This window comes from Cryptomeria japonica, chromosome 9 (genome assembly GCF_030272615.1).
Source record: "Cryptomeria japonica chromosome 9, Sugi_1.0, whole genome shotgun sequence".
Taxonomy (NCBI): domain Eukaryota; kingdom Viridiplantae; phylum Streptophyta; class Pinopsida; order Cupressales; family Cupressaceae; genus Cryptomeria; species Cryptomeria japonica.
The window spans coordinates 10880169-10952257 of NC_081413.1; the positions used below are offsets into that span (position 1 = coordinate 10880169).

General features: G+C 36.7%; 1 protein-coding gene across 1 annotated transcript; it reads left to right on the forward strand.

Moving 5' to 3' along the window:
- Positions 1-12349: 12349 nt before the first annotated feature.
- LOC131027901 (protein CHAPERONE-LIKE PROTEIN OF POR1, chloroplastic) lies at positions 12350-58815 on the forward strand. Its single transcript, XM_057958002.2, has 6 exons — positions 12350-12504; positions 12747-12984; positions 13725-13813; positions 33014-33396; positions 57949-58025; positions 58303-58815. Exons 2-6 carry the CDS (start codon positions 12848-12850, stop codon positions 58451-58453), a joined length of 837 nt encoding a protein of 278 aa, XP_057813985.1. The 5' UTR covers positions 12350-12504; positions 12747-12847; the 3' UTR covers positions 58454-58815.
- The last annotated feature ends 13274 nt before the right edge of the window (positions 58816-72089 follow it).

Below are 72089 nucleotides of genomic sequence, written 5' to 3' on the forward strand. Positions count from 1 at the left end.
TGCAATTGGCAATCCATATATTAATTTTTTTAAATAAATAATAATTCTTTATGTATTACAATTCATAGCCCAGTTATGGTAGTTTACATAATATCATCGTTTCAATGTACAAAACATTTTGAACATATCAAACACCTTCCCAATATCTTTTGCACATGAATTATTTCTCTTAGCTTGTGTGGCCATTTAAATAATGTGATACTATTATTAAAATGATTGTATAGTATGTTGGCAATTATTGTCATTGATGTCAACCCTCAACATTGTGGAGATTGTTGGAGAGATAGGTATTGTCATTGATGTCACATGTGCAATTATGTAAAGCTACGGTGAAGACTGTGGGATGTGTTGTCATGATTTTATTTCCACCCTCAATTGGTGTTGGTTTATACACTATGTTGTGGTATGATTTGTGTTTATGATGATGGTATTAAGGTCATGCTGTGTTGAAGAACAATGATGTTGTTGATGCTCGTTTTTGGATGGCATAGATGTTATCATATTGAGATGAGGATTACTAATATTAAAATGAGGATTAGAAGCATGATGATTAAGTAGATATGGTGCTAATTTCTTGTGCATGTCACAAGATGTTGTTATATCTCTCTTGTTTCTCTTGAGTGAGAAAATGGTGTTACAAGGATGCTTTATTATTTGGAGATTGGATAAGTTTGAAGATGTAGAAATGTAGGTTGAAGTCTATTTGGGACAATGCTTCACATTCCTTCGTGTTTGGAGATGTGTACTTGCGGTTTGAGATTTAATGTGTATACTTTGTGGACATTGCACTCCTATCTTTTCAAGTCCCTAGTATTGTCGTTGTTGGTTTCTAGTGAATGCATTATTTTGGCAAATTTGTTGTTGTCGGGACTAGGCTTCTACAACTTTGAGGAAGTTCTTATAATGTTTGTGCAATGTCTCAAGTTGGATTTTAGGTGAAGATGTGCACTGCAAGTATGTGTGGCATTGTCTTGTCTCGTGACTGTGTTGTCTTGGCATCAGGTTATGGATAATTCTATATCAATGTGGTTGCACTAGCTTGTTTTGGCATGCCAATGTGAAATAAGTATTTGGGAACATTGATGGATGTTCGAGGAATGTCCAGCTATGGCTTGAATGACATTTGTTTATCTTTTGGCGCCGCATGTTGTCTGTTGTTGGTTTTTAGGGCGATTTGTGGTTGTTTGGCTGATAAGGCTTATTCTCTTGCTTGCACTATGCATTTGGGGATTTGTGCTAACATTGGAGGTTATGATAAGTTATTTTTGGGCTTGCAATGTCTCAGGGCGATCCACATTGAGTAAATTAATTGGGAAGTTGTGTTTTTGGTTTGACTAGTTATGTGCTACATGTTATCTTGATGTTGACTTGGGAGAACATGCAACACAAAAGTAATAAGTTGTTTTAGGTCCTCTCTGTTAGGGTTTAAAGCAGATCCGAAGCAAATATGAACCAAAAATTATATGCAGATTTAAATACAAAAGATAAAGAAATAAAACAGGACATAGATAACACAGAGATTTAACGTGGTTCACCCAGAATGGGTTACGTCCACCATACACAGTTGTCCAATCTTTGTTATTATCCAGCAAAAATAGTACATCAACCTTACAATGCCTTAAGCATCCCAGCCACTTATAACATGCATTTTTAGGGCAAAAACAAATTTGACCTTTTTAGGGTTTTATTACAATGTCGGTTTTCATCAACAAAAAAAAAAAACCCAAATTTTTTTTTCTTGGGGGCTCCCGCCCCCGAACCCCTGCCCAGCCCCAAACCCTGGCGAAGATACGTGCTGAGTGTACAATACTTTGCTGATCAATCACCACATTTCAACAATCTCCCACTTGGAGACTGATCAGGCTCCACACCGAACAATCTCCCACTTGGAGACTGATCAGACTCCACACTGAACAATCTCCCACTTGGAGACTGATCAGGCTCCACACCGAACAATCTCCCACTTGGAGACTGATACTACACGACACCATTGTACATGCAGCATCTACTGGATAAAACACTAGGACTCGACTGGTATAAATTCCACAATTATCAATCAAGAAGACCGACAGAAACTGATGAAGAAATCAACTTCTCCTGTGGAACTGCCTTCGTGAACATATCGACAGTATTCTCACTTGTGTGAATCTTCTCAAGCCATAACTGACCCTCCTCCAAAACAGTCCGGATGAAGTGGTACCTGAGTTGAATGTGCTTTGTCCTTGAATGAAAAGCAGAGTTCTTCGCAAGATGAATGACACTCTGGCTATCAGTATACAATAGGCTATCCTCCTGTGTCTGACCCAATTCCTCTAGAAAATATTGTAACCAAATCATCTCCTTGTTGGCTTCTGTAGCAGCAACATACTCAGCTTCAGTGGTTGAAAGTGCAACAACCTTTTGCAACCTAGAAATCCAACTGACTGTAGTTCCCCCTATAGTAAAAACATACCCTGTAGTACTCCTCCGTGAATCAATATCACCTGCCAGATCAGAGTCAACAAATCCACTTAGAGCAGCATTAGATCCTTTGAAACATAATGCCTTCGTAGTAGTTCCTTTCAAATACCGAAGAATCCATTTCACAGCATTCCAATGTTCCATACCCGAATTACTCATAAACCTGCTCACAACTCCCACTGCATGTGCAATATCTGGCCTTGTGCATACCATTGCATACATCAGACTGCCAACAGCTGATGAATACGGGATGTTAGACATTTTATTAACCTCTTCCTGTGCCTTTGGGCACATCTCCTTAGTCAATTTGAAATGACTAGCCAAAGGTGTACTAACTGCTTTTGCATCCTGCATGTTAAATCTTTTCAACACCTTCTTTATATACTCACTTTGGGACAAATTCAAGGTTCTATTTTTCCTGTCCCGTGTAATCCTCATACCGAGAATTTGCTTAGCTGCACCCAAATCCTTCATAGCAAATGACCTGGCTAATTTCTGTTTAAGATCATTTATATGTTGCATGTTAGACCCAGCAATAAGCATGTCATCAACATAAAGCAACAGGATAATATAACTGTCATTATCCAATCTCTTAAAATATACACAATGATCAGAATGACATCTATGATAACCGTGTTCAGCCATGAAACTATCAAATTTTAAATACCATTGTCAGGGTGCTTGCTTTAGGCCATACAGACTTTTCTTCAATTTGCACACCAAGTTCTCCTTACCTTTGACCTTATATCCCTGTGGTTGCAACATGTAAATTTCCTCCTCCAAATCTCCATGGAGAAAAGTTGTTTTGACATCTAATTGTTCAAGATGTAAATCATCTGCAGCTACAAGACTAAGTACAGTTCTAATTGAAGTCATTTTTATAACTGGAGAAAATATTTCATCATAATCTATACCCTTTTTCTGTGCAAAACCTTTTACCACAAGTCTAGCCTTATATCTTTTTTGACCTCCTTCCTCCTCCTTCAGCCTATAAACCCATTTGTTAGGCAAAGCTCTTTTTTCTGCAGGTAAAGGGACTAAGTCCCAAGTCTTATTTTTCATCAAGGAGTCCATCTCCTCTTTCATGCCTAGCTCCCACTGTTGTTTGGCATCGACCTGCATTGCTTCTTCATATTCTTCTGGTTCACCAAAATCCGTTAATAAAATAGAATACAAAGAAGGAGAAAATCTTTTAGGGGGTCTATTTGACCTCGTAGAACATCTAACACTTACAGGAGTTTGTGGGACAATCCGTTGTTGCTGAGCATCAGGTACTTGTGGCATTTCATTTTCAGGAATCTCATCCAACACCACATATTCTCGTTTGTCATGTTCATGCTTCTTTTCCTGCGTCTGTTCTTTATACATGGTCTTCTCATTGAATACAATATCTTTACTTCTAATTATTTTCTTATTTTCAAAATCCCATAACTGATAGCCATATTCATCTATCCCATATCCAATGAAGGTACATTTCTGAGATTTAGCATCAAGCTTGGTTCTGTTTTCTTTATCAACATGGACAAAAGCTTCACAGCCAAAGGTTTTCATAAAAGAATAATTTACCTTTTTACTAGTCCATGCCTCCTCTGGAATACCACCATCTAAAGGGGTTGAAGGTCCTCTATTTATCAAATAGACAACAGTATGTACAACATCTGCCAAAAATGTAAGGGCAATCCAGCATGCAATCTCATGCTCCTTGCATGCTCCATGATAGTCCTATTCATTCTCTCTAACATACCATTTTCCTGTGGAGTTCCTGGAACTGTCTTCTGCTTTCAAATCCCATTTAAGGAGCAGTAATCTTCAAATTCTTTGCTGCAATACTCACCTCCATTATCCGATCTGAGACACTTCAACTTTTTCCTTGTCTCATTCTCAACCAAAGCTTTCCATTTCTTAAAAGTTTCAAAAACATCTGATTTTTGTTTTAGGAAATATACCCATGTTTTTTTGGTTGAGTCATCAATAAAAATAACACAATAACAAGAGCCACCAAGAGATGATACTTGAGTCAGTCCCCATACATCTGAATGTACAAGCTTTAACTTCTCACTCTTCTTCTCTTTCCCAACCTTGAGAAATCTGACTCTTTTCTGTTTACCATAAACACAGTTTGCATAGAACTCTAAATCAATCTTCTTTAGTCCTGGCAATAGATTTTTGGAGTGAAGGGTTTTCATCCCTTTCTCACTCATGTGCCCAAGCCTATGGTGCCACATTATCGAATCTGTTCTTGCAACATCTATTGTTTTTGTCCCTGCAGTAACTTTATCTGTAGTAGCTAGGATAGAGTAAGTGTTACCTGTACACAGATATAATGTGCCTACCTTCGCACCTTTAGCTATTACTAATGATCCTTTACTGACCTTCCACATACTGTCTGGGTAACTATGCAACCTTCACTACCTAGTTGCCCAACAGAAATTAAATTTCTTCTTAAATTAGGAATATGTCTTACCTCCTACAGAAACCAGTCATTTCCATTCCGCAACTTGATCTTTATCTTTCCTTTTTCAATAATTTGACAGGGCTCATCATCACCCAAATATACCTGTCCAAAATCACCTTGAACATAATCTAGAAAATATTTTCTATGGGGTGTAGCATGAAATGAAGCCCCAAAATCTATTACCCAGGAATCATTAACATTATCCAAACATAAGATTAAAGCATTTTGTAAAGTATTACTTGCAATATTAGCTTCCTTACTATCATTTTCATTTTTGTCTCCTTCTTTGTTTTTCCGAGACCAATAATCTTTCTTTAGATGACCAGGCTTTCCGCAGTACCAGCAATCTTTCTTTCCTCTAGATTGAGAGCATCCTTTCTTTGACTTCCCTCATGACTTCTCATTCCCAGGGCCTTTTCCTCTTTCCTTTGATCTTCCTCTGTTCTCCACATTCAAAACACTACTCAATGATGTTGGAGTCTCACCTGTGCTTTTCCTTCGCATTTCCTCGCTTAGGATAACACCAACAATATCATCAAATACCAAAGTATTTTTACTAGAGACAAAGTTACTTACAGCCATAACCAAGCTATTCCAGCTTTCTAGCAAAGAACATAAAATCAAGAGAGCCCTAACCTCTTCTGCAAAGGTAACTTTTACCAAAGACAGTTGACTGGTAATTGTATTAAATTCATTTAAGTGCTCTGCTACAGATCCTCCCTCACTCATTTTCAAATTAAACAAACACTTCATAAGAAATACCTTATTTGAAGCTGAGGGTTTCTCATACAACTTTGCCAATGTTGCCATCAAATCTACAGTCGTTTTTGCTTCTGTTATATTGAATGCTACAGACGGTGCAAGGCACAATCGAATGGATCCCAGTGCCTTTCTATCTAAAATGTCCCACTCTTCATCTGACATTGTGGTCGCTTTCTTTACCTTTCCTTCCAATGGCCGCCACAAATCCTTTTGATATAGGTAATCCTCCATCTGCATTTTCCATAACTGATAGTTCTAACCATTAAACTTTTCGACCTTGAATTTGGAATCCTCCATTGCTCCCACTCAAATTTGAGAGTCCTGCCAATTTATAGAAAACCTCGCTCTGATACCAATTGTTAGGGTTTCAAGCAGATCCGAAGCAAATATGAACTAACAATTATATGCAGATTTAAATACAAAAGATAAAGAAATAAAATAGGACACGGATAACACAAAGATTTAACGTGGTTCACCCAAAATGGGTTACGTCCACCATACACAGTTGTCCAATCTTTCTTATTATCCAGCAAAAACAATACATCAACCTTACAATGCCTTAAGCATCCCAGCCGCTTATAACATGCGTTTTTAGGGCAAAAACAAAGTCGACCTTTTTAGGGTTTTATTACAATGTCGGTTTTCATCAACAAAAAAAAATACCCAAAATTGTTTTTCTCGGGGGCTCCCGCCCTCGAACCCTCGCTTTTCTCAGGGGTTGCCACCCCTGAACCCTTGCCTGGGGCCCGGCCCGGCCTCGAACCCTGGTGAGGACGTGCTGAGTGTACAGTACTTTGCTGATCAATCGCCACATTTCAACACTCTCTATCTCCTAGATTGAACTCCTTTCATCGTAATTTGTGTTTGGAGATGACTTAGTTGGATTATTCCTTGTCCCCTATTCTAGCATACCTAATTGGAGTTTTGGGATGTTTTGGATGATAAATGTTGAAGATCAAATCAATTACTATAGAATATCCCAAATTTGGACAAAGTCTTGGTTTAGTTTTATCACACGCTTTGGCCACATATAAGGGACGATTTCTATAATGTCTATTTGGAAGGAATTCACATTGTGTCTCTAGGACATATTATTAATGGGGGTCTTTTTAAACTTATCCCCAATGGGAAACACGAAGATTAAGTGAATTATCGATTCCCCATCACTTTGCTCAATACCTCATATAATATCATAACTAAAGTTTTGGCCAAAAGAATCAAACCCATCACACATGAATTTATTAGACCTAAGAAAAAGAGTTCCCTAGGGGGTAAATTTATTTTATAAAATTTGATTCTAGCTTGGAAAACTATCAAATGGGCTCAACATATGACTCAAGATGTCTTGATTCTCAAACTAGATTTTGATAAGGCCTATGACTATATTAGGTGATAATTCATCCTCAAGATGCTTCAATGGTTGTGATTTGGAACCAACTTTTGAGCACATGTTCAAATATTGTTCATGGATGCTAATGCAAGGTTGGCTATTAATGGATTACCATCCTTTAATGAAATAAGATTTTCATAATCCATAGTAATCTTGGTAAGTAAGTTTCTGGAATCAAATTGTTTGCGAGTTTTTATCAACATTTCGAATCACACTCTGTGATCCATCATCAGAATGATTGAAAGCACAAGAAACAAAAAATGATGAGAGATTGCAAACTAGGAGGAAGCTTAAAAATCTAGAAGAGGAAAGAGAAAGATAAAAATTACAAGAAGATAGAAGAGGGTCCCAGACAAAAAATAAGCAAAAGACAACATAAACTAGAAAACTACAACCAAAAAACTAAAAAAGAACAAATAGCTATAAACAAAGAAATAACAAAGGTGGACCAAAAAAAGAACATGATAATAATAAGTTACCAAGGAAACCATCGAAGTAAACAAAAAGTAAAAAGGAAGTCACAAAACCAACTTAAAATACAAAAATAAACAAAGAAAATAAAAATAAAAGAAAATCAATAAAATTAACAAAAAAAAAAGGAAAATAAATAAATAAAAATAAGATGAAACTTAATAAAAACAAAAGAAACAAAAATTGAATTTATAAACCTACATCCTAACAACCAAACATACATATCAAATATATAAACAAAAAAGCAAGGAGATAAAAACAAAAAGGAGCCAACAAAAAAAACATTGAAAAAAGATTTAAAAAAAGCTACCAAAAGCTTCAATGACAAACATAAAAAGAAACAAAAAAAATGTATGTACATATACATATACATATACATATACATATACATATACATATACACATACACATATACATATACATATACACATACACATACACATACACATACATGTGTAAATGTATATTATATTAGATATATCAATATTAAAAAAAAAAAATAGTGATCATTATTTTGTGCTTCTTGTGTTCTCAATCATCTTGATGATGGATCATAGAGTGTGATCCGAAATGTTGATAAAAAACTCACACACAATTTGATTCTAGAAACTTGCTTACTGGGATCTCTATCCTCGCAATTCCCCTCCAAAAATCCATTTGTCACGGTTGCCCTCTTGCTCCTTTTTCTCTATGTGCTCACATTTGATACTCTTAGTTATCTCATTCAACATGCCCAATCTAATTGTCTTATCCATGGCATCTTTATATCTAGTAATACTATGGTGCTCGACTCCCACTTGGTTGGTGACAATATGATATTCATGTCCAAAATTCTATTGAAGGCATTATGAACTTGCTCGATATCCTTGATTTTTATTGTACCATCTCAGGCTCCAAATTATCCATGCAAGTATTGAATTTTGGATGATGAATCCCAACCCTCACTAATGATGGATTTTAAAAGAATGGAAAGAAATCAAACATGGTACCATTTCTAGGCATTTTGGCATACCCTTCAAAATAGGAGTCTCCTTGAAAGATATGTGGAGGTGATTTTTTAACAAATTCCGATCCAAATTGTTGGCTTGGTCAAATCATTTTCTCTTTATGGTTAGGCATATACAAGTGGCCAATAAAATTCTCTTAGCTAGTCATGTCTACACCTCCTCTTGCCAGCTACCCTCTAAAGCTTGCTATAACTAGATTACACAACCCATTTGTAACTTTATTTGGTCCAAATGGGGAAAAAAAATAAAAATGCTTGCCACTTCATTGTCACATTGTATCCTTCTTAAGGAGAAGGGTGGTTAAGGTATCATTGATCTTTCATGCAAGGAATTTGTCTTTCAACTAAATGGATTAACAAAACCTTAGAAGACAATGCTCCTTTGAAACTCTTGATAAGGTGTATCGTATAGAAACAACTACTATTGGTAAATCATGGTGTTCGATGAACATTGGAATGATAATATTCTTCCAGCCTAATACTTTAAGTCCATGGATTAGGCTCTCTTACTTGCATATGGAAATATTGGTAATTAATTTCACAAAAAGTAGTCTTGGTTTGACCAATCATTCAACAATTGTCTTAGTTTTGCAACCTCCTCTATATGGTAGGATCACTTGATTAAAGTTAATAACATGTCATTAGCGATGAATCCTATGTTCAAAGCGAAATGTCTATTCAAAAAAGGCATCCAAGTGTTCATTGACATGAGTTTCATTTAGCTTCACATGGAAATCATGGAATTAGTTTAAGTCATGCTTCAAACTTAATTATAAAGATAATGTCATTATATTGGAACTTCAAACACTTGTGCCCTTGAATCTCACTATCCTCACATCTTCTACCTATCACTCGAGCTTTCATAAGGACTAGAGTTGGCCTAATGGAAGTAGTATTAGAGCTCTTCCTCTTAAAATCCTCTATAAGTAGCTTGTGCCTTGCTTGCCCTTTTCATGCCAACTTAACTGTATCTAGAAAGGTCATTTCAAGAGATCCAATTTTATATAAACTTAGCTTGCGGACTTGGAAGATAAAAAATGATTCACAATCTTAACTCACTACTTGGAAACTTCTGCATGCATAAATCCTAGTTGGAAATCATCTTAAATTCCTCCTTTTCATCCTTTTTGTGGTAAGATTAAAATATTCAAACATTGTTTTTGGTTTTTCCCTCATGTTAAAATATTACGGAAGGCCCTTATAATACCCATATACCTGCCCCATTTCATTTCTCTTGGACATGAAAATCCGCTATTCTAGGGTACTCTAAAACTCACAACATGTTATCTAGCTCTTGTCGGCTTATCATAATAAAAAACACCTAGAAGATCCATTGCTAGATTGCTTTGTCTCACTCTTTCTCTCCACTACCATTTGTTCTAACTTACATATCCAACTATCGAGCATAACATCTTATATGAAAGAGAACTATGATACCAATGATAATCTTTACCAACAAGTGAAAAGATTGATGTCATAGCTTCAAGCTAAGATCTTGCCCTTTGCTAAACACAACAACCTGATGACAACTTTGTATGCCTCTATAGTTAAAACAATTCATTTGCCTTACTCTTTGTCGGGGATCTTCATTACTATGTTGACTATACAACTAATATGGACTATGAAGGCTACATAAAAAAAAGGTAGGAACTTTGTTTCCTCCATGGAATAGGTTAACTAATGGCAGCCAAAAGGAGCATGCAAAGATAATGACAAAGTTAAAGAGCCCATTTAGATCTTGTGTTTTAGACTTTGAAATTCTATAAATTTGCTATTTTACGAGTTGTGTGCCTTTTATATACTACTTGATCTTCTTTATTGCTCGCTATATATGTTTCTTGATTTATTCTAGACTGGTTTTTATTAATTTTAGTTCAATGTCTAAATAAAAACACCTCATTAGATAGTCGTAATCTATCTATACAATATCATTCAACAGGGCTTACCCACATATTGGAATACTAGCTTAGCAATACCTCTTTTCAAGAATGGTGATATCAACAATCCCTCCAATTATAGAACCATTATGGTCAATCCTTTATTTGCAAAATTGTTTGGGAGTATGATAGAAAGCAGGATCAACAATTGGGCGGAACAAGGCAATAAACGTGCTAAAGGTCAAGCTAGTTTTAGAGCTAAACATTCCACAGTTGATCATGGTGTCACTCTAAGGCACATCATTGAAAAAGTTTGGGATCAAAAGGATGAAGTCTTTTGCTGCTTTGTAGATTTCAAAAAAGCATTTGACGTGATCCCTAGGGACAAACTTTGGCACATAATGGAGGAACTTGGAGTTCCTAGTCATCTCAGGGCAGTTGTTCATAGGTTGTATGAAGAGGTCAAAGTTAAAATCATAACTTCGGTTGGCATCTCAGAAAGTTTTAGGAGTGACATTGGGGTCAAGCAGGGCTGCCCTCTATCCCCTACACTTTTTGGTTTATACATCGACAAACTAGAAGATTGGTTAAACTTACAAAATGGGGATGGGGTTCACTTGGGCAAGTTTGTCATAAAGACTCCTTTTATATGAATATGACCATATCATTATTGGTAAGTCTGCTATTGGTTTACAAGAACACCTACTCCCCCTTGAGAAATTTTGTAGAACTGTGGGGATGCAAGTTAACATCAACAAAACAAAAGTGATGATTTTATCCACCAAAAGAAAACATGACCAACATGTGTTCCATTTTGAAGGTAATACTCTTGAAGAAGTAACGGATTACAAGTAACTTGGTATTGACTTCAACAAAAACTTAAGTTGGGAAGGGTGCATAAACAAGAGAGCTTTGGGAGGGTGGAAAGTGTTTTATGCCTTTCAGAATAGGCGTAGAGAGGCTGAGTTATGGGATTGGAAGACCTTTCAAATTATTTTTGGTCTTTTAGTGCTTCTGGTTGTCCTTTATGGCTGTGAAGTGTGGGGTAGTACTCCTATCTTGCAATGAAAATGAATTGAGAAAATTAAAAAACGTTTGATTACAAACAAGGTCAAGCTTAAAAATTCAGTATCTTATGACATTATGTCGAGTGAAGTAGGGGCAACACCCATTGAGGCTATTGCTATGACGAGACTCATAAGTTATTTAAAAAGAATCGAGAGAATGGATGAGGACTGATGGCCAGGGATTGTCTTTAATGATACTCTATGCAAAGAAAGAAGTCTAGATGCAACAAAATAACAAATGGCCAAGTAAATGGAATATCTACTTAATGCATGCCCCACCAATAGCAAGGAGATAAAAGCATTTGTTATAGACAAGTTTCACAAGTGTACTTGGGATAAAAACCTTGGGAGAGAAAAAATACTATATTGAAGAGTTTAACCCCACTTGTAATTATGAGCAAAAGATGTACATAGGGGCAAATATTCCTTGGAGAGCCAAAATCCTCATTGCTCAATTAAGAACTAATTCTAACCAGCGTCGTAGTGAAACCGGTCGTTGGAAAAGACCTAAAGAAGATTGAAAGGAGAGAGTGTGCATTCTCTGCTCAACGGGTAAAGTGGAAACGGAAAAACACTTCATTTTAGAATGTGAAGCTTTCAAGGACAACAAGGACAACTATATTAACATCTCGACAGCTAACACTTGGGACAATCTTTTCAATGAGGGAATTGTTGAGAAGCTGGGAGCAACACTTATCATCACGCTGCATAAGAAGAGAGCTGAAATGCAGAAGACAATTAGTGTTTAATCCAGCGGTTGGCAGTTTTGTTCCATAAACTATATTTAATCTCGTGAACGTTAAAATAATTTCTTCTTCTTCTACTATATTCTATATATTTTTATTCTTAATCCAATATATATTTTTTAAAACCTAGAAATATGAACAAGATCTTTCACTAGAAGCCAAACTTAAAGAAAATGCTATCCATGTTTGAATGTCTGGGTAGTGATTCTTCGTTGTAAGCTCCGAGAAGTTGTTTGATGCTGCAGTCTATTTTGATCAGCGAAATTCGAGGTGAGTTTTTCTCCAGGGTTAGAATTTCTTGAATAAGGAGCTTTTTGATGAGTGAAAAAAATACCTTCTCTTTATAATAAATTCACGGCATTTTTTTGTTCTCAAGGGATTACGATAGTTTTCTCCGCATTGAATCGAATTTTCATCGACTAACAAAGGGCACCTGTAATTTTTTAATTTTATTTTTTTCAAGCCTCCATTGATTGAATTAGTGTGTGCATTTCACCTGTAAAATCCTCCAGGATCTGCAATGATTTTATGGGAATGATTAGTACAAAGTGGGTGCGAGTTTAAACCCTTGAAATCCATAGCTGAAGGAGGGGTTCCATTACCGTGCTTCAGAATGGCTACTTCATTAACTTTTACCCGAACATTATGCGCAAATAACACCCTTTATTCTTCGAGGCAATGTTTTAAAAAATTAGGTTTTCAAATAAACAGAGTCACAAGGCTGTACAGACCAAAATCTGCATTGGAAAGGCAAGTATTCTATTCAGATATATTGATTTTTTTCATTTATCATTGATTGTGGTTATATATATTTGGTGTAAATATATTATGTTTGTGTGTGTTTTGGATGGGAGGTCTGAAGGGTAAATGGAAACAAATTCTGTTGTGAGTTCCAACAACGAGACTCATACATCGAGTTGGTGTATGGTTTCGCTGTGACCCAAATATAATTTTTTTTGGTAATGTATGCATGTGTTAGGCGAATAGCAAAAATAAGAAAAAAACACAAAACAAAAAGCTGTATATCGCATTGTGGGCACACATTTCTTTATGATACTGAAGGGTTTAGATGTTCTTCAATTTGATGAGAGTGAATCTGTACTGCCCTGCACCTTTTTATATGGTTCACAGTTTTTTGGTAGCTCTTCAATGTGATTGGAGTGAATATGGGATACTCTTTATGGAACTATTTGATATGGAACTGTTGGTTTCACTTCACTGTGATTGGAGTGAATCTACACTGCCCAATGCATTCTGGATCGATAGTTCCAGAAGGAATCCACAGGCAGATATGAGCCACGGTCCTGGGAATTTCTATTCCATCAAAATTCATCTGTGATTTGTATGGGGTCTTGCAGTAACGGGGTTTGCTTAACTATGCTGCTTTATAATGAGCAGTAGAGAAACCCCAGTGAGATTTCAATTTGCAACGCATATTATGTTTTTGTAATCTTATGCTATTTTTAGCTGAAGCTCGAGATTAACTGCAGGTACAATGGTCTATCGAAGAAGAAGAAACTTCATATCCGGCCATGTCGGCTGCAGGCTGCAATGGATGCTTCATTTGGTGGTCAAATGGGTCAGTTCTGTGCTTTTTGAATTTTTGAATTTTAATATTTATATTTATATCTATTTTGTTTGTTAAATCTTTGCCAAGGTTACTGTCCTAGGGGTTGCTTTTAATGCTGGGACCACATTCTTAAGAGTTATAAACACAGCGTATGCTTGTATATGCCTTATAAACATAACTTCACAACTTCGCCGAATTCCTGCTAGAGTTATGAGCAGCCTTACTGCAGTGAATATTGATGCTTATTTTTAAGCATAGAAATTTGTCTAAATGTCTTTTAACTATGCTGTGGATGTTGGGTTTTGTCCTTCTGTCTGGTTTTTTCAATCTTATATGTTTTTTTTTGATAAATAAATGATGGTTCTATTTGGGGTCTGCACTGTTGAAGTGAAACGTATAGAAAAGATTACAAAGCCACAGAAGAGACAAAACTAATGTTAAACCAAAAGCTAACACAGATTTCAAAGTCTCAAACAACACAAAATAGCCAAAAACACTACAACAAACTAAAAAAATTAAACACCATTAATTCTTTTCCTTGCATTCAGCTGCCCCGTGACACACTTATCCTTCCAAAGCAGGAGCTAAATACTGACTTGGAAATTAATTAAACCATTGGAATTGGAGACCTCCAGATTTTTAACCACCAAATTGGTGGCAGCAGAAAATTTCTTCACCTCAGAAAGAGCCAGAAATACCTCCTTAATCTTCTGCTTACTGTATTTTAGAAGCCGCAACAGCAACCACTAAACCTGAAGCAACAGAAGCATCCTTCTCCTCTTCCTCCAGAAACCAAGAACTACCTTCTTCACAAACTTTATAACTAGACATCCTAGCTTGAACAACCAGATCAGGAATCTTGATCTCCAAACTGTGACAAAACTCCTCCAGAATTGAAGCTTGTGAATGGACTACCTCAGTGTTTTTGACGCCTTTCAGAACCAATAAATCCAGTAGAGGAGGAATAAAAAATACATTTCAGACACCACACAAAAACAGGGTCCTTAAAATGGGCATCCCTTCCTACAACTGCACCCCCGTGAGCCATGAAACCAGCCAAAAACCACATCAGGCATCTATACAACAAAAGCTGAACAAAGAAACTGACACAGACATTCAAGTAACACAAGGCTAAGCTCCAATGAAACAAGAAAGTACCATCCCATGGTTACACACATCGGAGGAGCCATCTCTATATCACCAAAAAGTCTTAAGCTGTCCCCCCAAAAAATCAATGCATGAAGGGTGCAATGAGAATAATCATGCTATTCACAGAAGATATACAACTCGTTACTTAGACAGGGAAGGCGTGGCATTTGAAGGAGGTCCCATCATAAGATGCTCACCCCAGAGGTTACATTGGCAAAGACTGCACAAAGAGGGATAGCGAACAAAAGCTAAGGATCATCTTTTACCCTTCCAAGCAGTGAAAGGGTATTGATTGACACCCTGATTGGTTAAAAATTCAGCCACCATATTGATTTATCTAAAATAATGTATGAAAAAGACATTGCCAAAGGGGGCACACAACTCAATCACTTCTTCTACGATATTGTGAAATTTTCATTTAGGACGAGATTGCTTATGTGAACCAAAGATTACATTTGAGGAGTCACCTTCCACAATCAATCCTGTGCAACCAACAAAAATCACTCAAGAAATACTTTCAGTTGCTGCTCTCCATTTTGCTTCATTATTAGTTTGTGTTCCCAAAAAAGAAAGAGCCCCCACGAATAAAAGCTTCTGAAGAATCCTGAAGAATCACACCTGCTTCAGCGATGGTTGCCATGAGCCTCTCTAACAATCTTTTTTCATCTCTTATCCTATTAACAGGAGATTTTATGTACTTTTTGTAACTGCTTCAGATAAAAGCAGATTTCTCTTACAGTTTCTCTGCTTTAAACTGATTTCCTATTTTTTTTTCATTTTGTGTGTTGCCTCAGATAGAAGTGCAGGTCAATAGGAGAATGTGTTCATAATCACATTAGACGGTTAAGTCTACTACTTATTTTAGTGCCTTCTTTCTTTATAGCATCTTTCCATATCATATAATTTTTTCCTCTTAATCATCATCTTTTCTTGTTGTGATGATAAGTAATTAGATAACTCTTTGAGAGCTTTGATCTTTATTTTTCAGGATATAGCTCTATGCAGATTGATGTGCTAGTTGGATCTATTTTAAGTTTGTAATAAAATTCTCTAGTTGCTTCTTAACGGTGTACTGTAAAATATTTAATTGCATCTTTTATTGGATTCTGGAAGATTATTGTCACCTTTGTTCATTGAATCTGACTGTAATGCCCCTCCTAGAAAGCAGGCTTTTCATAGCAAACAATATAAGGTAGGCTATATTCAATTTGATGGCATCAATTTCATTACCTCTTGGCTTGTGTTCCACCTAACAGATGAAGACCTTTTTGCTTATTACTTGAAGAGGAAATTGCATGGTTATAAGATTGAATTAGAGGTTATTCTTGAGGTGGACCTTTACAATTGCGAACCTTGGGATCTACTGGAAAAGTCATACATGCCAAGCAAAGATCTACAATGGCATTTCCTTAGTCCATGCGATGGGAAGTACCCAAATTGTTCACATACTAATAGAGCAACTGAAGTCGGTTTTTGGGAAGCCACAAGGAAGGACTGCAAATTTACTTCAAAACTGTAAGGTGGTGAAAATAGGGTTTATAAGTTGAGGCATGCAAACTAGACCTGTTTTCACAAAAGCATTGTAATGTGTTCATCCAAGCCCTTTTGCTTATTGGTAATTACCCTTTTTTTGGATGTGGGTTTGAAGATCCCCAAGGTGTTTTCTAACTATTATTTCATATTCCATGTTCAATCTAAGCAACATGGTTTATGTTTAGAATAATGTATTATATCCAACATACTTTATCCACCACCTTGCTTAAAATAGGAGTTACAACATACATCACCTCCTTTCCTTTGATGTGCTTATTGCATACTAGAAATGGTTATCTCTGTTCCTTTGATATGGATATAGGTACGATACAACTCGAATATGGTTTGAGTACTATGCCTGCCTATATTATTAAAGTAATATTGTAATATTTAGCTCATAATGGTCATTTAAGTTGTTTAGTTAGTTTTTAGTAACTTTCTATTCTGTAAGTCAGTTAGTATTTAGAATTTCTCTATTCTGTCTTTAGTTCTTGATCGTTACCGTTATGGAAAGATCTTTTGTAATTGCTTATATAAGGAATATCCTCTTCTTTGTTAATATAATGTTCAATTATTATTTCATGGTATCAAAGCATAGGTACTTTTATGGCGATTTAAGAAAAATCGTGGTCTTTTACATAGAAATTTTAAGGAAATTTTAGGAATTTTTTGCCTGATTTTTTTATAAACAAAATTGTGGGTTTTGTCTATAGAATCAAGATTTTTTGATTGACAAAAGTTTTTTGATCGGTTTTAAAAAAAAAAAATCCTTTTTTTTCTAGGGATTTGATGTAGGCATTTTTTCTGAAAATTGTGGCAGTTCTATTTTTTAAAATTGTGGTTTTTTTTCCTTGAAAAACCGTGCAACTTTTGTCTTTGATATTATTGAATGTTTTTAAAAAAAAATCATGGGTTTGCTCTTGCATATCTTCTGCTACTAGGGTTTCCAAACATGTGCCAAATTTAAGTTGTGTTCTTTTAACGATTCTCTCAAAAAAAGTGGGTTATCTTTTGTGACCAGGGTGAATGGAGTTTTGCACAATTTTTTTACAAAATCATGGGTGTTGCTATTTTTCTCCAAAGCAATGGAGGGTTATTGACCTGGTTTTTGACGATTTTTTTCACAAAGTTGTGTTTGTGTGCCTAGGGTTTCTAGGCACGTAGGATATTTTGCAATTTTTTTGATTTTTTTTTTTATCAAACCTAGGTTGCTTCAGCAAGTCTTTTGCACGATTTAAAAAAAAATAAATCGCGGGTTTTAGTTTTTTTCCGATTATTTAACAACAAAAATCGAAGGTATTTGAGAAGTTGTTTTTTAATCTGGTTTTCCATATCTTTGGATAGTAGGAGGAATGGCTTCGTTACCCAATATCATGTTGGAAGGAACTCAAAGGTTCAACAACAAGAACTACAATACCTGGAAAGAGAGGCTGTTTACCATTTTTAAGTACTAGTGTCTAGATTAGATTGTTTTGGGTAATTCTGTTCGTCCCATAGTGGCAGGCAAAGACTAAGATAAGTTTGATGAGCGTAATCGTGAAGCAGTTATGTTGCTCAAGTTATCAGTCAACGATGAGATGCTTCCAGAAGTGCCATTTGGCAAGGCTGCTGCACAAATTTGGACTCACTTGAAGGATCTGCATGAGACGTCAGGTGAAGGTAGACCATTCATCCTTACAATATGTTGTTCTTGATTATGATGGATGAGAAGATGTCTTTGTAGGATCACATCTCATGAAGATCAAAGACATTTGTGATCAACTAGAGGCCATTGGTTGCAAGATGATAGAAGAGGATATAGTGGTTATCATGTTGAAAAGCTTACCATGATCCTTTCAACACTTTATCAAAACTCTCAACATTACCTCCACCAATGTTGACTTGAAGTTTGATGAACTATGCAACAAGCTCTTGTAGCAAGACAAGTGGAAGAAGTAGTTTGGTAGTAATAGCGAGATAACCAATGTGGAACGAGCTTTTACTACCAACGACAAAGGCAGAGCATTCATCCTTAAAATATGTTGTTCTTGATTATGATGGAGGACAAGATGTCTTTGTAAGATCATCTCATGAAGATCAAAGACATTTGTGGTCAATTGGAGGCCATTGGTTGCAAGATGATAGAAGAGGATATGGTGGTTAACACGCTGAATAGTTTACCATGATCCTTGGAGCACTTCATCGAAACTCCCAACATTACCTCCACCAATGTCGACTTGAAGTTTGATGAACTATGCAATAAGCTGTTGCAGTAGGACAGGTGGAAGCGGTTTGGTAGCAGCAATGAGATAGCCAGTGTGGAACATGATTTTACTGCCAAGGACAAAGGCAAAGGCGAGTCAACTCAGCAATTTGGACAAGGCAAATCTGATGATTCTTAAAAGAATTTGAAATCTATCACATGCCACTATTCTGGTTAACTCGGTGATACAAAGAAGTTCTGCAAAAAGTGGTTGGCTGATCAAAAATCCAACTAGGGAGGGTCTCAATAGTAGGCTCATGTTGTAGAGCATTCAAAGGAGAAGGGGTCAACCTTCTATGCATTCATGACCAAAGACTAACAAATCATCATAAGTTTTCTGCACGGTAGTTGTAGAATGACCAGTAAGGGAGGGTATTAAAGTAAAATTGTAATATTTAGCTTATAATGGTCATTTAAGTCGTATAGTTATTTTTTAATAACTTTCTATATTGTAAGTTATTATTATTTAGAATCTTTCTATTTTGTCTGTAGTTCTCAATTGTTTCCGTTATGGAAAGATCTTCTATAATTGCTTATATAAGAATTATTCTCCTCTCCTTTGTTAATATAACAATCAATTATTATTTCATATACAAAAAATGTGAACTAGTTATTTGTCATGCTAGATACACCAATATACAACAATCTAGTTGTTTGTGTCATATTTAGGTAAGTTTAAAATAAAAATACCCAAAATGTAAAAAACCGTGGTTTTTGAATAAATGCAATTGTAGGCAAACTTTAAAACATAGCACTAGTGACTAAAGGTTTTGTAAATGTCGAGTGATGTGAGGAAAGGTGAAGTGGCATGAGTAGAGGCCAAGTGGCACAAGGAGAGAGTTTTGTTTCTTAGATTGAGCTTTTTTGCTTACATAGTCCTCCTTGTTTCTTCCTTAGACCGGGCCTTGAATCTTATTACATCCCATTACATGATGCCAAATGTGAAATGGAATTTTACCAATATGTAGACAAAAGCTCATGTGACTAGGACTTTTGATTAGTGGACATCTGATTTGAACTAGTTTGGGAATTCAGAAGACAATATCTTGAACTGAACTAGTTTGGGATTTTGGAGGACACACCCAAATGAGAGACTAGTTGTAATGTAACCAATAATTAACTCAACTAACAATATGCACTTAACGATTGTTGAAGAAACACGAAACAACTTTTTAGTCACGAAACAACTTTTTAGTCAAAATGGAGAGCTCATCTAATTCAACAAACTTTGTGGAAGAGATTTATGCCTTTGAATCTATCTAGTTGATTCAAAATGTCAACATATACGACGTGGCTAGAAATGAATGAGAAACTTAGTAGAACTACTAATTCATGGTACCCATCGGAAACTAAAATGTCACTACACTTATTTCCTCATTGAAAGTAGAAATGGACAGCCAAATGAGGAATTATTAGCTACAAAATTAAATAAATACTATGAAAATACATATTTTGATACCCCAACTTGGTTGGGTCATAAGTCTTAGCCCATTGGGTAAGCCACAAACTTGTTGGGTATGAGGCTTAGCTGAATGCAACGAGCCTCTTCGGACAAATTGAGGGTCATAAATGATTTGAAAGCCTCTTAAAATGCAAATTACGAAGATGCATAAAAAATGAAAAATTAGGTTTTTGATATTCTCTAAATTTGACCATGCAAATGCCATCCAAATGCTCCTAGATCTTTGTGAGATCATTTGTTGCTCCCTTGAGAAGCAATGGGCCCCATTGCACCAAGGCTTCGCAACAAATGAAGAAACCTTTTATCAAGTTAGCCCTCAATGAACGACATGCCTTGTTGAGAAAATTGGCTTGTACTACACGGTAGAGAGGGATTTGTTGATTCTTTTGGTGTTTTGATGAAAACATCAGTAACTTGATTAGTTTTGAGTGGAACATTAGTGTTTGGATTCAATTCTGTATTGTGAATGTGTTCTACAACTTTTGAGGTGTTCAACATTGGTGGGAAATACAGATGCACCAAAATTGTATTGAAAACTGGACACATTCCTAGAGAAGGTGACACATTGAGCTTAAAGGCTTTCTCACCCATCCGTTTTAGGATGATGTACAATCCTTATTGAAGGGGACAAAGTTTTTCGTGTCCCTTGAAGTCACTTTTTTGGAGATGAAGCCAAATGTTGTCCCCAACTTGAAACTAATGAGGTGTACTATGCTTGATCATGCCTTTCGTTGTACTTTTGGGTGGTGCGCTGTAGTATCTCATGAACTTGCTGCCAGATATGGTCAATCTTCTCAACAAACCTAGATGCTTTATCTACCTCCTTGGCATTGCAATGATGTCTAATTTAACATGACAGGCAAGGCTACATCAATAGATGCTAATCTTAACGATTGTTAAAGAAACATGAAACAACTTTTTATTCAAATTGGAGAGGTCATTCGATTCAACAAACTTTGTGGAAGAGATTTATGCCTTCAAATCTATCTAATTGATTCAAAATGCTAACATATACAATGTGGCTAGAAATGAACGAGAAACTTAGTAAAAGTATTGAACTATGGTTCCCATTAGAAACTAAAGAGTCACTACACTTATGTCCTCATTGGAAGTAAAAATGGACAGCCAAATGAGGAAAGATTAGCTACAAAATTAAATAAGAACTAGGAAAATACTTAATTTGATACCCCAACTTGGTTGGGTCATAACTCCTAGCCCATTGGGTGAAATTTAAACTTGTTTGTTAGAAAGATCTTCAAAAGATCTACGTAGAGTTGCAAAGAGGCTTAGCTGAATACAATATGCCTTTTTGGCCAAATTGAGGGTCGTAAATGCTTTGAAGGCCTCTCAAAATGCACATACGAAGATTTAGAAAATACAAAAAATTAGGTTTTTGATATTCTCTAAATTCAAGTATGCAAATGCCATCCAAATGCTCGTAGATCTTTGTGATATCATTTGTTGTCCCCTTGAGAAGCAATGGGCCCCATTGCACCAAGGCTTTGCAACAAATGAGGAAACCTTTTAACAAGTGGGCCTTTGATGAACCATTTGCCTCGTTGAGAAAATTATCTTGTACTTTGTGGTAGAGAGGGATTTGTCGATTCTTTTGGTGTTTTGACAAGAACATATTAGTGTTGAGTGGAACATTAGTGTTTGGATTCAATTTTGTATTGTGAATGTGTTCTACAACTTTTGAGCTGTCTAACAGTAGTGGGGAATACGGATGCAACAAATTTGTATTGAAAATTGGACGCATTCCTAGAAAAGGCGACACATTGAGCTCAAAATCTTTCTTACCTATTTGTTTTAAGATGATGTATAGTCCTTATTGCAGGGGACAATGTTTTTTGTGTCCGTTGAAGTTGCTCTTTTTGGAGAATAAGTGAGTTTGAAGTGATCTCTTACTTGCATTTTCAGAATCAACAATTCGCCTTTTGATTGCTTAGTTGAAATGAGGTGAAAATTTGGCTAAGGCATGGGATTTCAAGATGCTCAATAAAGCAATCAAAAGGCTAGGCGTAATCAACAAATATTGGTTATTGAAGAGCAGGTCCGACATATCCAAGCTACCCACTGAACTCCATAGAATTGATTTCAAGGAAGAATTCAGTGACTTGATCACTATGCTCAATCGAGCTATGGGAGCTCCACACACTTATCAATTCGAGAGTTGGATGTTTTACTTCATGGAGATCATACTGAAGGAGAAAATCAATTGGGTTAGGATCATTAGCAACAACATTGACATATAGCTCAAGAAACTTATGCGAACTAGGACCTTCTACATGAGTTCATATGTCATATATTCACTTGCTAGAGCTCATGAATATGCAAGATTAATCTATAGAGGTCTAGTCGGCACAAGAACTGGAGAGTTGAGAGCATGCAAATCATACGCACAGTTATAGTATCCTAGCAAGACATATTACAAAAGAGTGATTGATGCCTTCACTATGCATATCACAAGAACGTTGCAAGGTGGCATTCATCAAAGATTATCTCCACAAGTGAAGGAACTAGTAAAGAAGTTCGGTGCTTGGTTTATCTAGTTTCCCAATTTCACCTACATAAGAGTGCAAGGATGCTCTTGCCCGCCTTACATTTTACCGAGATATGCTACCGATAGGCTAGTGTTGCTTGAGTTGGTAAGGCAGTTGATGGCATACAACAAAGTGCATAAGAATAAACACAGGTTAAGAATTCCATTTACCATCTCAGTTGGACGTTCATTGGAAGTGTGTACATCCTTATAGGCGGTAGAGACGATAGAGGAGGAATTGAAGTCTCCTTATTCCATATTTTTCCAGGGATAGCTTTGATCCTTATGGCAATATCCAAAAATCTAGTCAGAGAAGACATAAGCACAAGATATAGTTGGAAGATTACTTCATGAACGTCCAAGATGACGTAGACATAAGAAGAAGAGTGTTCAAGGCTACCTATTGACATTGTTAGTGTAAAGTTATTTCAATTTCAATTAAAGAACAAGTTATGAACTATGTATGCTATATATGGATATGAGGAATTATGTCAATGTCTAATAATTCTGATTTTTATCTGCAGGTCTGAAGGAGAGAGATCATTTAATATTTTCTATGTCTTCTCCAAATGAGTTCAATTGGCATATATATCATTTAGGCAACCGGTCAATTGGTGTATTGACCGGTCATGCCTTTTAGGCATGACCGATCAATGCACCCATTGATCGGTGCCTTTACATTTATACCATTAACACAATGCTGATTATCGGTTCAAAAACCCCCGATAGCATATTGTAATATCATAATATAATGACTGATCTATTTAATGAATCGTTTCAGATAAACATCGATGATTCAAAGTGCACGATGAATATAATCCAACCGGTGCATTTGTTAACCAATGTTTAATGCCAAATGAAGCGGTGTATTCATTAAACCCGATAACAAATATGCTCGATATAATTAAGCCCGATAACAGATGTGAATCGGTGCCAATGTTTATGCATCCGATAGCAAGTATGTATCGGCTAATTTAACCCGATAACTTAATGATAAGCAATGTTTGTACAATCCGATAATCATATGTAATATAAATCAGACATGAAGCATGTAGATGAATAACAGAACAGGAAGGTTAGGAAGATCTTATCTTGCATAAGCTACCATGCATTAACAGTTAGAGCATCTAGGATCTTTTATATTCCTGATCAAGCACAAGACAATGGAAGACGTCTCCAACCTGTATATGAGCAAGAGAAAGATAAAGAGGTAAAAGTCACTTGGACTAAAGTGGAGATCACTGATCTGAAAGAACTAATGAAGCCAGTCTTAAAATATACCAAACGATGGGTAGATGTGCAAATGCATGTATTGAATACCCAAGGTACTCAAATGACATGAATTGATGGGAGAAGTAGTCATCCGATGATGATAGAACAAGTGAAACCCAGAGTGGGAGTGTTGACCAATCAACTCATTCCATGATATCGAAGAGGAAGGAAATCAACAAAGAAGAGCCTCCAAAGAAGAAACATAAGTCAAGTTTAGGGCATTGCCCCTCCACGAGTACTTCATTTGTGCACAGAATGGAAACAAATCAGGCAGTGATACAGGAAGATCACCCATCTAGGGCAAGCATCGGTCAAGCTACAAATGAGTCCACAAAATCTACAATTCAGAATAGCATGACAGACAAAGGAAAGCAACCAGTAGGTCAAGACAACACAATCCCCTCTAAACCAATGAATGACAGGGCAGTGAGTGAGGCATATGTGAGCGTTGAAGATGAAAATCAAGAAGTTACGTCTCCACCTCGAGAAGATCAGCAGTTGAGTGAAGTGCAAGTAGAAGAGGAGAGATTGACTATCCTTGCATGGCTCAGAGAGAGGTTAACAAAGGAAGTAATAGTAGATGAGGATGCCATTGATCTAGGCAGCTACTGGATAGAAATCAAGAGACCGAAAAGAAGAAAGCAACCAAGATGACAAAGATGACGAGATGGTGAAGGATCCAGAATAATTCAGATTGCCACTCCAAGAGTAAACAAGCTCGAAGATGAAATCACAGTAGAGGATTATGACTTGGAGACTATTGATTTAGGTCCTCCTACCACTGATCAAGCATTGGAGGATATGAATGATACAATGATGACAGTTCATGATATGCTTAAGCTGCAAGTAGAGAAGAATAAGAAGTTGGAGAAAGAAAATAGTTTATTTAGAAGTCATCTATAGCAGTTCAAGATACCGCTGAGGTAGCATGATCCTTTGACTATACCTCCATCATTGCCTCCTCCAAACACAGTTGATGATTTTGAAAAGATAAAAGCTTCGGCACAACTGATGGATGCTTGGATCACTAAGACTTGCAAAAGGGCAAAAGGATTCATATGAGAGTTAGTGAAGATATTTGATAGAGCTGTGGCAATCCTTGAAAGAAATCAAGCACTCAAGCTAGCATATGACACTTTTGTCTACACCAGAGACTTCACCATACCAATATTGCAAGTAATGAAGAACACATCAAGGAAAATGCTAGTAAGTGAAGAGATATTGAAAGAAGGACAATCACCTAATTTTGAGAAATGGTGTAATTTGCTTTGCATGAAGAGGTTCATATTTGAAGACATCAATGGTGGATGCATCCAAGTTGATCAAGTGATTAATTTGATACATGACAAGATCTTGGAAGTAGCTGAGATTATTCTTAAAAAGAAGAAGAATGAAGGGATTGATATTGTTGTCAAAGAGCTAACCGAGAGAGTGAAAACTATCTTCTTTGGAATAGATGGAACACCTTTTGAGAAACAGTTGGATGATATCCATTCATTCATCGTACTTGCCAGCAAGACGAGATTTTGGGCTAGAATGGGAGACAACCTTCGTCTCAAACTTGGATGAATTCAGTTACTTGGAAGAACAATTGAAGAGCCTGCTTGCAGTTCCAATAACTGAGATTGAATCGATGACATCCAGATTCCTTGAATTTGCAAAAAGAGAAAAGGATTCTAGAAGATAGTTTGTTATGATCCTATGTGGCATCAATTTTTTCTGTTGGAGGACTTTTCCTTATATTTTGTGCCAAATGGATGTCATATTCCCATTGGCTGGTATTTAATATTTTGGAATAATTAGGTATTTTGGTTGTTACAAACCCTAATTAGGGTTTAGGTGGGAAAATCTGGGCCCTTGATTCTGATTTAATCTTGGTCATCCATTGTAATTGTGAGCTCTATATAAGCTCAACTCATTTTATTTGTACCTCATTAGAAATCAGAGAAGATCGATTAGAAGATTTTGGAGAATTGTTGCTTGATGTTTCAGAAATTAATAAAATCATTGAAGTTTTGGTGACTTATTGAGTTTTGAAGCATTTGCTTGTTTCTTCATCCTTTTATGAGAGAAGTTAATATTTGAAAAGATGTAATTGGTTGCCCTCTCTGCTATTTTCCCTGATCAGACTTGATGGTTTTAATCAAACAGTTTGCAGCAAATGTGAATGGACCTTTTTTACCCTTCTTATGTTTCCTGTAGTTATGTTGGACCTGGTGCATTTTGTTTATTGGAGATTCATGCATTCATAATTTCACATTTCAAGAGAAATACTTTGCATCCAATCAACTTAACAGAAAAGATTTGTAGCATTACTACAGTAAACTATTTCTTTAAAATCTTCTTCCCAGCATACACTCATTAAATCTCACCATGTCTTGAACACAATACATAAATTTTTAATAATTTTTAAGTACAGTGTTCATTCACAGCAGCAACGTTAGAGCTGAGAACCTGGTATTGTTCACTTTGCTGAAGGTCTTCAATTCCCGCGCTCCACCTTTTTCTCTACACCACATGACTAATATTAATACATCATCGTCACTCCCTGCCAGCAATCACGCCCCAATGAGTAGAATAATTCATGCCCAGCCATGGATAATACTTCTCCCAGCAGTGTAGTGTTGTGCACAGCCACCCATTAGGCACATAAAGTCATAGTGCAGAATTACGTCGTCTGTAACCAATCCCACAACCATGGTAACACACACGCCTAGCTATATCTCTCAACCACAAACTGGTAGTAGGAAAACTTACTTCTCAACCCAACTCTCCCAACGTTCCACTTTCAGACCTGTTGCAAGTGAGAAGTCACTCCCGACTATAGTAGATCATGTGGAATGGGTAGTGGTTAGGCGTCTACTCAATGCTTGCCCTGCTTTCTTTTCACTGTGCACCTGTATTGCTCAACTCGTGGGTATCATTAGTGACTAACCATGAACTTCACTTAGCCGCCTGTAACCTTTACAAATTCCCTGCTGACTCTTACAAAATGAAATTAAAGTTCTGTTGGACACAAATGCAGTTACCTTTACCTTCGAATTGGCCCAAACAGTGAACTCCCTGTAACTGCGGACTCCTTGTAACATAAATTGCTGAAGAGTCTTTGACTTATTCGAGCATGCCCTCCATATCAAAACCCATCGATTCCTAACAGGTTTGTTTTCAAAATTTTTCCCAAACTTGATCTTTCACTAGCAAGAGAAAAGTTACATTTGAGGGATTTCGTCCCCAAATGCCAGGATGATTGATTTCCAGATTTCTCCAGAAACTCAGTTTCACCATTTCCAAGAACACCATTTCCGAGATGAGTTTGCAGCATTAAATGCTCCTATTTGTCACACATCCCAAAGCACTATTAATGTGGGATAAATGAGAAATACAATAAAATAACATTATCCCCTTATGTCTCCACAAAGAAGGGGTACTCTTAATATTTCTTTTTTAAACATTAGCTTCAGCATTAAATAACTCCTTAGTTAAATAATTAAATTTAACTTTAGAAACTTTTGATTTTTCCCAGAATAATTAATTCCTTTATGAAAATGCATTCCAGGCGAAAGATTAAATGCACCAAAATGATGTTGACCAAAATCGCACCAAAAATTCCCCGACATTGTGCCCGAGATGACTTACTATAAATAGTAAGTTCCTCGAAACTCCCAACAAATCAACTCCGTTTGGCCCGAAACTGAATTTGCCTAGGCCAAATCCATCACAGATCCCTGCAAAGCCTTGGTTAGCCCTCAGGACCATAGCAAAAAGGGCTAACGACAAATCGCTAGATAACTACTAAAAAGGGGACATTACAGAAGACAAAAAAAATTAGAATAGAATTTTCTTTAAGTATTTTAGATGCGTGAAAGATGTATGTGCATGATTGAAAGTGAAGGTCATTGTTCGTACTACTAGTAATCCATCAATGGTGAAGTATCTTGCGTAGTCAACTGGACTCATTTAGCCAAAGCTTAACTTCAATTACTATTCCATCGTGGTTATGCTTCATCTTGAAGGTGTCTATGTTTGTGATAGTGATTTGAAAATTATCAAGCTACCCCTAGAAGATTGCACTAGCATTGTGGAGATGTTTGCAACATGTCAAAACAAAGCTTAGTTTAGCTCACTTGAAATTGTCCATTGTCTTGCATTTCTAGTTTTAGAGTAGCATTCCTAAACCTTACCCCTTTTTTTTCAAATTTTTTAATCCAAGATCAGTATTAGTAGAAGAGAACAATATTGCAACATCATTCAAAGAACATCTTTCCATTAAGCTTGAAAGAACAACTACACAAGTCCCCTCATAGGTACAACAAATCACATCATAACATTGAAGCTATCCATCACGTCAAGACTTGACATCGAGAACCTTGGAATCATCTCATGTGATCCTTTTTTGCTAATCTTCAGCATTTGAGAAGTCTTTGTTCAAGAGAGGATAGAGTATTCAATACTTTATTCTGTGTTCGATTGTGCATAAAAACACCATCAATAGTACGGAAATGGAAACTAATATTTGTGTCGGAGATGATACACTTTGGCAAAACAAAATGGACCCATATATTCTCAAAAATCTTGATAGTTACATCTGCAGAGACCCCTTTTTTGCAAGCTACCATGATGGCTGACCATTTTTGAGAATCTACCATCACACACTCATAGTCATGACCATGTCTAGTAGTAGGAAGGCTTGACATGAAATCCATGGAAACAGAGTGCCAAGGCTTATCAAGAACAATAGGTGGCGTGTATAATCCTTGCTTTTGATTTGAAGGTTTTGCAATTACATAGGCTATAGAAGATCAAATGTACAAGATGACATCATGATGCAGTTTTGGATGGTGGAAATACTATTGGAGTACAATAATTGTTTTCTCCATTCCAAAGTGTCCTATGATGTGGCTGTAACGTGCTTCCTATGTCATCTTCTGTTGTTCCCCAGTGGCAACACACATGTCCCATTTTAGAGAATTCCATCCTACAAGTAGAAATTAGGTACTTGTTTATCTACTGTCCGTCTTTGGTAGATGTCAGCAAAATCAGGATATTGTTATATTGTTGAGGCCAGTCTGCTTTTCGCGATCTACAAGAGTCTAATACTATTCTTAGGGCTGTGATTGGAGGTCAACTAAAGCATTCTGCAACTTTGTTACCACGTCCTTTCTTGCAACTTTCCTTGTGTTTTCTTAAATTGGAGATGCTTGTGGTCTTTGTGAGTGACAATTTCTTTCCCCAAGGTATAATGTTTGAATCGTCCCGCTGCATTTGTTTTTTCCTTTCAGTTGATTTCTTCATTCCCATCATTCTTTGCATAAAATACCTGATCCAACTCTTTTTACTTTTGAGGTTTAAATAATTACAAGGTTGCATCGAGACGGGGTTATTTGGAGACTCCAGAGACTGTTACCGGTACTGGTACAACTTATTTTTCAAAATAGGGGACCGGGGTACTTGGAGATGCCAATTTTTTATAAAAAACTTTAATAATTTATAGAAAATCGGAAAATAGGTGTATATTTGTAAAACTAATTATGATTATAGACAGTGTATAAGGAAATTGAAGGCAACGACCCAAACCAACAAGTTGAATATTTCAACATTGCAATTCCTTTTGCTATTAAGTATTATATGTGATTTATATATATGATAATGTGAATATAGATTATATATATAAGAATATGAATATAGATATACTTACAAGAATGAAGAAAGAAAATGTATATCATAGGAAAATTCACGACTCTCAAGGATCTAATAGAATTCATCCCCATTGTGCATACCGCAAAGTCTACATAAAGGAATTAAAAGAACAACAACAAGAATATAGAAAATATGAATATCTTTTGAGTTTAGCATTGAATTGCAAATAGTTGAATGGCAAATACTTGTGGTCTTGTTAGCTCACGTTGACTCCTGCCTTGCGTTGGCTTATGTTTTCTCTTCTATGGTGTGTTTATTTTCCAGCTTTCTGGTGCATTTAACTTTTAATTTTTAGGGGTTTTTGTTTTTTTGTGGGAGTCAATGTCTTTTGCATGGGAGACAGTGAGAGTCTTCTGGAGACTGCAGTTGAAAGACTCTTGCAATCGGAGACATTTGAGGCAAGGTCTCCGGTATTGGGATGCGTCTTGGAGACGTCTTGGTTTCCGAGACATGTTCTAGTAGGTCGGAGACGAGTCTCCGTGCAACTATGAATAGTTATTATTTAGGTTGTAAAACTTTACGTTCAGGTTCCATATTTGATATCGACTTTTTAATTTTGATTTGTTTCATTTTATTTTGGTTTTACTTTTAATTTTTAATATAAAAGTCGAAATTTAGAACTAGCAATTATATTATTTTTTATTTTTATTTTTAAGTAAAGTTTTAATTTTTAAAATTTAATTTATTTTTTAATTCCACAAAATCTTATTATTAATTTTACGATCATGTGCTATTTATTAATATTATTATTTTTTAAATATTAATATTTTTATTATTAATTAAATCTTATGTATATATTAATATTAAATATAATAAATAGTAGCAGTTATGTGTCTATATTACTTCTAAACTAAAGAAAATATTCTCGAATGGTTTATAAATGTTAAATTATAAACTTGTGTATATGTATAGTCTGTGTATGTTTTTACAAATGTTGTATCCAGCTGTATTTATATTTGGGGGCCTTGAAAATTAGTTATACCTGTATATGTGTCCATGCAATCTTGCTCAAATACAATACTTTGATCAGTTTTATGCCCAATTTGGAAGATCTTTTTGAACAAATCCCAACTAGTGACACTAGGCTTTTCCTTCTTACCAAAAGCAGCCAAATAGCTTTCCCACCATACAAGAGCAAGTCCTTGAGAGGTGCAAAAGAAATAATTTGTGTCTCACGAATATAATGCATGCTAATATAAACCTCAATTTTTTTAATCCAAGTATCCAGAAATTCAACATTTACCTGTCCTTCAAAAGATTTTATGTTCACTTTCATCTCAAGTTTGAATGGTTATGTTAAGATAGTATTGAGGCTTCACTTGTTGGCTTCTCTTCCAAGACTATATTTCTGTCAACCATGTTTCTTCCAATGGCACCACTACTAAACTTTTTGGCCAGAGCACCTACTATGGAGTTCATAGAGGAGTGATCTTGAGTCATCTGTTCTTGTTGGCTCATCCAATTCTGGTTTTGCATCACTCTTTTCACATTGCTTTCTAAGGTGGTCAGTCACACATTCAAGCTATCTGGATTCTCCATTATCACTTCATTATTCCACTTCCGGATAAAGATTTTTAGATTGCAAGGTAGCAAGTCCTTATCTTTCTAATATTTTGTCAATTTCATACAACTTCTCATGATTCCCGAGTATTAGTAATTTGTTTTGATACCAATATGGCACATTAATTTCTCTAATTTGTAGTAAAAATGTACAAATCACATAATTAAATTAATCTACTATTTGAATTTATCAAATAACAGCTTAATTAGAGTTCCTAAAATGTCATAACAACTGAAAAACAAGAACTGTAAGAAAATGCATTTTACAACACAAGATTTTTTATCTTACAAAACCCCAGGACTAAGAAAAGCCAGTTGAAAGCGTAGATGAGCAACTATATGGTCCTGGCAATTGCTCATCTACCATATTATTATTGCTCTGAACAACCGAGTGTAAAGATAAGAGCTACAATTTCTATTTGCTCTTCTTACTGTCATGTCTGCTACTTCGCTTTTTAGCTGGAATTCTCCTGATTCTAGTTGTTTAACACTCCAATTCTGCATCTTGTCTCGAATTTTCCCCTCTCGTTGTCTTCATATACGTGCTAGAGATCTCTAACTGCACACTGAAAGGTCACCTTGCATGGAAATGAAGAGACAAGTTGAACTAGCCATTTCATCTTTTCACATGTTAAGAGTCGTGATGAAATTGCAACTTTCATCAGACTGGCAGTTTCAGAACCATTCCTTAGGGGACTTGTGGTCTTGAAATTGCTCCCAATGAAACTGGGGTTTCTCTCCTCACAGGAGTTTTGGAGCCCGAAACATCGGAAGTGACTTCTCTTGCTGATATAATATTCTTTGCTGTATCCATGTGGATTAGAGTGGGTCACTTTATGCCTCTACCGAGCCCATCCTTGCTCCGATCCATTGTGACTTATATCTGTGCCTCAAGGTCCATCATAACTAAAGTTAGTGTTATTCAATAATCTATGATTTTGATTTCTCCCCGCAATTTTATCAGTGGATGCTTACCAATCACACTCGTTTTTGGATTCTGTCAAAAACACTGTGTGCTTTGATGATAATAAAAGTTAGAAGTCAAAGGGTTTAAGATAACGGTCTATCCTTTTAATCCAAAGTAATACATTTACAAAATTCCATCATTTCAGCTATAAGCATGTAGGATAGGGGCCCATAAAACAATGGGGGCTACCACACAACACAAATGCCCATAAAATTTGTTGTGTTCTAACATGAGAATGAGCCATTCTATATCATAGATAACAACATTTCAATCAGAAAAGAAGAGAGATGGTCAATAGACTGGATGGTTGAGCCTTCATTGCAAAGGTTTCATGTGCCAAAGTAAAATAACGAACCATCATCTATAAAATTCAGCATAACTTTGAACTTGGCAGATACATGATCTGTTATATTTCACAAACATCTTTCTAGGGGCAAGGCAACTTTTGGGGGTTTGTATTAGATGCACATTTTAAATACACAAACTGCTTGTTTCTGCAGTGTCACTGTCCAGATCTTCAGAGGGCAATAAGCCACCCATGATCCTAGAAAAAAATGACGAGTACTGTGGTTTATTTGTGAGCTATGTATCCTTCTTTCTGTGCTAAGTTTGCTAACTATTGTAGCTTTTTTTCAATGTCTGTTATTTTGGCATTATGGAGTATATTCCATGGGTATTACTATTTTTCCTTGCGGTATAACCACTTATATTAGCTTGCTTTGGACTATTTGTAGATTTATAGACCTTGAAATTGATATTAATCAACTTTAATAAACTCTTTGCAGGTCATCAGCCAGTATTTCCTCGTCTTAATGTATGGGATCCATATAAACGGCTTGGAGTTGGTAGGGATGCTTCTGAGGAGGAAATTTTGGAAGCTCGAAATTTTCTTATTGAGGAATATGCTGGACACGAGAGTAGTGTTGAGTCAATAGAAGCTGCTTTTGAAACAATAATGATGACCAGTTTCAGGGTGAGGAAGAAATCTAAAATCAACTTGAAAAGTAAGTTGAAAAAAAAGGTAGATGAATCACCTCCTTGGGTTAAGAGCATAGTTGATTCGGTAGAGATTCCTGAAAAAAAGGTCATCCAGAGTAGAGCTGCACTCTTTTTGATTATTGGAATATGGAGTATATTCAGATCTGCTGAGGGGGGACCTGCATTCCAGGTTTGATTTTTAAATATTTCTTTCTTGCCAATTTATTTTACTTAAGTTAGATGTTATATCTAAGTTTTGATCCATGCCTATAAATATTTCTCAATATTTTCCCGTTGAGTAAATGACATAAAGAATAGATGCTATTGTAATCTTGTGGTAGCATACATTTATTAATTTTTAAAATGTCTGAAGGCATAGAGCACTTACATCAAGTGTGGTAAAAGATTCAAGTTACTTAGAGTATATTCAAGTTTTAGACTGCATTGAAAATGCTAATAAACAATCATTTGGTACCACTTCTAACAGATAATTATTGCGTTTTTTTCCAAAACATTTTTGATTGTGTAATGCTAAGCACTTATAGATGTCATACCAAGTTTCAAGATTAGGTACTTGGTATTGTTCTCAAATTTGTAATGTATGGGTTCATGTAAGCTTTTAACTTATATGAATCTTCTTTAATTTAATGGGGCAAGGTTTGAGCTTTGAGTATAATTTGTGTACTCTTTTGAATGCCACAACTAGCTGTTCCTAAAGGGCTTGGAGTACCTTCTCACGCATAATGTCACTGTACTGTACATCACATATGGTTAAGATGCTACTGTAATTCTTATGTATTAAATTTATCATGCACGGCATCATAACATGCTTGTAAAACTGTTACCTTTGTGAAAAATGTCATAATGTCAACACACATACTCTCTATAGTCTGACAACTTTTCAACAACAGTTGGCCAGAATCACAAATGGTTCTACCAAAACAATGGTACCATGCAAAAACACACATCCACCTTGGAGAGCATTATCGATAATAGTAAATACCAATGTTCCATGAAGTTTCCTGATAGTGGGACAGGGGGATGGGAGGACCAAGGGCCTAAATTTGGGGATGGTGAGGGGACAGTGGTGGAGTGGTGTATAATGTCCCCTACTAGGAGGATGCCGATTTCCCAATAATCAACACCCATTACTTAATATTATCATGCCTTAAATAAATTTATTAAATTAGATGATCATATTTATTCATATTAGAATTGATAGTGGCTATATTCAAGCTCCAATTCTTATGTCCTTTGTAATCTTCAACCCTGGATGGGGATTTATGTGCGATGACACCACCTTCATAATTGTGCTTAGGTTTCAGGAACATCCATCCAGACCACCCTTGGGCCTCACCTAATGTGGGATGGATTTACTCCGCCTCTCCCTAACAACACCACGCCTCTCCTTATGTGGGGGCGGGGGGGAAGGGGCGAAGAGGGGCTGGGAAAGAAATGATTAAGTAATTGGGCTATGAATATAATAGTCTGTCATGTACTATGAATGTTATGAAATTAAGTATGACTGTCATACATATTGCAGTCTATATCAATATTACTACTAAATTCTGCATAAGAACAATATCAGGCTTCATATATTAAGCACATCCCGATGCATACCACCAAGAACAAGGATGTTACTGTCTGTAACTTAATAACAGTTCTGATCTGATCGATGTTGATCTCCCTGGATGCTTTTGATTCCTTTCCTTTATATCTCTCAATGTGAGGGAGAGGTCACACCTCTTCATCATGTATGCCCTGGGGCAATAGAAATTATTAAGTAATTGGGCCATGAATATAATAGTCTTTCATGTACTATGAATGTATATGAAATTAAGTATGACTGTCATACATATTGCAGTTTATATTAATATTACTATTAAATTCTGCATAAGGACATCATCAGGCTTCATATATTAAGCATACATATTAAGCACATTCCCATGCATACCACCAAGAACAAGGATGTTACTGCCTGTAACTTAATAACAGTGCTGATCTGATCTGATCTGATTGATGGTGATCTCCTTGGATACTTTTGATTCCTAACCTTTATATCTCTCAATGTGAGGGAGAGGTCGCACCTCTTCATCATGTATGTCCTTTGGCAAGAGACATACCCTTTCACCATTAGCACCCTTTGAAAGAGTGCAACCCTTCATTATTTCTGCCCTTTGAAAGGGACACAACCTATCACAATCATATCTGCACTTATTATTTAAATCAGATCTGCACTTCTGATTCCCAAATTATCCCCCCTTCAAATGAGTTCTCTTCTCCCTTTTATACCTCATATTTGGGGGAGTCCCAACTTATCATACCATGCCTTTTGACCATTCATTAACTTCAATCAAATTTTAATTATATTTAATTATATTCTTTTATATTTTAAATTTAATTTTTAATTTTTATTCTTCTGTATTTTAATTTTATTGTTATTATTTATTATTTATTATTAAATTATATTTCAAAGTCGGGACATTACAATCCACCCCACCTAAGATTGCTTGTCCTCAAGCAATGATCATGGAGTGTTCAAAATGTTCTCCATCACTTTATTCTTCACTTGAAATGCCTTTTATAAAATCTTCAGTTTACTTCAGATTTCCTTATATCCTTTATCTTCTTTAATGTTTGCACATTAATTACATTTCGTATGCTCTTGATGGATCTTCTTTGTTTGCACATTAATTACATTTTGCATGCTCTTGATGAATCTTTTTTTATATCTGCATTACAGTACTTCAATAAAGCTGCAGTCTGAGAAGACATATGAACTCACTGTTTACATTATTCTTCCATGTGTAATCGTTGCACCCTGATCATGTTCACATCTTTAACAATGGTAATCCAATATCCTTCGACCACTAATCATGTAGACCATCACAAAATGATTCCCAATATGAAATGCCTTTGCAAACATCCATGGAATAAACATGCTGGAAACACATCAGGTATGAACCAAACACAGAGCATACACATGAAAACATGAAGCATACACTTGGATTTATGCAAACACGGAGCATGCACATGAAAACACGAAGCATATACATGAATATATGCAAACACAGAGCATACACGTATTGTTAGATTCATATTCTTTATAACATATTGCAGTCTATATAAATATTACTATTAAGTAATTGGGCTATGAATATGATAGTCTTTCAAGTATTATGAATGCATATTGCATATGAAATTAAGTATAACTGTCATACATATTGCAGTCTATATCAATATTACTATTAAATTCTGCATAAGAACATTATCAGGCTTCATATATTAAGCATACATATTAAGCACATCCCCATGCATACCACCAAGAACAAGGATGTTACTGCCTATAACTTAATAACAGTTCTGATCTGATCTGATCTGATCGATGGTGATGTCCCTGCATGCTTTTGATTCCTTTCCTTTATATCTCTCAATGTGCGGGAGAGGTCACACCATTTCATCATGTATGCCCTTTGGCAAGAGACACACCCTTTCACCATTAGCACCCTTTGAAAGACTGCAACTTTTCATTATTTCTGCCCTTTGAAAAGGACACAACCTTTCACAGTGACATCTGCACTTCTTATTTAAATCGGATCTGCACTCCTGATTCCCAAATTATCCCCCCTTCAAATGAGTTCTCTTCTCCCTTTTATACTGCATATTTGGGGAAATCACGACTTGCCATTTCATGTCTTTTGGCCATTCTTTAACCTAAATCAATTTTTAATTATATTCAATTATATATATATATATATATTTTTTTTTTTTGATCGGTAAAAGGCCGAAGCCAGAGAAATTTTATTAATTAAAAAAAGTAATTACAACTCCATTCAGTGTGGGCACCGGTAGGAAAGAATGGAGGGAAGAACCTCCGGTCTAGCCCAGATCCATTAATGGATCAGAAAACTAATGCTATAGATAGCTGATAATTAAGTACAAGATACATGAATCCCTGGGTAATTCACATCCAGGTTAATCTAAAAATCGTCCAAGATTTCCTATGCACTGAAATTCGACCCTTTCTTGATAATGATGTCCTCGTTAATGATGCCCCAAAAACAACTCTAACCTTAATTCTTTTACACTTATCTTGCAAGAATTGAAACAAACCATTCCTCCGATCTGCAAAGGACCTTAACACACCTTACAACCAAGATCGATGTTAGAATGTCTAAAGCATTACGTATCATAAATAAAATAGACAACAACATGAAACAAAACTTCTTATTTGATTATTAATGCCACACTTCCCTCAAAGGGTATGGCACCCTTAAGCTTGTCGTGACCATCCCTGCAAGAAACCTTCAGACCTGCCCTACAGCAGATCACTTCAAGAAATGTTAGCCCAAAAATAAACCCCCGTCCATGATGCCAAGCCTATACCAATGTAGCAGCTACAGCCACAGAGCTATAAGAATTGAAAAGAACTGAAGAATAACTTCAAATCCAGAACACTGCCTGCATCATAATATAGAAATACCAAAGCACTATTCTGGGAGATGGGGAACTTTTCGTAAAAAGGATCTATAAGTCACCTCACTCCCTACAGAGGAACCAATGAATTTGAAAAACAAAGACCAAAAACCTTTCAAGAGACATAATCAGACCATTTCTTCCAGACAGTCCGCTAATTTAAAACACTAAAGAGAGATTTCAAAATGACGTTCTTCTTAAAAACAGAGACAAGCACCGAGAGCAGGCGAGGAGACAAGGGGAGATATCCCATTCCAAAAGAGAATTACCAGAGAAAAACCATTCCATACTACACAGATCTCCTTCAAAAAAAATGAAACCAGAAGCGGTCGTCCTCACCAATTTAGACAACCTATCTTTCCAGAAGAAAACATCCATGCTTATGAATAAAATCCTACCAATAGATAAATGCATACAAGTAGATGTCTATATATATACATATATCTCTCTCTCTCTCTCTCTCTCTCTCTCTCTCTCTCTCTCTCTCTCTATATATATATATATATATATATATATATATATATATATATATATATATATATATATATATATATATATAAGCATGGAATTAAGAGTAAAGAAGAGAGCAGTGATTCATCATAGCTAGCCAAGAACTTCAGGAAGCTAAGATGACAAACATAATCCGCTAAACCCATAAGCATGATCCATAAAATAATATAGAGACGAGAGCTTAAAGGGCAGAAATGAAAAAGGGGACCAACGAATTAAAGAGAGAAAAACATAACTAAAGCTAGAGCATAAATAACTAAGCATCCATAAGTCTTTTAAAAGACAAGTCTGAAATATGATGAAAGTTTAACTATAAACACTCAAGAGTCAAAAGGTGGCGATAGGATAAACCCGTGACAAACACCTAACTATCTAGCCCGACATCTCCTTGCCCGCTCCTCTGAAACCTTCTCTCCTGAGCTGGCCGGAGAATTAACAGGGCTGGAGACGGGGGTGGAAGGGATGTCCATGTCATCCGGGATCACTTCAATATTTTCAGCTTCCAAATAGTTGACCAACCACCTGTTACAAGCCGGTTTCCTAACCTGCAGAAGCCACACGAGAAAGAAAAAATTCCTTCGCCTAGTCGGGTTATAGGCTTCAAAGGCGGCCGTATCCTCAATTATCAGGATTGGATATCTAGGCACCCAGTTGTTCATCCGAATGAGAATGTCATAATCGCGAGGCTTCAGAACAGTTAGCTCCTCGTCGATATTGACAATCACTCGCTCAAGTTCTCCCAGCAATTCTTTCGTGAAGACCGTTTTACAAAATTTAATTACCACATCCCTGCCCTTCTCATAATGCATAGCCACTGCCAAGAACATAGCGGCAATGTCCGAGTTAGCCCTGGTGCGGTCTGCATTCGATATATATTCATCCCCAAGGATTATCATGACCGCCTTGATAACCAGAGCATTCGGGAAGACCAGAATGCCTTTCAATCTTTCCTCCTTAATTTCTCCTACAAAAGCCATTTACCACTTGAGCCCTATTAGTCTTAGCAGAGTATCCATAGGAGCTTCAAGACTCTCAAATAACCAAGAACTCAAAACAAGCCTTTACTTATAATAATCTAAAGTTAAAAGGCGACGAGAAATACAACTCATCTTTCTCGAAGGACTGATAAGATCGCTAAAGAGTGTCAGAGGATGAAGGGTCATGATGCAACTTAAGCAATCTCTAGGATCAAGGTAATAAATACCGCCGCCGCTAGATGAGCGGGTTCCTTGGCCTTAGTTGGTTCTCACGGCAAGGGAAGTCACATCAACAATCCGCCAAGATGGCACAACTCGAGGGATTTCGCTGACAATAAGATGTCCTAATAAATATATTGAACTTCATCTGGCTGCCCCTAAAAAACATGGAGAATATCTAAAGATAAATATTACCAAAATCGTCCATACAATGACATATACTTCTATTACTAAAATTGCATGACTCAAAGCATCATAATCCTTTATGCCTATCGGTATATGATATATATATATATATGTGTGTGTGTGTGTGTATTAATACATATACATCCACACACACACACACACACATATATATATATATATGTATGCCTATATATATGCATATCCATATATACATATATATACCTATAGTATTGTGCAAACATCGATAGTCATCGGTTGTTAAAGTATATACACACCGATTGGTATTAACAATGAACATGCATTTGTTTAGTATTAACAAAGAGGCATGATCAAGTAATGTCTTGATCGGTCATGACCGATCAAGGCATTGCTTGATTGTACCCCATTTGTTATATACTTATATTGAGTGGCATTCGTGAGATAGGACATAGAAAATAACAAATGCTCCTCTCACCTGCCACAAACAAGAAGATAGTCAGATTCATACATTAATTCAATAATATATATAGCAAGATTATTTTAAATAGAATATAACTTGCATATTGAATGTAAATTGAACATCATTTACATGGTATCAGAGCTATAGTTAAATCGAACCTGAGGCTGTTCAATTTTATGTAAAATTCAAATCAAGTATATATTCAACATCACAATCCTATCAATGGTTAGCGCTATCAGATTTCAAGACAGACTCGCAGGGGGTGACGACTTCTCCGCATGGAAATTCAGAATTTAAATGATTCTAAAAGAAAATAAAGTTGAATCATTTGTAAAGACTGAAACTAAAGAACCTGAGACTGAACCTGACAAAGCAATTTGGAGAGAAGGAAATGATAAGGCTATCAAAATCATAGTTGATGGGGTAAGGAACAACATTATGCCCATTATAAAGAAACATGAAACAACCTTCAACATGTTCAAAGCACTTGAAGACGCTTTTGAGATATCCAATGCCAGTAGAACCTTGGCTCTAAAAAGAGAGATAAATCACATAGCCATGATAAAAGGAGAATCAGTCAATGCCTACTTCATGCTAATATCTACCTTAAGGGATGAACTGGCAACCCTTGGATATGAGATCCAAAGCAAAGAATTAACCCTCATTGCTTTAGATGGGTTGCCTAGTATCTGGGACGTTCAAGGCATCAGTGCAAGGGATAACTTCCCAAAATTCGATAGGCTAAAGGCTGACTGTCTCCAAGAGGAATCAAGGCAAAATAAGAAAGGGATCAAACAAAAGAATATAGATGAAGATCTTCAAGTTCTAAATACGAACTCAAACAAAAAGGGCAAGCATAAGCAATTCAAGAAGAGAAAAGGTTGTCACGGCAAGAACTCCTTCAAGAAGGACCTCTCTCAAATTCAGTGTTACAGATGTGACAAATTTGGGCTATGTTGCCAAATGTCCATAAAGAGCTAAACAAGCCACATTTGCCAAAACAGGAAAATCAAAAAGGGAAGAGGACTCTGAGAAGTATGTGCTCTATTCAACACTCACAAATCAAGCATCAAACAAAGTGAACTACGGGGTGATCGATAGTGGCTCATCTAGACACATCACAGGATTTAGAGAAGTACTAGACTCCATGAAAGAGGAGAATGATGAGGAGTTAACCATTGGAGATGACTCTACACACCTTGTCAAAGGAGTTGGAAATTGCACCATCAAACTAAAGTCAGGTGTATCATTACAACTTAGAGGAGTGCTATATGTTCCAGGTATTAAGAGGAATCTAGTCTCAATATCAGCACTGGAGGACAATGGATACAGAGTAACCTTCATGGACAACAAGGTGTTGGCTTGGCCAAAGAACTCATCCATCAAGAAAGCTAAAACAATTGGTCAAAGATAAGGCTACTTGTATGAGCTATGCACAGAGCTCAACTTAGCCCTAATTCATGAAACTACAGATGCCAATGAAATTTGGCATAGAAGACTAGGCCACCTAAATTTTAGAGCTTTATCATTAATGGGAGACCTTGTCACAGGTCTACCTAAGCTAAAACAATATCATTCAGGGGCATGCACAGGATGTGCCCTAGGTAAAAATGCTAAGGGTGCTTTTCAGAGTAGTACTAGGAAAACAAGTAAAATTTTAGAGTTAGTTCATTTTGATGTATGTGGACCTATGTCTGTAAATTCATTGGGGGGATTTTTGTATTATGTAATATTTATTGATGACTACTCTAGGAAAACCTGGATCAACTTTCTGAAATGTAAAGAATCAGAAGAGATCCTTAACAGGTTTAAAGAATTCAAATCACTAACAGAGAAATACTTAGGAAACAAAATTATAACCTTAAGAACTGATAATGGAGGGGAATACACATCAGAATTATTTAAGGAGTTTTGTAAAAATTCAGGGATTAAGAGGGAGTTAAAAATACCTTACAACCCTCAACAAAATGGGATAGCAGAAAGAAAAAATAGGACAATCGTTGAAGCTGCTAAAGCTATGATTCTTGATCAGAATCTAAATATCAATCTTTGGGTAGAAGCAACTAGCACTGCTGTATATATTCAAAACATATTTCCTCACTCTCATCTTGAAGATAAGACCCCTGAGGAAGTCTTTACTAAATCAAAACCGGATATAAGCCACCTTAGGATTTTTGGATGCCCTGCCTATATTCATGTACTTAAGGAGAAAAGATTAAAACTAGAGCCTTCTGGAAAAAGGGGAATCTTTGTAGGATATAGTGAAATCTCCAAAGCCTACAGGATATATATACCTGGTCAAAAGAATATTGAACTAAGTAGGGATGTGATCTTTGAAGAAAACTTAGCCTTCAAAAGAGCTCAAAGCTCTCTAGATCCCGAAGTCTATATTCCCACCCCTAGCTTAGATAGAGATCCTACTCCTGAGCTTCAGAGGGAGAATCTTGAGGAAACTATGGGTGAAACTCAAAGTCCACCTAGAGAAAACCTCAAGAAAAGACCACTATGGGCCACCAAAACTGTAGAAAAAGCTCAGAAGTTTGTTACTCCTTTAGGAGCCTTCAGAGAAAGCAAAAGGCCTAATAAATTCACTAGCTATGTTGCCCTTATGAATGATCTCTCTAAAGCTGAACCAAACAATGTATCAGATGCACTTGAACATCAAGTATGGAAGGATGCCATGTCTGAAGAGTATCAGTCCATTATGAAAAATGATGTTTGGGAGATTGTTCCTAGGCCAACTAAGAAATCTGTGGTTTCATCTAAATGGCTTTTCAAGATCAAACATGCTGTAGATGACAGTATTGAAAAACACAAGGCCAGATTTATAGCCAGAGGGTTTTCACAAAGGGAGGGAATAGATTATGAAGAAACTTTTGCACCTGTTGCCAGGTATACATCAGTAAGAGTTGTATTAGCCATTGCAGCAACAAAGAGGTGGAAGGTACACCAAATGGATGTTAAGACAACTTTTCTAAATGGTGAGATCTCAGAAGAAGTCTACCTAGAGCAACCTGTAGGTTTTGAAATTCATGATGCAGAGTCTCATGTGTGTAGACTCAAGAAAGCTCTCTATGGGCTCAAACAGGGTCCCAGGGCCTGGTATGAAAGAATTGACACCTATCTCTCAAGACTAGGCTTCTCCAAAAATGATGCAGATCCTAATCTCTACTACAAAAGAAATAAAGGTGATATGTTAATATTGATTTTATATGTTGATGACTTATTAATCATAGGAAATGATCACCTTATAGATCAATGCAAGAATGATCTATCCAAAGAATTTGATATGAAGGACTTAGGACTCCTTCATTACTTCCTAGGATTGGAAGTATGGCAGAATTCTGACAACATTATACTAAACCAAGGAAAGTACACCTTGGATATTTTGAAGAGATTCGAAATGCTAAACTGTAGACCCATGACCTCTCCTATGGAAACCGATTTACATAAACTTAAAGAAGCAACAACAGAGTCACAATCCACTGATCCTACTCAATACAGACAGATGATTGGGTCCCTGATGTACCTGGTAAATACAAGACTAGATATCTGTTATGCAGTTAATGCTCTAAGTCAATTTATGTGTGAACCGAAGGAGATACACCTGGTTGTAGTAAAACACATTATGAGATACCTACAAGGTACCCTAAACCTTGGTCTCAAATATGAGAAGTTGATATAGGCTTACATGGATTTACAGATTCAGATTGGGCTAGAAGTGTGACAGACAGGAAAAGCGCTTCAGGTTGTTGCTTCAGTCTAGGTTCAGCTATGATATCTTGGATCAACAGGAAGCAGTCTTCTGTAGCTCAAAGCTCCACCGAGGCAGAATACATTGTAGCTTCTATGGCTGCCCGAGAGGTAGTATGGCTTAGGAAGTTGCTTGTGGGGTTGTTTGGAGAACCTATGAAACCCACTGTTATACACCGTGACAACCAGAGTTGCATAAAACTTTCAGTAAATCCAATGTTTCATGACAGATCCGAGCATGTTAAGATTCCATACCACTATGTGCGAGATATGGTAGACAAGAATGCAATCCAACTGGAATATTTTTGTACAGGAGATCGAACTGCAGATATTCTGACCAAACCTCTTTCCAGAGTGAAGGTTGATCACTTCAGAAAAGGTTTAGGTATGATAGAAAGGTAATTTGCTTTGTAATCTGTGTTTGCATATCTATAAGATGTTTAATGTGTAAACCTCTTTGTCATGATAGGACAATTTTTGGATTTTATCCCTTGGGTTCATATCTAAGAGGTGACGATCTCTCAAGATAGTGAACACTTGTATGGAGACATTATAAGGTGACGATCTTATAATGTCCAAACCAGTTATCATGTTGGATCTCTGGTGTGTCATGGATGTGCCATGATTGTGTTGTGATAAAACATTTGTATAAAGTGTTAGTGCACATATCACAACTTGGATAAGATGAGAAGTTAGTCCTCTTCATATGATTATCCTTAAGTATTGCGTGTGTAGGCAATACTGATATCACATGCTTAAGTGATATCCTGTAAATCACAAGATTGATGTGATGGACTTCAGTATTACGTGTTTAGGTGATACTTCATATCATATGATTAGGTGGTATGATTTTCTAGAGTGTCTAAAATGCTAACTATCATTTGAATTGTGATGCTTGAATATATTGTTTACATTCATCTTACCTAGCTAAGAGGGAGTGTTAATGCATGATAGCTTCGGTAAGATAAATGATTGAATGAGAGATAAATGAAGTCTCTCATTCAATCATTTATCATATCGATAACTATGATAAAACCTTCAAGCAATTAATTCCTCTTTGATAGCCATTCTACATTTGCATATAAATAACCTATTCAATTCGATCAAATCCTTAACATTGATAATCATGCTATATCCTTTGTTTATGTTCATCGATTACTAAATCTTGCATTTCGATTTATATCGATTAACATAATTGATGATAAATAAATGATTAATCAAAACACCAATTAATATCGGGTTGCATATGCTTCAATATATCGGGTGGCATGATAAAGGTTACCGATAGTTATCGGGTGTTAAGCCTACACCGATAGTTATCGGTTGTTAAGGCTAACATGCCAATAACTATCGGCTGTTAGTATTGTGCAAACACCGATAGTCATCGGTTGTTAAAGTATATACACACCGATTGATATTAACAATGAACATGCATTTGTTTAATATTAACAAAGAGGCACGATCAAGTAATGTCTTGATCGGTCATGACCGATCAAGGCATTGCTTGATCGTACCCCATTTGTTATATACTTATATTGAGTGGCATTTGTGAGATAGGACATAGAAAATAACAAATGCTCCTCTCACCTGCCACAAACAAGAAGATAGTCAGATTCATACATTAATTCAATAATATATATAACAAGATTATTGTAAATAGAATATAACTTGCATATTGAACGTAAATTGAACATCATTTACACTTCAGACCTAACCATCTGCCTCTCATCTTCTCATCCCAGAAAGTCATCTCTGAGAAATTGCTAGGAAATTTAGAAGTTCTGCTGTTAAGGGTTTGTACAACTGAGGCTTCTATTTTATTCACAAGTTGAAACCAATCCAATTTTTTGTCCTTGAAGAGTCTTCTATTATGTTCTTTTGAAAGTTCCCAAATAACCAGAGATGGAGCCAGTTTCCAAAGCCCTCCATAGAGAGAGCTCTGATGTAGGATGGGCCATTCCTGAAACATTCCAAGAATGGAGTTTGCAAAGGTTGAGCTCCATTCTAATTTATTGCATAACCAGAGCCAACAATTGGAGGCATAATTGCAATTGAGGAGGATATGATCCTTGTCTTCTTCAGCCTTTTCACATAAAGGGCATCTGCTGGGACCTTCAAAGCCCATTTTTCTAATACTTTCCATTGTTAGAATCTTGTTCTGGAGAGCAAACCATGAAAACAAACCTGCCTTTGGCAAACACATCTTATCCGAACACAAAACTGAAGGGACATGAGTGGTTGTGAAAAGCTGTTGACTAAGCCTTAAAACCCCTAGAAGAGCTAAAAAAGCCTTCAGGAGTTCCATTAACTAGCACTGAGAATTTAGGTGTTGAGATACATTCAAATATCAAGTTAATCCATGAAGAGGGGAATCCAAAGGCTTCTAAGCATCTGCAGAAAAATCTCCAATCCACCTTATCATAGGCTTTCCTAATGTCTAATTTTACATACTAGGGGTTCCATTCTTCTGGACAGAGTGAATGGCCTCCTGAGCTTTAATAATCCCGTCATAAATGGACCTTCCGGGAACAAAACCCATTTGTTCCTCGCTAATCAGAAGGGGAAGGAGTTTCTGAAGCCTATTAGCTAAAGTTTTAGTAAAAAGCTTATAGATGGTGTTGCGCAAGGCAATGGGTCTAAATTCATAAAAAAACTCAGGTTTTTCCTTTCTTCGGGATAAGGTCCAGAAAAGTGTTATTGATTTCTTTGAGGATATTACCTGAGTTCCTCATGCCTTCAAGAGCTGCCATCACCTCCTTTCCTATGAAGGACCAACATTTCTGAAAGAAACTTGTCGGAAAGCCATCCGGACCAGGGGATTTGTCTGGACTCATCTGCATAAGAGCTGCTTCTACTTCCGCTAAAGAGAATTTAGCAGTCAGATTATAAGTTTGCTGCTTACTGCTTGGAATACATTTAATAAACTTGTCTTGGTCTGAGCAATGAGGGCTCCTATCAGAATTAAGAATAAGGGAGAAAAAATCTACAGCCTCCCTCGCGATGATTTTAGGATCATCCACCTCAGAGCCATCACTCATCTTAATCTTAGAGATTCGGTTAATGACTCTCCTATATCTCACACTATTGTGGAAGAATTTAGTATTCTTGTCACCCTCATTCAGCTACGTCTCTCTAGATTTTTGTTTCCAGAAGACCTTTTCTTTTGCAAGAATATTTTCTTGTTCAAGGAGTTTCTTTTCTCTTAGAAACAAAGCCTCATCCATCCCATGTCTCATCACCACTTCATTTACCTCTACCAACTCGGCTTCCACCTGGGCCTTTTTGTCAAAAAATATTACCAAAATGCTCCTTATTCCAGAGAATGAGCTTCTGCTTAATTATCTTAAGTTTATTGACTACCTTATAGATCCTAGACTTGGAAACCTCTACCTCATTCCACCAGTCCTCAAGGAGCTTAAGGATATTATCATCTTTCAGCCACATATGCTCGAATTTAAAAGGGCATCTTTTTGTTCCCGAGTCACCCAGAATGCCAAGTTGGATTGGGAAATGATCCGATCTTGAGAAAGGTAAAATAGAGGCTTCTAAGGTATACGGGAAGTTAGTGAGACTACCCATAACAAAGAACCTATCTACTTTTTCTGCTATATTACTAAAACCCAAACTTCTATTATTCTAGGTAAAGGCGTCCTTAACCATGTTGATCTCTATCAGGCCACATCGATGGACCCAATCTACAAAGTCTAAAGTTGCTCGAGACTTTTTACCTAAGCCTCCTCGTTTCTCATGTTGATTCATAATTGCATTAAAGTAGCCTCCTAAAATGCAAAACTGATCCAGGGAGTTTGTGAAATTCTTGATTTCTTTCCAAACTCTCTTCTTATCCTCATTTTGAGTTGGCCCATACACATTAATAATGACAAAATCTAGTTTGTTTTTCATGCTGGTAACCCTACCACTCATCCAATTGCTTTGAGACTCTAATAATGAGAATCTAATATTGCGTGGATCCCAAATAATAGCCAGACCTCCATTGGCTCCATTGGCTAGAGCCCCTGTAATATGTCTGAAGCCTAGTCGTTTACCAAAGGAGGCTAAGTTCACATTCTCTAATTTTGTTTCTTGTAACATAACTAAATCAGGACTATAGATGGATAGGCAACGTTTGACTATCCATTGTTTGTTAGGGGCATTTAAACCCCTAACATTCCATGATACTACTTTTATGGTGCTGTGGGAAGGAACTTCCCCTTCCCTACATGAAACATGTCTGTGAGTTTAACCTGACCTTCCGCTATACCATCGTTAGCTCTCAGCTCCGATGAGGATTTCTTGGCTCTCTTTTTGCAGAGCTTAGCACAATCCGGAGTGGATTTTTCTCCTGCCCATAGTTCAATACCTAAGGCTCCATTTTTTTTGTTATCTAATTCTATAATAAGGGCCTCCATATCAAAGACCTTAGGGGGATGAGTAAAATTCATAATCCCTTTTCTTAGCAATTTTTTCTGAAGTTCAAGCTCATCCTTATCTACTATTTCATCCAACAATTTCTCCATAATATCCTCAGTGACTGAGTCACATAAATAGTTAATAATACAGTTTACCTCTTCCTCTTTGTGAGCCAAATCTTCCTCTTGTTCAGCCTTATCCAGACTATTGGGGGCTTCCACTGGTTGGGAGGAGCCATTATCTCCCAGATTGCTTCGGACATCCAAACCAGCAACCAGTTCAGGGATAAGAGGAAATACTCCCTTCTCCCCACCCTTCCGATCATCAAAATCAGGAATGGGTCCACCCTTACTAACTTGAGATATCTTAGAGTCAACAACCCTCCACTGCTTATCCATCAGCATGTCCTTATGGGTTGGAAGAGGAGAGGGATTCTTCCCTTCATCCGTGCTCTGGTCCCCTAGAATTTCCCCCTCTTCCACCCCATCAGATTGCGAAGTTGGCAGAGGGTTCTCCTTGATCACAAACCCTCCTTGTTCCAAATTGAGATAGATATCCAATTTAGGAATTGCTCTAGGGTTTGTTTGAGAGGGAGGAAATTTTGAGACGGGTTTGGGTGCCAAGTCTAGATCTAGAAACACTTTATTAAATTCAGGGTAGATTAAGAAAGACGACTCCCTAGTTCTGATTTCAATGGGGCTGAGTGAATTCACACTAATATCCATGTTAATTATCAACGCACAATTCGAATATTTCCTATTTTTGTCACTAACCTCTACAAATTTTCCTAAGTGATTACCTATTTTTCTAATAATTTCCATGTCCATTAATTCTACTGGTAAGTTAGGGATCATAACCGATCTATCTACTTTGAAAGATTTTAATTTAATTGGATTGAAAGCAGGTTGCCATTCTAAAAATTTAAAATCAAAACCTTTAAAAATCAGAGATTTACCTGTTAAGAATTCATCCTTATGCCTTGCGTTTCCACAGTCAATATACAGAAAACCCTCGGACAAGATAGCTATACTTACTATCCAATTGAAGGAAGACTTGAACCAGTTTGCAATTGCTTCTGATGGGACTCCAAGTCCGCACCATCTGGCAAAAACCCCAAATGCTTTGCAAGATTGTTGAATCCTTTCAACCAAATTGTCATTGATTTCCAAAACATTCGCCATTTCTGAATTAGGGCTCATATTCATGTTCGGCTTAGTCATAGAGAGTTTGGGAGGAGGCGCAATTTTCTTGCCCTCCTCCACAGAAGCCCTAGGTCTGGTATGATTACCAACCGGCCTCCAGTAATCCTTATTTCCTTTACCTATATCAATATTGGTATATGGCTTGATCCGGGGAGCTGGTTTTATAAAACCTTCCTCAAGATTCTGCAAATGGTTGAACCTGTTGGAGATAAACGACTTGAAAGAGCCTCCCTGGTGACGGGTATTCAGTTTACTCTGATCACCATTTCCAGAAAACGAAAGATTTTTCACTACTGCCCTTCGATACCTCCTAGATTTCACCATCTGCCATTCAGATTTACCCTGAGGCGGGGGAGCCCAATTCCCTGGGTTGCACGCTGAGACTGCATACTTAGTTCACTCAAAAAACCATTTCTGTCGCTCGAGGTCCGGGAGTTTTCGCAGTGGAAATCGCAGAGCCATCTTCGCATTTTTTTTAATTATATTCTTTTTTATTTTAAATTTTATTTTTATTTTTATTATTTTGTATTTGAATTTTTTATTATAATTAGTTATTATCAATTTATATTTCAAAGTGGGGACATTACATGGTGGTGGGGGAGCGGTGCTGATATAAAACTAAAGGTCAATCGAAATCTTCAAGGCAAAATCTGCAATCTAACATCTTTGTGAGCGCCTCATGAAAGGCCAACTAGTTTTCACGAAGTTAAAGGTTGCAATCGGTTTGTAATGGCATGTGCCATATACAAGCGACCTGGCAACATCCTCGACAGAGGTGGTGTTGCGGGGGTACGTTTCCCCCAAGTCTCGGAAATGTCCCCCTACAAGGGACGTGGGTTTTTTTTGGGGGGGGGGACACATCTCCTTGGAACATTGGTAAATACATTAGTGGCTTTACATGGGTGTTACTCAATTCAATGTCTCTCCAAATAGTAAACAGAACTGTGAAGGTATCTTTGACCAATATCTCCTTGACAACTCATATCCTAAAGTCTAGCACTTTATTTTGGAGTCCACCAACTCATGTGGGCTCCATCCGTCATTAGAAGATTCTCTACTTTCTCTAGCACTTACGTATGGGAAAGTGCCTTAAATGAATTTAAAGTCAACCTTAACTGCCATTGTAGTGCTCCATGCATAACTAATGCGGAGTTTTTAGGGGGAATATAAATTACAGATTATTTCGCCAATTATACCCTAAGTTTCCAAGTACACTTTCTAAAAGTGTTGGAGACACAAAATATACACAGTTATTGACACTTTAATCCTTACATTCTTCCACTTGACATTCATACATTGCAAATACATCCATAGGAAATATAAATGAAAGTAAATACAAGAACCAAGGCCCATGGCCTTCTTGCATAAAGAGAACCTAGTTTAATAAAATATACATAGGTAAATGACACTTTTATCTTGACATTCTGTCACTTGACATTATACATTGCAAATACGTTCACAAAAAATATAAAGGAAACTAAGTACAAGAACCAAGGCACATGGCCTTCTTGCTTAAAGAGAACTTAAATGTGGTTATTAGTTTCTCGAGGGAATTGCAACATCTTCCTAAATGTGAACCTTCTATAACATGACCTTGCCATTCTTTCTTGCACAACGTGATATTGAACACCATCATGTTTAGTATAAGCATGATACTTGGTATTCTTGGCCAAACAAATATCACCCTGTTTGTTATAACCAATTCTAACAACCTTGGAATCAAAACCATTACCTATACGAAGTCTTTGTAATCAAACCACCTTTGTAGAGGCATGTGTAGAAACCATATACTTTTCTTTGATAGTGGACAAAGCAACTCTAGGCTACCTTTTATTCATCCAACTCATTGCATTGTCAAACAGAGAAAACACACAGCTACTAGTGGTCCTTCAACTATCTAAGATACCTACTTAATTTGCATCCACCAAGCCCTATATGTCCAATGACTTATTCACATAATCAGAACCATGATAACACAAACAATAATCAGAAGTTCCATGCAAAAAAATTAAAAATTGAAAACTTTCTTAAAGAACATCCAATGTTCTCTATTGGGGATAGACACAAACCTGCTGAAAACTTCCTTTGCCAATATCTAGCCTGGTGCAAATCATTACATGAAATCACTAAAATCACTAGCATAAGGCACATTAGACATATCTTCAAATTATCATCAGAATTGGGACACCTTTAAAGAAAGCTTAGTGCAATAAGAAATATAATACTCGCTGATTTACAATTAGGCATACTAAATTGCTGCAGAATGGTACCAACATACTTTCTTTGACTAAACCAAATTTTTTTGTATACTCGATTCTACTGATCACCATACCAAGAATGCATTTTTCAGTCCCCAAATCTTTCATATCAAGTTTGCCAGAATGATGAATTTTGAGCTACCTAATCACAATTTTGCTATCATCAATAAGCAACTTATCATCCATATAAAAGACAATGATTAGTATCTGATCATCAATAATTTTATGATAAACACAATGATCCTCTTTGCTCGTAACAAAACCCAAATTCAATGTGAAAGCATCAAAAATTTGGTACCACATCTTGGGTGATTATTTTAAACCATACAATGATTTTTGTTAACCTACAAACCAAGTGTTCCTTCTTGTTGTGATGTATTCACACATCGCCCCATTGCAAATGGGGACCCCTAATTTTTGCTTTCTAGGGTTAGTTTTCTTTGCTTGGTTGTCTGGTGTTGGCTATTAACCTTTGCATTGGAGAGTTGCCAGAGAGATCATTAGGATAGCAGGATCTGCTTGAATTGAGGTGGGTCGGTAGATGGTCCACGTCAAGATCTCTTTGGAAGCCTTCTCTAGGTCAGGCCTTGCTCTAGTCTTGGGGTTGTGCCTTGATGGAGTTTAGGAGAGTCTTTGCATTAGAGCCTTGTTTGATACCAATTTTACCCTTTGAGGAACAAAGAACATGAAGATTGAGCATGAAAACTTAAAGAGCTGAATGAGGAATTTGAGCTAGATTGCCAAATTCGCTCCTGACCCTTGCAAAGGGACAGGAACGAAAACTTCCCTAGCTCCCTTTTGACTCCTATTTTGGACAAAACCTTCATCCTAAGGCATGGATTGGGGGAAATAAGCTTGAGTTCACCCTTGGAGACACCTTGGACAAGCCTAGACTTGAAAATTTGGAGAAAGGTCAAGAATTTGAGCATTTTTTGCAAAATTCACTCCTGACCCTTCCAAAGGGTCTAGAGCGAATTTCCTTAGACTCTTTTCTTGCCCCCAGTTAAGACCTCAAAGCTTGCTCCTACACCTTGACTGAGTGAGGAATGACCTATCTATGCCCTGTGAGCAAGTTGGAACGAGATGGGATGAGGAAATTGGGCCTAAAACATGAATTTCGCTCCTGACCCTTCGAAAGGGTCTAGAGCAAAATTCCTAGATAGGTCCTGTCCTTCCAAAGGTACCTAAGCGAAATTGTTAAGATGCACCTTCCATTCAACATTTTGACTAGGCACTTCCTTAAGGTGGTTTGTTAGCATGTCTTGAGGTGAGAACAATGTGATTGAGGGTGAAGTTTGAGTGTTTGGATGGTGTCTAAGACTATTTTCCAAATTTGCTCCTGACCCTTCCAAAGGGTCCAAAGCGAATTTCCTTATATCTCATTTCTTGGTCCTAATTTGCCTCATAAACCTTATCCCTATGGCGTGATTGAGAGAGTATTGATGTATGAAACAAAGTGAAGTGATGGAAAGTGAAGGATTTGAGCATAATTGCAAATTTCACTCCTGACCCTTCCAAAGGGTCCAAAGTGAAATTTTCTAAGCTCCTGACCCTTCCATAGGGTCCAGAGCGAAATCCTCCAAATGACTTATTTCTTCACTAGAGACATCAAATGGTGGACATACATGGCAAGGAAGAGATTCAAAAAAGACAAGTCTAAAGCAAGATGAGTGAAAAGGAGGAAGAATTGAGTCTAGAGGAACAAATTCGCTCTTGACCCTTCCAAAGGATCCAGAGCGAATTTCTCAAAAAACATGCATTTTCCTCACAATTTTAAAGCAAATTGCCCTCAAGGTATTTTCCTAAGATGGTTTGAAGCTAAACAAGCAAGCTAAGAGAAAGCTTTATCAAGGACAAGCCTTATTTTCCAAATTTCGCTCTTGACCCTTCCAAAGGGTCCAGAGCGAAATTCTTAGGATAGCCTAATTTCTTGTCAAAAGTATTGAGTAGACATCACTTTGAGAGCAAGTTGGCTTGAGTATGATAAGGTAAGGGTGGAAAAGACAAGTCCAAGGCAAATTGAATGTAAATTGAGCCTAAGAATGCCAATTTCGCTCCTGACCCTTCCAAAGGGTCCAGAGCGAAATTCCTAGAAAGACTCTCAATTTCACCTAGTGCACTAAGGGAGCCTTGTTTTGATAGCGAATTGACTTGATGGTGATAAGAGGAGGTGTAGTAAGTGAAATTCAAGGCAAAGAAAGGATGAATTGAGCCTAGGAAGAATTTCGCTCCCGACCCTTTCAAAGGGTCTAGAGAGAATTCTCCTAAAAACACATATTTCCTCCTTGTTCAAATCAAAGTTTTTGTTCCTAGGACATGATTGAGGGAGGATTGATGTATACTTGCCTTGAGAAGTGATTTGGAGCAAAGGAAATGCTAGAATAGAGACTAAATCAAAAATTTCGCTCCTAACCCTTCCGAAGGGTCCAAAGCGAATTTTCTTGAAACCTCCTTTTGCTCCCAATTTTGTATCAACCCTAGCGTTGATTGAGGTGGATTGAACTTAGAGGCATCCTTAGGCATGCATTTGAGTGAGTTGTGGTCACAAAATGTGAAGATTTTGCCCCAAAATGCCAATTTCGCTCCTGACCCTTCCAGAGGGTCTAGAGTGAAATTCCTAGGAGGTCTAATGTTTTGCCTAAGCCCTTTGAGCAAAACCTATCTCTAAGCGATTTTGAAGGCAAATGGTTCGATCTTGGTAAGGTAAGGTTGAAAATGAAGTCTATGTGAGGAGGATTGAGTAAAATGCAAATTCCGATCTTGACCCTTCCAGAGGGTCTCGAGTGAAAATTTCATTATAAGGTCTGTCCTTTTAGAGGGTCTTAAGCGAAATTGATCTTAATGCCTTATTGTTAATGGTTTAAAGTGAGAAGTACCATGTTAGGATGAATATATCATAAGTGCTTGACACCATTTTTGTTTGTTTTGCAGATCAACAAAATCAAGACGGAGGAAGATCAAGCTTGGATAAGGGCGACCTCTTCAAGTTAATCATAATCAAGGACACTTCAAATGCGTGAGAGAGTACCCAGGGTGTTGCTAAAGTGTTAAAGACTTCAAGTGTTTAAGGAATTGCCAGCAATGGAGCTAACCATCCTCAAAGACCTCATTCTACCACATGGAGAGATCACAAGATGGCAAAGAAGAAAGATCTTACAAACACTTCAAGGCGAGGTGAGCTACCAGAGGAGGAGTGACTTGACCGTGAAGAGGTTTCATCAAACACATGAGAGTCATGAAGGTACATCATTCATCGAGTACATCAAGGACGAAGGAGGATCAACCAAAGTCAGTGCAAGGGTACGTTGAAGAAGCATATAGTTTCAGAAAAGTTAATCAAAGTTAGCTTCTCAGCATCACCAAATTGAGTATCAAAAGAGATACAAGCAAGCGTAAGATGAGGTGGCATCCTAGTCACTGTTCCTCCAGTTAGATGGGTCCACATCAGCATGTCTAGATTCAATGTACTTGACTCACCAGTGATGGCACAAACTTCGAGGCACCTAGCCTTGCTTCCTATTGGTTCTCAAAGTTTGAATGTAATTTTCTCATTGGCTAAGGGAGTTTGTTGTAAGAAACCCTAATTAGGGTTTTCATCTTGTAATCTTAGCCATTGATTGTAAATCAATCAGAGCCATCGAACTGTAAAGAGCTCGCTGTATAAAGCTCTGGCTCTTCATTTGTGAAGGTTAATAGTTGGTTAATAGAGGTTAGAATAGCTAATAGTCAGTAAAATAGAATAGCAATTAGAGTAGAGTAGGAAGAGAAGGCAAGGAATTGTTGCCTTGATTGTAAATGAACTCCATTTTCATTGAAGTTATGGTGAAGTGTGTTGTTTTTTTGCAATATGCATGGTCTCTTGTTGAATCTTCATTTTAGATGATGGATAATTAGATTGAATGAAGGAAGTTATTGAATGCACTCGCGTGGAATCCGTCTAGTCCAAACCACTAGCCTCTTGCTGATTTTAAGTGCGCCTTGCGTGGTCAACTGGCATGAATGAGCTTAATCTCGAGTCATTACACGTCTATTGTTCATGCATTAACTCGAATGGTGATCAGTGTCCGATGGTGTAACGATTTGAACATCTTAAAATTCCCTTAGAAGATTGCACTGAGTTGGTGTCGGATTGTTCAACCTGATGGGGAGACCCAACCCAGTAGGACTCCACCTAGTAGTTCATCCATCTTCTTGCATTCTAGGTCTTAGATTAGATTCTCCAAACCCTACACGTAGATTAGATTAGAGCTTATCCACATGTAGAGACCCTACATATAAGAACCTTGGAGTTATTTCGATTGATCCTTGGGCAAATCTTCAGCATTCGGATAACTTTGTTCAAGAGAGGATAAAATACCTTGGTATTTTATTCTGAGTTCGCATGTGCATGAAAAACACATCTATACTTCCCCATCACAATAAAACTATCAAGCTGTTGCATATAAATCTTGTCCTCAAGATCCTCATGCAAGAAAGCAGCTTAACATCCATTTTCTTAATCTCAAAATCACAAGTTGCAGTAATGGATAATATAAATTTAATAGAAGTTAACTTAGCAACAAGTGAGAAATTTCATCAAAATTGACTCTTTGTGATTAGGAGTAGCCCTTGGTCTTGTAGAACTCTAACTAATCATCTGCAACAATTTTTCTTTTATACACCTACTTGCAACCAATGGGCTTTTTTCTTTTAGGCAAACTAACAAGATTTTAGGTGTCACAATTGTTGAGAAATTTTGAATCTCTATCCAATAAATTAGCATTAAAGATTTGTTCTCATGTTATGACATCAATTGGTGAGATACTAGGCTTGGACTACTACAATACGAAGATTTGAAAATTGTATGCAAATCTGAAATTAAGTAACCTTAATGTGAAATTACCATGATTAGATCTACCTTCATTATGAAGCTAAAAATCAACCAACATAACATGCTTAGCAACACCATCTTTTGTGAACTTATTACAACAATACATAAAAGATAACATCACCATAAGTTAGCAGCAAAGATGCACAAATCAGCAACGTTAAAGCATCACATGTTAGAGAATTTGTGGAGAAACCCATGCAGGGAAAAATTCCACCAAGAAGAGAGGCCAAGTATGCATCATCTTTAAAACGAGATTACAATTTGTTACATACTTCCATTTTCCTCCTTTCCTCCAATGTGACAGCACTTGTGTACCGGTGAACATCTTCTTTGTGCTCCAACTTTTTCTTTCTTAGGTTCTTGTACCTGCAGTATAACTCTACATTCAAATGTTCCACATAATTTCCACATCCAAGGAGCTGAGTTTATAGAGTTACAAAGAGGTCCAAACGGCCCATCCTTTGATTTTCCTCCTAGGAATGTGTAAGGACACAAGTTTTGGATCCCAGACTTTCCTTCCAATGTTAGGCACCTAAACTGATTGATGTTTTCTTTCCCAATTCATTATTGATGCAATGATGACGATCCCTGGATGCCCTTCTCAAATGAAATGATTTCCCCTTTAATATCTTGTGTTTTAGGGAGTCACTCTTCATTTCATGCTTTCTGACCATTCCTTAAACTTCATTAATTTTTAATTATATTATATATATATTTTAGTTATTAAATCCCATTTCAAAAAGGGGACAGCTCGGAAGATTATACTCAGTACTCAGTACTCAGTACTGAGCAAGTCATCCAATGGGATGGAGGAAGATTATACTCGGTAAACAGGGTGTTTTCCATCTAGCTACCACTTTTGTTCTTCATCGTATTTATTATTACCATCAAGTTGCCTTTTACCACATTTTTCTTAATCCGTCTTTGCTGCTCGGTTCATCCCTTCCACCAATGTGGCCTCAGCTTCATTATTAGTGTTCTTTACCAGGTAGAGAAAACCTTCTTTGAATTCCCTGTTATGATCCAAAATGATATATCCAGCATCTGCCATACCTGGGTTTCATCTGGTTGCCCCACCAGGTGCAAAAGTGTACTTCACCAGCATCTTTCTGAGTTTCTTTTTGATTACCCCATTAATAGTGAAGGAGAACTTGAATTTCTTTGTGTATAAGACGCATCAAATTTTGTTGACATTCTCTTCTAAATTTTACAAGAATCATTATAATCCACATCTTTGAGGATGTCAATTCACATAGAGTGGCATTTGTAGCCATATTCACTCTAAATTATTGACATACATGCTTGTAAAGATGGATGGATATATATTGATACTTTTGTAGGTTTTTCTTTTTGTTACTGGTTTTAATATACTGATGTTCATGAGATTTTAGACCAACTTGATTCTATAGTTATTCGTATCAATTTTTTTGATGTTTCTATAGGTTGCAGTTGCATTGGTGGCATGTATATATTTGCTGAATACGAAACTCAAAAGCATTGGAAGAGCCTGTGCGATTGGGTGAGAAGTTCATTGTTCTGTCCAAAGTTGAAACCTTAGTCTAAGAAAGCAGATAATTATTTCAGTTTCATATATACACACATTGAAGAAGACTTAGTGTATAGAAGTTCATTGTTCTGTCCCAAGTTGAAACCTTAGTCTAAGCAAGCAGATAATTATTACAGTTTCATATAAATAAACATTTAAGAAGACTTAGCGTATTTCCTTGTTGCAGTCAACAATTTGCATTGTTAAACTTGTGATTTGGAACATTTGTTGTTGGGTGGTTTTGTGGCAGGTTTGGATCGTTTGTCATTGGGTGGTTTTGTGGCTCTTTGTTGGTACCACTTATCCCTTCATTTCTACTTCCAGCGACCTGGCCGCCTGAACTTCTTACCTCCCTTATATCTTACATTTTCCTTTTTATGGGCTGTACATTCTTAAAATGAGGTTTTGGTCAAAGCATTCTGAGATATATTCAACAAAATTTTAGTAGGTTATAGAAGTGAGAAATCTTGCAATTGGTGTGGAAATAATTCTCTCATCACACCGTAGAAAATTGAGCTGGTGACATTCATGGTGTCTATTTCAGAATTGAGAGCCTGTATTAATTCAAAGTCTTGATAGAGTTTTGTAATGTAATTCTTAGCATTTCTGAGCTCATATTTTTCAAATGAGTTACGGAAATACCGGCATAATATCACATTTATTTTCAAGATAAACAAAGGAAGGCCACAAATCACTAAAGTCCCTTGCCCAATTTTTCGTTTACAACTGCTCTGCTTTTAATCTAAATAAAAGGTTTTTAGAATTAGTGGGGTCAAAATCACTATTCCATTTTAAAGCAATGGTTACAAAAACTTATATGAGTTGCATATTTGTCTTAATATCCATTCCAAATAGACTAAATCCAAAATTTTATAATACTTTTTATGTACTAAAGCTATTCATTTTGGAAGTAGACAAGTGTGGACTTTCCTGCGGGGTGGTTCTGTAATTTTGTACTGGAACTAATTCCATTTTAAAATCTAGAAGCTCGAGATCAATTTCAGTATGATTCGTCAACACACTTTTTATTCAAGGTGGGAACAAATAAAGACTAAATTATATTCCATATCCTTAAAGATTATAGGGAAAAGATTAAATAATATAAATATTTATTAAATATATCAGTAGTGAAAATCTGTAATTATTTATATAAACAATGCAATATGAAATGAGTCAAGTGTGGCAGTTGATGGACTATTGAGGGTGCTCTAAATTTATTGTAATTCAGAATTTGTGGCGTAAGAGGAATTTTTTTTGGTTAGTCAAGAAAAGTAGTGGTGATTGGAGAAGAGGTATATTAATGAAGGATACTTATTATTCCTTGATATGTTCTATCAACAATTCAAAATCTAATTCTTGTAGACGTGTAGCCATGAACTTAGAATCTTTGTATTGATTATAAAGGGAAAGAAAATGTCCAAAATCTAGCGGAATTATCAGATACATACATAATCTTTTATAATAATTCAATTAAATATTTCAAATGTTTCATTCATATATTGGATTTACAATAGTAATTATTTATATGTTTACATTTTGTTCTTGCTGTAATGAATTGTAAAATTACATTTGATATAATCTAAGAATTAGATTCTTTTGACTATACTGTGGCCAAGAATTAAATGTATATTTTGATTCAATGAGAATTTAGTTCATCGTACGAATCCTTTTCCATACATACTCAACTTATGCTATGGCAAATATGTGAATGCTCAGCCAAGACACATAACCATAAAGAAATTGTACATTGATAAAAATAAGAACTATGGATGTAAATTAAATGAATTTATATTTAACTGATTTTATTTATTTGTGCTATGAGATATTAGAGTACTTGCAAGCAGCCTGCGAGCAAGTAATGGAAGTCACATCACATGTGAATGACAACCAATTTACCATGGAGAAACCCAATTTGAAAAATAAGTCAATAAAATTAAGACTCCATAGACATCTTTTCTAATTCAAAGCTTCTAATGTAATTTAACTGTGGCCTCACACTACGTAAGGCTATTACGTTGCAACGTGGTGAAATATTGAAAAATTTACTAGCGTTATCCCTTAACAAGAGCCACCAATAACACTTAGATCAAGTCACTCTCCCTCTTGCACCTACACAAATGATTACATGGAGTCCTAACATCTGTAGGAAACATGGCATTCATTGTGAACTTGAATTGCCACAACCTCTAGGATTTGATGGAATATAATTCTCTCATAGTGGCCACGAAATATAATTCTCCCATGGCACATATCTTATTGGGTATATTTATTTCTAAGGATGAGTAAATGGGTTGACGAAAGGCATTCAAATGTTTTACATATGAAAAAGCTATAAGAACCAATTCAAATACCTAAATAAAATAGTTTGCTAGTAAAACCATTCGTTTTCTATCATGATATGTAGTTGATATAGTAATATGATTTCATCTACAACCATAAAAATAAGATGTTTTTAGATCCACCCAAAAAATCTGACTATTATAGTATTTTTCAATTTGTTGAGGTTATAGCTTTTTTTTATACATTTAAAATGAGATACTATTTATTCTACTTTTAAAGTAAAACAATTGAGAGATTTAATTTTGTAAAAAGATTTTATTTTGGATATTTATCTTATAATTTTTTTGTTGTTGTTGCAACAAATTAGTATTTACATGCTTTCAAAAGTCTAATTGAAAGTGTGTTTATTTGACAAAATACATATTAAAGAGACTAAAGAATCAAATTGACGGTTTGTGTTTGGAGAATCCTTAATGAATTGTGGATAAGTATTTGGAAGTCCATGTAGAATTCAATTATTATAAGGATTGAGGCATTACATGAGCAACTATTAGATGAGCATCCTAAACTGGTGCTCCATCCTCAAGTACATTAACAATTTTTAAATTCAATCCTTGTGCAACATTTTGAATAAGCTTGCCTATATCTTGTAGTAGTTGGGACTAGGGCGTCTCAATCTTTGCAATCCTAACATTGATTATATCGATTTATTATTTATTTATGCCTATGTTTATGATTTATATGCTCATCCTATGATGTCTCTTTGTGGGAATTACCTTGGTGAGTTGACATCCTTCATACAAGGTGACTAGGATGGTATGCGTAATAAATTGGAGGTGATACACATCTCACTTTGCGGACCCCATTGTGAAGCTAATCTTATGGCATGTGTCATGTTGTAAGAGTTTTATAATTGATTATGATAGATTTGATGATAGACTTGTCATATAACAAATTGTGACAATGTAAGAGTAGAAAATGAAGGTTGTTATGATAGGTGGGACCTAGCTATGTGGGTGCCTTTGCATGCTGAGGAGCCATTGAAAATAGAAAACAAGCTATGATAGGTGAGACCTTTGTCATGTAGGTTTAGATACATGCAAGCACATTGCATGTTAAGGAATTCAATTGTAGGCATTGGATCTTTATCATGTGGTAATCTTTGGCATTCACTTTCTAGAAGCTGCTTACTTGCAATGTAAATACTATATATTGGATACTTATGCCATTGTAGATAGATTCAAGTTGTTTGTAGCTATTGTTATTTTGTTGGAATTACTCTAAAAATCTTGTTTTTTTTTTTTAAAGCAAGGTGGCAATGCCACTTGATATATTTTATTAATAATAAATATTTTTTACAATATATTTAAAAACTGGTTCAAACTGAGCTCCCAGAGAAAAGAACCAGCAAGAAGAACTTTGGTCATTGCTCATCAACATGATTATAGAAGAGGAGTAGTGAAGAATCCTCTAGCCGAAGCTAGTTACAAAATGGAGATTAGCAAAGGAGCATGCAGACTCATTTACAAATAGGAGCATGCAAACTCATTTTACAGAATAGGAGCATGCAAGCCTATTTACAAAATAAGTTCCTGGGATATCTTGTAGGCTCTGCAACAAAGAACTCTGCAATCCAAATTGACATGCCCCTGCACCAAAAAACAACTGCAACCCAAATATATATACTACAGAACGCAGAGAATTTACAAGAAACACAAGGTTCCAAAACATGACTGACACCAACGACATGAGATCTGCGGTCCGCCATTATAGACAAATGCCAAAGGAGAAGAGGTGAATGCGGAAATGCTAGAGAGAAATGAAGGCCAAATTTTTTATGTCGTAAATGAAAAGAAAGAGGAGATATATCATAAAAAATTGACAAACCAAAAGAAGCGGCGTACAAAGATAATCATGAAAACAACGCTACGTCAGACTTCAAATGACATATGAAGGACAGATTCCCAATGTGAAAATAAATATCTCTAGATTTCACACCAGAAGAGAGTACCAAACACACGAACAACATCAATAACAACCAACTCATCATTAATGAATGCCAAGTGATGATCAAGTAAAGCAAAGTACCACAAATCAAAACCAAATGGAATTATGAAAAGAAATACCTCACCAAGAGAAGAGAATATCAACTCGTATAAACGAGCAATCATATAATAAGAAAGATTAAATCCTCAACTCTCTATAGGCTATAATTAATAGGTTTGGGAAGCTCATCAAATCATCCCCCAATTGAGAGGAATTGATAACAGTTTTGTCACAACCCATATTAGCAAGGCAATCAACCAATGCATTACCTTCACGATAAACATGTGAGATGATGAGGTGCTCAAACGTATCAAGAAGAGTCCATATTTGTTCAAGAATATATCGGAAATGCCAATTATCAGCTTTTCTTGCCTTGCAAGCATTAGTGACAATAGCTGAATCACCTTCAATATGAAGGTATTTGAAATTCAAATCCTTAGCCATAACAAGACCTTCTAAAAGAGCACAAGCCTCGGCCATATTATTTGTGCCAGGAGAAATTGGCATAGCTTTTAATGCTAATAAAGAACCCAAATGATCACGAAAAACTATCCCTATTCCAGAATCACCAAGATTTCCACGGGAGGATCCATCAAAATTCAATTTACAAAAAGGGGCATTAGGAGGATGTCGTTTTATGGAATTTCTATCTACAGGTGTTTTCTGAATCCTTGGAAAGGCGGGTGATACAGGAATAATGATACTTTTCCAAGAAGAGATCATAAAATTGTCCCAAGAAGAGAACTCTGAATTCATGTTAAAATATTTCTGGACATGAGCATTAACTTGCTCAATAATACTTCTTTCCAAAATCCCAAGAACAACTGATAAATCTGATGAGTCACATCTAAAAATGCGCTTGTTTCTTTCCCACCAAATGGCCCATATGACTGAAGAGGGAATTATAAACCACAAACAAGCAAACAGAGAAGATGAATACAAAACTGGCCAAGACTGAAACATGTCCCATAAAGATAGAGGTAAAGGGAATGAAAGAGATAACTTTTGGAGGACAAAATGCCAACAACTACTCGCAAACTCACAATGAAGAAAAAGATGATTGACATCTTCAAGAGCTTTACCACATAAGACACAAGAAAAGGAGGCTGCAATATTAAATTTGACTAAACGATCACTAGTCAAAATTCTATTTTGCAGCGCGAGCCAGGAAAAAACACCAGCTTTAGGTAATACCGAATTATTCCAACAGAACAAAAAGGCACGATGAGGAGCATTTTGATTGGCCATTTGTTGAACAACAAAATATCCTTCTTTAACAGAGTAGTTTCCGGATTTAGAAGGGCACCAAATAAGTTGATCTTTGATATTAGAAAGGAAAGCCACTTGGTCTTGCAAAACAGATTTAAAATTTTGAATTTCCTGCAAGGACAATGGCAGAGTAGAGGGATCCTTCCATGAGACCTTGTGAGAAAACATATCAACACTGTCTACATAATCAACCAATCTAACTCCCCATGATTGAGAAAGAACAATTGAAACAGAAGCAAGAGAATCGTGTTGCGAAAGAGGGGGAAAGCCATTCCAAGAGTCTTTCTAGAAAAAAATATCCTCCCCCAAATGGACCTGCCAGGAGAGAAAATTAGAGACCACTTCCCTATATGAGATCATAAAGTTCCAAATAGCAGACCCCTGTGGAGGATTAGAAATTGTGAAGATCCTAGCAGGATTCTAGGAGTCCAAATACTTAGCTTGCATAATTTGGCACCACAAAGATTGGGGCTTAGTATACATAGACCAAACTAGTTTGCCCCCAAAAGCCCTATTTCTTTTAGATAAGTCCTAAATCCCAGCACCACCAACTTGCTTGGAAAGAGACATCTTGGTCAAAGAAATTAGTGGAATCTTTTTATCTTCTGTCATGTTGTTTTTCCAAAGAAAAGATCAAATAATCTTTTCAATTTGGGAGATGACTGATTTGGGAGCTTGAAGAACTGAGATATAGTAATTGGGAATGGCAAATAGGACCGTTTTAATGAGAAGTATCCTACTTGAAAGAGACAACCACCTAGCCTTCCAAGCAGAAATACGAGATTTAAGTCTCTCAATAACCGAATTCCAAATATAAGACTTAGCAGATCCCATAAAGAAAGGAATCCCCAAATAGGTAGAAGGAAGAGAGTCTACTGGGAAACCTAAGATATTCCCAAGTCTATCAACCACCAACTAAGGAGTATTAAAAATAAAGATCTTGGATTTATGGGGGCTAATCTGTTGGCCAGATCCAACAGTATAAGTATCCAGAATAAATTTAATATGAGTAGCCTCTTGAATAGAAGAAGACCCAAATAAAAGTGTATCATCGACAAAAAGGTTATGAGTGATTGACATATCAGAGTTAGGAATTAATACCCCTTGCCAAAAGCCCAGATCCCTTTGCTTAATAACCAATTGACTAAAAGCTTCTACCATAATGATAAATAAGAAAGGAGATAAAGGATCTCCTTGTCTAACACCTTGGGTTGAAGAAAAGTATCCAAAGGGAGCTCCATTAATGATGATAGAAAACGAAGCAGTAGAAATACAACTCTTGATCCATTTACACCAGCTTTTAGAGAAACCAAATTTTCTCAAAACTTTGAGCAAAAAAGCCCAGCAAACTTTATCATAAGCCTTCATCATATCAAGTTTGACCACAAAAGCTGGGATATTGGACGAATTTATGAAATGTAAAGTTTCATGAGCAACAATTGCTTCCTCATGAGTTTCCCGATCCGGAACAAAACCTCCTTGTTGAGGAGAGATGATATGAGGAAGGAGAATCTTAAGTCTTAAATAAATAGCTTTGGTGAAGATTTTGTGAATAGAGTTGCACAAAGAAATGGGTCTAAATTCAACAAAAGTTTGGGGATTCTTAGATTTCGGGATAAGGGCAATATAAGTGATGTTGAAATTTTTAAGGATATACCCAACCCTCCTAGACTCTTCCAAAGCCATTAATAAGTCAAAACCAATAAAATCCCAACATTTCTGAAAGAACAAGATAGTAAACCCATCAGGACCTGGAGCTTTGTCAGGGGCCATGGAAAAAATAACATAAGGAAGCTCATCTAAAGAAAAATGCCTCATAAGAAAGTCATTATCCTCATGGGAAACAAGGGAGGGGATAGAATCTAAAAGAAAATGCACATGATGATCCATGGAGGAAGAAGAAAAAGAAGGAGATAACAATTCCTTAAAAAAAAGACACCCCCTCCTCTCTAATCTGTTGATCTGAATTAAGGACATAACTAGACTTAGAATCCTTAATACTAAAAATTGTAGAAGCAACTCTTTTAAGCTTAGCTTCTGCTTGAAAGAAGGCAGTATTCCTATCACCTTCTTTAAGCCAAACCTCACGAGACTTTTGCTACCAATATATTTTAACCTGGGAGCAAAGGATCTCCCAGTAAGCTTGCAATTTCTTTTGAGCAACATTAGTGGAGGAATTAGTGCCATGTCTAATAATCTCCTCATTAACAACCTTCAAATCATTGGCAACTGCCTCTTTTTCATGAAAAATATTCTTAAAGACCAATTTATTCCAAGCCATAATTTGAGATTTCACGAATTTCAGTTTGGAATAAAACTGGAACATCTTAGTACCTTTACAAAACGAAGCACTTATCCACCATTGCTTTAATAAAGAAAGAAAATGAGGATGAGTGAACCACATTTTCTCAAACTTAAAAGAATGTCTAACAGAGGGAACATGATCCAATTTATCAAAATTGAGCAAAATTGGGAAATGGTCAGAATCTGAGGAGGTAAGAATCTTAGAAGAAAAGGAAAAGTTGCTCAAACGTAGGTTTAGGGAAATAAGAAATCTGTGAAGGCGAGAGGCAATTTGGCATTTAGATCTCCTATTAGTGCAAGTGAAAGAACCATTAGAAGGGAAAATATCGAATAACACACTATTTTGTAAAAAGGAAGAAAAGTCATTAATAACCTTCTGAGCTGTAGGATTACCCCCTCTTTTTTCATTCGAGGAAAGGAGAGCATTAAAATCACCCCCAAGAACAATAAAAAAATCATCATATCGTAAAAACAATTCAGATAAGGAATCCCATAAGTCGGTTTTATTTGAAGGAGAAGTCGGACCATAAATATTAAACAGAACAAAGGAGACTTCAAACCAGTCAACCTTTAACAACTGCCAATGAGAAGCAAAAGATAACATCTCAACTTTGACTGATTTAGGATTCCATAAAGTTATAAGACCACCAGAAGCACCCAAAGAAGGAACATGAACAACTTTCCAAAGAGACCGTTTGGAAATTATGTTATCAAAAGAATCCTGAGAAAGTTTAGACTCTTGCAATAAGATGATGTCCACTTTTGAAGAATCAAGAAATTTCTTGATCCTTCCCCTTTTGTCATGGGCATTTAAACCCATGACATTCCAAGATAAAATCCTCATTTATCACAAGGAGAGAAACATGCTCTCCTTGTTTTGACATGGGAAGAAAATTTCTCTACAATAGTGGATTGAATACCAGCTGCAATCTCCTCCTTGATTTTAGCCAATTTTGGTTTTCGACCCCTCTTCTTAGGAGTTTTAACAATAGGGGGGGAAACAAAAGGAGATTGCTCCAAGGCTAGCTTATGAGAGAAATCAAATCCATACACATTAGAAACAGTTGAAGAAGGACTATCAATTAGATTTGCATCCACACCTTCAACTAGATTTGGCTGAGAAGAGGAAACATGACAACCATCGTGGACAGACCTCGAAGAGGCGGAAGCAGAAGAAAAAGAAAATTCAGGAAATTCCTTTGCAACAATCTCATCAAATAGATAAGAAGAAACTGAAAATAAAATATCTGAAGCAATAAGCTAAATCTTCTCTTCAGAAATGGAAAGAGAAGAAGGAGACCTTGGAATGGGCAAAAAAGAATCACTATCAAAAATCAAACTATGAACAATTTTGGTATCATCCGCCAGACCCACAAAAGAAGAACGAGGAGAAGAATTAACAGAGCAATGATTTGTGCAATCATTCGAAGGTAACAACAATTTTGGAAACCGAACTGAAGGACAATAAATTTGAAAAAAACTCGCAGAGCAGAATAAAAAAGGTTCAAAATGAAATTCAGAAAACCAATAATCCTTGAAAGGACTGGGAAGAAACTTAAGAGAACAAAACCGACGAAAGACAGACATAACAGAGAAGAACACGACCAAAGAGTAGAGAAAAGTAAAATCCATCAGAGGCACATCACATACTGTATATCCCGAAAAAGGAATGAGAGATGTAACAGAAAGAGGTAAAGGAGCAGAATCCTTAACATTATGATCCTTTAAAGACTGACGATCCTTACTTTTAAAAAGGGAACATTGGCGAAAATCAGATGAAAAATTTGAACAAACTTGTAAAGGTGCATCAAAATCACCACAACATTGAGATGTGAAGTGGCCAAGTAACGGAGCACAAGAATGAATATCGATCGAATCTTGAATCACCACAGGTTGAATCCATGCACCATATTTGGAGCCAATAGTAATCTCAGAGGGAATGGGTTTAGACAGATTTAATAACAAACAAACCCTAACCGGAAGATGAGGTCGTTCGAAAGGAACTAAATCATGCTTAATAAAAATACCCAATTTGTTTGCCAAGATTTCAACCATATACATATCACGATACTCCAAAGGAAGACCCGAGAAAGTTACCCAGAAGGGCATAAATTGTGGCTTCGCCGATTGAATATCAAAATGAGGAGACCAAGCATAGGTAAAAATTCCTATCCCAAAACAAAACCACCCTTTAAATCTATTCACACGATCCCTATACTTTTCAGAATCGAAAATCACAGTGAAATATAGAGACTCTTTATCAAACATAAATAAATCCTTCATACCATCTTGTTACTGCATCATTTATTCCTCATGATAATAGTGAGTCATCCTTTAAGATTTTCAGTTGGAGTCCTAATCTTTCTTGTGATACCTCGGTTCAAGTCCTTAGTACGTCTGTAAATCCTTTTTCAATCATAAAAGTCAAGTTTAGATAATTGGTTGAACTCTGTGAACATGTTGAACCATTTTGAACCGGGTTCAACAGGTTCATTTAGGTTCCATAGGTTCCTAGGTGTTCAGGGAGGTTTTTCATACTAATATTTTCTCTAAGTGTCTTGCAGTGGCTCTCTAAAAGTTTCTTGTTCGGTGATATGTTACTTTATTTCTCTTCGGGTTTTGAACTCATTGAGCCAAGTTCAAGAGGTTCAAACATGTTCAACATGTTCAGTATAACACAAGTGGTCAGCAGCTTGATATTATTTGTTTTCTCGGGAAAATTCTCCTTGAGCGCGACGTACATCTTGAACTACTTGAACGCCCATGAAGTCTATTCAGGATGTTCATATGTGTTCGAAGTTGGTGGGTCCCGCGGGTTTTAATGATTTGATGGTGCATTCATTGCCAAGTATGAGGATGCAGAACCATGTCTTAAGTGACGTCAATCCTTGGTTTTTCGAAGTAAGTAATCATTTCGGGAACTAGTAGTTACTTCAAAAACGCCGCCATGCATTCAATGCATGCGTGCGATGTCTAATCCACAAACTCAACACACTCAGACTAAAAATTGGAATTATTGCATTCAATGTTTCTGTATCATTGCCTTCACTAATAAGGTATGAAGGATTGTTAGTGCTCCACATTTGTTCCTCGCTGCTGTGTCTTTGTTTTTCCTGGATAGGAGTCTTGTTTGCTGCTAGCCGTCGTCCGGTTGTTCAACTGTGAAGGTGAGTCTTTTTCTTGTCCTCTCCATTGGTTTTTTGCTTGCATTTTCTCTCTTACAGAAAGTTTTTCTGTAACCGATTTAGGCTTATTGTTTGAAATTATGAAGTCCACACTACATTTGTTTGGGAACGTTTTTAGCTTGGCATCCACTGAGCCCATAGTTAGCGATACTGACCTAAAAGGGGAAAACCTTGAGGTGTTGAAAGAGAGGGTGTTCAAGGGAATTGACAAGTCTTTTGGTGTGGAGATTTTGAGTAGTGGTCTTGTAGAAGCCGCAACTTTTCCCCCAACCATTCCTTGCCCAAAATTGATTCGGGAATGTATTGCTAGATACGACCCAGTGTCTGAAACCATTAGGAGAGACAATGGTGAAACCCTTGCCATAAATCGTGAAGTAATTTCCTCAATCTTCAAGATACCTGATTACCAGTTCTCCAACTTTTCCCCTGCTCAGTCAATCACCGAGCTCAACGCAGACAGAACTGGACATCGTAACAATGTAGCAAAATTCTGGTTGAAGGTTCCTCAAAGAGGTGGTTCCAGGTTACCCAAGAATCCTAATAAGAATCACATGTTGCCTCACATTCATGACGCAATGCTTTTGTTGCACCGAGCCAGAAGATCCGCTGAAGCTTATAGCTTCGACGACTGGATTTATTGCTACGTGCAACTGGTTTTAGAAGGGAAGCAATATTTGGATTGGGCTGAATTGATTGCTGATTCAATGAGAGAACAACTGAGTTTGGCTAAACAGTTCAAACATAACTTCTTTATGTCTTCATATCTCTTGCTTTGTTTGGCTTGTGTTAAGGAGTTGGTTGGAATACCGAAACAACTCATTGAGGAGGATGTTCCCGTATATGAGTTCTATCCCATGCTGCAAAAGGATAAAGCTTTACAGGATTTCAGAAGGGTGCACAATGCTTTTCTAGGTGATTTGTGTCATGAATTGAAGAATATGAAAGCCAAAAGAATCTCCAAAGATGCACAGACTTTGATAAAGAGGTTTGGTAGTTTTTATATCCAGTTTCCACACTTCTGTTACATACGAGTAGGTGGCTTTGAAGAGGAGCCCTTCAAGCTCCCTCACTTCTGTTCAGATTGCTTTGTTCTAGCGGAGATATGCAGGCAACTAACCTCTGTAATCAAAAAGGCACAACCCAGGGACAAATGGGAAGGTCATTTTCCCATCCAATTGGGCGTGTTGTCCTGCAATTCAATGTTAGAACTTGAAGTATTCAAAAGGGGAAACATGAGATTGGTGTTAGAACAAGTTGTTTCATTGCAGATAAAGTTGGATACTAAGGGGCTCGAAGAGGATTATCTAGAGCTATTTGAACTAGGGTACTTAGCCCGTGCAGAAGTTGAAATGCCTACAATTAACTGGGATGAGGAAGAAAAAGATGATATACAATTAAGGACCAAAGGAGTTTTGGAAAGGACTGCGACGTGGGTGGCCAATAAGAAAGCAATGAAATCAGGCGTTAAGTCTAATTCTGCGAGAAGTAATAAGGATCCTCTACCTTCACCAAAGCGTCTTTCTAACAATGCTTCTATGCCTGTTCGTGTAGGTAAGGATAACAAGTCGCCCCAGCTTAGACATAGGTCTAATTCAACTTTGGATTTTTGTATTCCTCGGCATACCCAGTCCCGAAGTGCCGCTCAAAGAAAGATGGATCAGGCAAAGGATACAGGGGTGAAAGATACCATTCTCGATGCCCAGATATTTGAAATTGAAGACTTGGACGGCAATGTTGCTAGTGTCCTGGATTCTCATACGGTGACTATGGCTATGACGCCACCTTCCAAGATGATCGAAGGAACCACTGGTTCCAGTGCAACTCCTAAGTGGTTGACCACCTCGATGAACAAAAAATGGAGTTTTCTTCCCATGACTATTCCAATTCAGGAAATGGTCATTAAATACACAGAGAAGAATCCAAAGCCGAAAAGGTTCAAGATTGTCGCTCGTCTGGACAATGATGAGGGAACTGGAAAATGGGTTGCTGAAATCACCTCGTATAAACCCAAGGATGAAAACAAGGAGGCTAGCCTCGATGATTTCGAGATCACAAAGGTGGAATTGGAAAACATGAGTAGAGACACAGACAATCATTTCTTCTAGGTATCGGCAAAGAAAATGCTCACTAGGTCGGAGAAGGATGGGTGAGAAAAGAGAGAAGTAAAGCGACACATAAACGTTTTGGCCCAGTTAATCTATAGTATTGGTTGCCTTGGGGCACTCCCAATATCTTAGGCTATAGAGAACTTCGACCCAACTTCGCCGGAAAATAAAAAGCTAATGAGCCAAGTTCAACAGGCCAAGAGTATTGCTGAAGCTGTGGAGAAATGGGTTGAGGGAATAATCAAGGATGACGAGAAGTACATTACCGACTCCCGGAGGCTATGCAGTGAAATATAGGGCCTTATTGCCGAAGTTCGAAATCAGCTTGTGCCGTGGGAGAAGGAGGAGCACAAATGGCAAAATATCTTGCCTTTGTTTGCCAAAATAGAAGAATATGGAGTTACCAAGTTTTTGACAGAACAATCAATCAAGTTGGTGGCGGATGAATGTAAGCTTTTTGTGCTGAAGAAAACCATAATGTGGTGAGTGCTTACCTTCAAGTCTGTGATCACCGATGCAAAGACCTCTGTTTATGAACTCCAAGATCTCCAGTGCAGCATAGTTAATGATAACAAGGTGGTTAACCCTGACCATGATTGGCAGTTGGGAATTTGCGGGTTGAGCACACAGGATGCAATCAGGTCTTTTCGGATGAACATGGAGAAGATCAAGACCAAAGGTAATTTCACTCCAAAAGATATAACCAGGGTGGCTAGGATTGAGTCTATGACTTTCATTGGAAATGATCAACTGCCGAAACATTCTGAAAAGATGGTGAAGCACCGGTGGAATAAGGAGGCGGCAAAGGCGAAGCTCAACGCGATGAAAGTTCTGAACCAATCCATTGT

Excerpts from the sequence above, each read along its gene's own strand:
- LOC131027901 (XM_057958002.2), top strand. The coding sequence starts at position 12,848 with ATGGCTACTTCATTAACTTTTACCCGAACATTATGCGCAAATAACACC. Across the intron at positions 33,397-57,948 it reads AGGGGGGACCTGCATTCCAG|GTTGCAGTTGCATTGGTGGC; the intron begins GTTTGATTTTTA and ends ATGTTTCTATAG. Across the intron at positions 58,026-58,302 it reads GGAAGAGCCTGTGCGATTGG|GTTTGGATCGTTTGTCATTG; the intron begins GTGAGAAGTTCA and ends GTTTTGTGGCAG.